We start from the raw sequence: 63,379 nt of genomic DNA, 5'->3' as shown, positions 1-63,379 counted from the left end.
ATTCATTCATTCAATCGTATTTATTAATAATAATAATGGCATTTATTAAGCGCTTACTATGTGCAAAGCACTGGGGAAGTTACGAGGTGATCAGGTTGTCCCACAGGGGGCTCACAGCCTTAATCCCCATTTTACAGATGATGATGATGATGGTGATGGCATTTATAAAGCGCTTACTATGTGCAAAGCACTGTTCTAAGCGCTGGGGAGGTTACAAGGTAATCAGGTTGTCCCACAGGGGGCTCACAGTCTTAATCCCCATTTTACAGATGAGGTAACTGAGGCCCAGAGAAGTGAAGTGACTTGCCCAAAGTCACACAGCTGACAATTGGTGGAGCTGGGATTTGAACCCATGACCTCTGACTCCAAAGCCCAGGTTCTTTCCACTGAGCCACGCTATGAGGGACCTGAGGCACAGAGAATAATAGTAATAATAATTATGGCAATTGTTAAGCGCTTACTATGTGCAAAGCACTGTTCTAAGCACTGGGGAAGTTACAAGGTGATCAGGTTGTCCCACAGGGGGCTCACAGTCTTCATCCCCATTTTACAGATGAGGAAACTGAGGCCCAGAGAAGTGAAGTGACTTGCCCAGAGTCACACAGCTGACAAGTGGCAGAGCCGGGGTTTGAACCCATGACCTATGACTCCAAAGCCCGTGCTCTTTCCACTGAGCCACGCTGCTTCTCTATTGAGCGCTTACTGTGTGCAGAGCGCTGTAATGAGCACTTGGGAATAATAATAATAATAATAATGGTATTTATTAAGTGCTTACTATGTGCAAAGCACTGTTCTAAGCGCTGGAGGGATATAAGGTGATCAGGTTGTCCCACGGGAGGCTCCCAATCTTAATCCCATTTTACAGATGAGGTAACTGGGGCTCAGAGAAGTGAAGTGACTTGTCCAGAGTCACACAGCTGACAACTGGCGGAGCCGGGGTTTGAACCCATGACATCTGACTCCAAAGCTCATGTTTTTTCCACTAAGCCACGCTGCTTCTCTATTGAGCGCTTACTGTGTGCAGAGTGCTGTGCTGAGCACTTGGGAAGTACAAGTTGGCAACATATAGAGACGGTCCCTACCCAACAGCAGACTCACAGTCTAGAAGGGGGGGACAGACAACAAAACAAAACATATTAACAAAATAAAATAAATACAATAAATATGTACAAGCAAAATAAATAGAGTAATAAATATAAGGATGGTATTTGTTAAGTGCTTACTATGTGCAAAGCACTGTTCTAAGCGCTGGGGGAGATACAAGGTGATCAAGTTGTCCCACGTGGGGCTCACGGTCTTCATCCCCATTTTACAGATGAGGGAACTGAGGCTCTGAGAAGTGAAGTGATTTGCTCAAGGTCACACAGCAGACATGTGGTGGAGCGGGATTCGAACCCATAACCTCTGACTCCAAAGCCCGGGCTCTTGCCACTGAGCCACGCTGCTTCTCATGTACAAACATGAGAATATGTACAAACATATATACATATACATACATACATATATACAGATGCTGTGGGGAGGGGAAGGAGGTAAGGCGGTCGGGTGGGGAAGGGGAGGAGGGGGAGAGGAAGGAGGGGGCTCAGTCTGGGAAGGCCTCCTGGAGGAAGTGAGCTCTCAGTAGGGCCTTGAAGGGAGGAAGAGAGCCAGCTTGGCGGATGGGCAGAGGGAGGGCATTCCAGGCCCAGGGGAGGACGTGGGCCGGGGGTCGACGGCGGGACAGGCGAGAACGAGGTACGGTGAGGAGATTAGCGGCAGAGGAGCGGAGGGTGCGGGCTGGGCTGGAGAAGGAGAGAAGGGAGGTGAGGTAGGAGGGGTTGAGGTGATGGACAGCCTTGAACCCGAGATTGAGGAGTTTTTGCCTGATGTTTAGCCACCTGCCCCCGACGGTCGCTCCAGCCTCCATGTTCATTCATTCAATTGCATTTATTGAGTGCATACTGGGTGCAAAGCACTGGACTAAGCGCTTGAAAAGTACAAATCGGCAACATATAGAGACGGTCCCTACCCAACAACAGGCTCACAGTCTAGAAGGGGGAGACAGACAACAAAACAAGCAGACAGGTGAGCACTTACTGTGCGCCGACCACTGTACTAAGAGCTTGGAAAATCCTCACAGACGGCTCCCTCGCCATCCTCGCCAGTGTCGATCCTCTCCTTCTCGGCGGTCTCGCCTCCAGAATTTCCTGCCTCCAGAATTTCCCTATTTGGATTCATTCATTCAGTTGTATTTATTGAGTGCTTACTGTGTGCAGAGCACTGGACTAAGCGCTTGGGAAGTACAAGTTGTCAACATATAGAGAAGGTCCCTATCCAACAGCGGGCTCACAGTCTGGAAGGGTCCAACAGCAGGCTCACAGTCTGGAAGGGGGAGACAGACAACAAAACAAAACATATTAACAAAATAAAATAAATAGAATAAATATGTACGAATAAAATAAATAAATAGAGTAATAAATACGTACAAACATATATACAGGTGCTGTGGGGAGGGGAAGAAGGTAAGGCGGGGGGATGGGGTGGGGGAGAGGAAGGAGGGGGCTCAGTCTGGATATTCCGCCTGCACCTCAAACTCCAAATGTCCAAAACAGAACACCTCCTCTTCCTTCCCAATCCCTCTCATTCATGCATTCGTTCAATCGTATTTATTAATAATAATAATAATAATGGTATTAAGCTCTTACATTGTGCCAGGCACTGTTCTAAGTGCTGGAGTAGATACAAGGTAATCAGGTTGTCCCCCGTGGAACTCACAGTTTTAATCCTCATATTACAGATGGGGTAACTGAAGCACAGAGAAGTTGTGACTCTGCCCCAAATCATACAGCTGATAAGTGGCGGAGCCAGCAGTAAAACTCACGACCTCTGACTCCCAAACCCTGGCTCATTTCGTTAAGCCACACTGCTTCTTTCACATTTAAACTGCTTAATTTATAAAGCGCTTACTAATAAATAGTGGTATTTGTTAAGTGCTTACTATGTGCAGGCACTGTACTGAATGCTGAATGAATACAAGCTGCTCAGGTTGGACACAGTCCCTGTTCCACATGGGGCTCTGGGACTCAATCCCCATTTTACAGATGAGGTAACTGAGACATAGAGAAGTGAAGTGACTTACCAAGGTCACACAGCAGACAAGTGGTGGAGCCAGGATTAGAACCCATGACCTTCTGATTCCCAGGCCCATACTCTATCCACTACACCATGCTGCTTACTGCATGGAGAGCACTGTACTAAGCACTTGGGAAAATACAACACAACAATAAAGAGTGACAATCCCTGCCCTCAAGGAGGTCACAATCTAGAGGGATTCCTTCCTCCAATTTTTCCATTCACTGTTGACATATTTATTACTCTATTTATTTATTTATTTATTTATTTTACTTGTACATATCTATTCTATTTATTTTATTTTGTTAGTACGTTTGGTTTTGTTCTCTGTCTTCCCCTTTTAGACTTGTGAGCCCACTGTTGGGTAGGGACTGTCTCTATATGTTGCCAACTTGTACTTCCCAAGCGCTTAGTACAGTGCTCTGCACACAGTAAGCACTCAATAAATATGACTGATTGATTGATTGATTGATTGACAACACAGCCATCCTTCATGTCTCACAAGTCCACCACCTTGACATTATCCTCCACCAATCTCCCTCTTTCAAACTGCAAATTCGGACACCAAATCCTCAGTTCTTCCCTAGTAACATCTCTAGAATGCTCCCTTTCCCTTTCATCTGAACGCCCACCATGCTGGCCAGAACACTCGTCGTATCCTTGCTACACCTGGAAGCAGCGTGGACTGGTGGAGAGAGCCCACCTTGGGAGTCAAAAGGACCCGGGATCTAATCCCAGCCCTGCCACTTGACTGCTATGTGACCTTGGACAAGTCACCTAACTTCTGTGTGCTTCAGGTACCTCATCTGTAAAATAGAGATTAAGACACTGAGTCCCATGTGGGACAGGGACATTGTCCAACCTGATTTGCATGTAACCATCCCAGCACTTGGTACAATGCCTGGAACATAGTAAGTGCTTAACAAAGACCACAACTAAATACTACAGTTATTAATAATGATAGTATTTATTAAGCACCTACTACGTGCCAGGCACTGTTCTAGGCACTGGGTTAGATACAAGGTAATCAGGTCATCCCACGAGGGGCTCACAGACTTCCCATTTTCCCATTTTCCAGATGAAGGAACTGAGGCCCAGAGAAGTGAAGTGACTTGCCCAAAGTCACACAGCTGTTAGGTGGCAGAGCCAGGATTTGAACCCACATCCTCTGACTCTCAAGCCCGGGCTCTTGCCACTAAGTCACCTTCTTCGCTGACCTCGCTGCCTTCAGCCTCTCCCCTCTCCGGTCCCTATTTATCAATCAATCAATCAATCGTATTTATTGAGCGCTTACTGTGTGCAGAGCACTGTACTAAGCGCTTGGGAAGTACAAGTTGGCAACATATAGAGATGGTCCCTACTCAACAGTGGCTCACAGTCTAGAAGGGGGAGACAGAGAACAAAACAAAACATGTTAACAAAATAAAATAAATAGAACAGATATATACAAGTAAAATAAATAGAGTAATAAATACATACAAACATATATACATATATACGGGTGCTGTGGGGAAGGGAAGGAGGTAAGGCGGAGGGGTGGAGAGGGGGAGGAGGGGGAGAGGAAGGAGGGGGCTCAGTCTGGGAAGGCCTCCTGGAGGAGGTGAGCTCTCAGTAGGACCTTGAAGGGAGGAAGAGAGCTAGCTTGGTGGATGTGCGGAGGGAGGGCGTTTCTCTCTGCTCCCCAAATCGTTTTTCTAAAACATCATTCTGCACATGTCTCTCCACTCCTCCAGAACCTCCAATGGTTGCCCTTTCATCTCCGCGTCAAGGAGAAACTCCACCTCTGACTTCAAGGCACTCCACCAGATTGCTCCCCTCTACCTAGCTGCTCTTCTCCCACCACACCCCAGCTCACATACTTTGCTCTCAAACTAACCTACACACTGCACCTCGTCCCCACATCCCCTTCTGCTACTCCCTTGCTCATACCCATCCTCATGCCAGTAATTTATTTCCCTGAATGTTCCCCCCGCTAATTTTGTTGGCTCTCCCATAGGCTTAGTACAGTTCTTTGCAAACAGTAAGTGCTCAATAAAAATGATTACTTGATTGATCGCCTTTGTTTATAATACAATCAGTCAACCCATGGAATTCCCTGAGTGTTTACCATAAGCAATCAATTAATTGTATTTATTGAGCACTTTCAGAGCACTCTACTAAAGCACTTGGAAGAGAACAATACAACAGAGTTGGTAGACACATTCCCTGCCCACAACAGTCTAGAGAGGGAGACAGGCATTAATATAAATAAAATTATGGATAGGCACCTAACTGCTATGGGGCTGAGGGAGGGGAAAATAAAAGAAGCAAAAAAGAGTGACGCAGAAGGGAGTGGGGGAAATGAGGGCTTAGTCGGGGAAGGCATCGTGGAGGAGATGTGCCTTCAATAAGGCTTTGAAAGTGGACAGAGACTGTAAATTCGTTATGGGCAGGAACTGTATAGTAGTAGTAATAATAATAACAATAATAATAATAATGGTATTTGTTAAGCACTTTAACTATGTGTCAGGGACTGTACTAAGTGCTGGGGTGAAGACAGGCAGATCAGGTTGGAAAGTCCCTGTCCCATGTGGGGCTCACAGTCTCAATCCCCATTTTACAGATGAGGTAACTTGGGCACTGAAAAGTGAAGTGACTTACCCAAAGTCACCCAGCAGACAAGTGCCGGAGCTGGGATTAGAACCCATTATTGTACTCTCCCAAACACTTAGTACCATGCTCTGCACACAGTAAGTGTTCGATAAATACCATCATCAAAGTGGAAATGTAGTGAGTCAGTGTGTGTGTGTGTGTGTGTGTGTGTGTGTGTTCATATCTGTGATTTTTCTGCTCTTCTTATTTAAACCAAATCAAAAAGGAAGGAAGTTGGTGCTGGCAAGCAGAAGAAAGGATTGTGAAAGTTACAGCCGCTGTTCCCTTATTGGTCTTCCTCGGGATTTGGAACCGGAACAGGCTTGACCCTTGAGGGAAGGATGGGTGCTCTGGGTGTGCTGTGGGTCCAGTCCTCTCTCTCAGCGTGAGCTGAAGTAGCAGAGAGCAGACAGCCGGGACACCCAGGACCCCGGGGCACTGGGGCAGCTGGCGGTCAACAGCCGACAGAGCCTTGGGGGCTCCAAGGCTGAACCATCCCCAGCGAGCACCCAAAGTGCTGCCTCATCATCTCACACTTAAAAGAGTTTGGAATGAGGGGGAAATGCAACGGGCCTGGGACAGCGGGCCTGGTTATCAGGGGACGGACGGGCACCCCGCCTGCCCTCTTTCCAGGGTGTAGGCCTTCCTCATAATGCCGCTTTTGTCTTCCCAATTCCCACTGCGGTGGCTGCATTGTTCTCATTAGGAAAGTGCATAATGGGGCCTTCCGTGAGAGAAGAAAAATTGCCTGTTTGTTCAAAGCCCCCGGTATATTACCGGCTCTCCCTTCCCATCAGCCACTAGCTCTGCTAGATAAACTTCGGGGGACGTCAGCTAATGACTTCCTCTGTGTGGTCTTTAGGGACTTTTACAACAAATTCCACGTGAGAGTGAACCATCTGTACAACCAAGTGAATAGCAGAGCAAATCTCAAAAAAAAAGAGTAGGGGTTTGGGCCAGAGATGCGGCCTGGGAGAGTCCACCCCAAGTCTTGAAAGGCAGGTGAGCAACCGGCGGCTGAATTCATTCCTTTCCTTCCCCAGGATCTCTCTAAATCCGCTGTTGAACCGTCGCCCTCCAGAAAGCAGAAAGCAACCTAATGGAGAGAGTTGGGAAGGTGCACCTTCCCAATTTCCTGAGCTGCTTAGTTTCATCTCTACTGAACAATAGAAATTGGTAGGAAAAGAGGTTCTGTTCTAAGAGGCGAAAAAAAGAAAGGAGGAAAGCAGAAACGGTATGTTGGCCTTATTTTCTGCAAGGATGAGCACTGAGAAAGACAGGAGAGGGAGAGGAGAAGGAAAGAGAGAGGGGGAAGGAGAAGGAGAGGGAGATGGAGGGGAACAGAGGGAGGGAGGAAGGAAGCATGAGTAGGAGAGGGAGAGGAAGAGGAAGAGAGGGAGAGGAGAGGGAGCATGAGAAGGAGAAGGAGGGGGGAGGGGAAGGGAGAGGGAGAGGGAAAGGTAAAGACAGCATAAGACACGGAGAGGAAGCCAGAAAGGAAGAGAGGGAAAAGGAAAGAGAAGGAGCATGAGAAGGAGAATGGGAGGGGAAGGGAGAGGGAAAGGGAAGAGAGCATGAGGGGGAGAGGGAGCCAGAAAGGAACAGAGAGAGAAGGAGCATGAGAAGTGGAGGGAGAGAGAGGATTGAAAGAGGAAAAAGAAGCGGGAATAAGGAAGGAGAGGAAATAAGACAGGAGAGGGAAAGTTTAACTGTAAGAAGTGGCGTGGCTCAGTGGAAAGAGCCCGGGCTTGGGAATCAGAGGACGTGGGTTCGAATCCAGGCTCTGCCCATTGTCAGCTGGGTGACTTTGGGAAAGTCACTTCACTTCTCTGGGCCTCAGTTCACTCATCTGGAAAATGGGGATTTAGACTTTGAGCCCCACAGGGGACAACCTGATCACCTTATATTCTCCCCAGTGCTTAGTACAGCGCTTTGCACATAGTAAGCACTTAACAAATGCCATTATTATTATTCAGTGCTTAGAACAGTGCTGCGCACATAGTAAGCGCTTAACAAATACCATTAAAAAAACCTGTAGATCTGATGTTGCTACAGAATTGTTCCCTGGTTCAGGGCACGTGGAAAGGAAGAATACACGTGGTTTGGAGGTAAGGCTCTTGTGTGCTACCCAACAGGCGGCATTTTGTCATGTTCGGTTATGTTGTTAATAGAAGTGAATCTGAAAGCCCAAGAGGGAGGGGATTTGAAGAGTTAGACTACTGTAGGAGGTGGATTAATGAAGTCAATGTGTGGCCCCTACTGCCCCCTCTCCCCTCCTCCTTCTCCTCCTTTTCCACCACCTCCTCCTCCTTCCCGAGGCACCCGCACATGCACTCACAGACACACATACACACCCGCACCCCCAACCCCTGCACCCGCGCATGCGTGTGTACACACACACACACACACACACACACACACACACACACACACACACACACACACACTCTTTGGCCGCCCTCCCAGCAGCTGCACAAAGACATCACAGAGGAATGAATCTTTACTGTCAGCACCCAATCCAGCTGTCCCTCGATTCCTGATCCAGCTGCCCTTGGCACCCTCGCCTAGCTCTCCTTGGCATCTCAAACCAGGCGTCCCTGGCACACCATTACAGCTGTCTCTGGCACCAAAAAGGACACGACATGTGTCGGGAGCTAATCTCCCAGACTCCATTTTGCCTCATTTTCCATTTCAGTAAGACCCTGAAAACAATTCAGTTGGAAAAAAGGGCAACATTCAAATCTTTCATTTCCTTGGGAAAAGGTGTTTTCGGGAAAATATCTATGCAGTGAGCAAGTGATCTGGGGTATGATTGTGGTATTTGCTAAGCACTTACTTTATGCCAAGCACTGTTCTAAGCACTGGGGTAGATACAGTATAGTCAGACCAGACACAGTCCCTGTCTGACATGGAGCTCACAATTTAAATGGGAGGGAGAACAGGTAACTCATCCCCATTTTACAGATGAGGAAACTGAGGCACAGACATGCTAAGACACTTACCCAAGTTCACACAGTACGCAAGTGTTAGAGCTGGATTAGAACCCGGGTCTCCTGACTCCCAGAGAATGGACTCTTCCCACTAGGCCACAGGGATTTGGGGGAAGGGTCCTGTGGTGGGGCACTCAGAAGGGAAGTTGGGGGGTGGAGGGGCACAGTGGAAGGTGAAAAAGCTGCCTCGTCCATGGCCAATTCACCCAACACAGAGAGCAGAAACCCATGTGCTGTATTCTCCCCTTCTAGATTGTAAATTCCATGTGGGCCAATAATATATCTGTTATATTGATATAGTGTACTCTCCCAAATGCTTAGTACAGTGCTCTGCACACAGTAAGTGCTCAATAAATACAATTGACCGACTGTATTCAAGGTCTGGGGAACAATGGCTCATGACCACATGACAGCAAATTCCTTGTCCTGTGCTGTAACTCTTGGGGACCTAAGCCACCGGCCAAACTTGGCCTGGGGCTACACCAGCAAAATTCATCCACGTTGCCCCTGGAAAACTACCGTTTGCTTTCTTCTCTTCACAGCAAGGACCCCTGAAGACTGTCCTAATTAAAATCTCATTAAACCACATTCACACAAATAAATATTTAAGGGGCCTAAGCAGCAGTGGATAGAGCTCTGGTCTAGGAGTCAAAAGGACCTAGTTTCTAATCCCGGCTCCATCACTTGTCTGCTGTATGACTCTGGGCAAGTCACTTAACTTATCCGTGCCTCAGTTCCCTCACCTGTAAAATGGGGATTAAAGACTGTGAGCCCCATGTGGGAATGGTCTCTGTTCAACCTTATTAGCTTGTGTCTACCCTAGCACTTGGAACAGTGCCTGGCACATAGTAATCACTTAAAAATACTATTTAAAAAAAGATATTATGTCCATAGCATTTTATTCACTATGAGGACAGAGGGAACTGGAAGAAGCAGATCGACCTAGTGGAAAGAGCATGGGCTTGTGATTTGGAGGACCTGGGTTCTAATCCCAGCTCTGCCACATGTCTGCTGTGTGACCTTGAGCAAGTCGCTTCATTTCTCTGGGCCTCAGTTACCTCATCTATAAAGTGGGGGTTAAATCTTACCCCCTCCTACTTAGGCCGAGAGTCCCATGAGGGACAGGGATTGTGTCCAACCCGATTAACTTGTATCTACCCCAGAGCTTAGAACAGTGTTTGCCACATAGTAAATGCTTAACAATTACCATAATTATTATTGTTATTATTATTATCCTCATTATTGTCATTATGTGTCTAGCTGGGCCAGTCATCTTCTCTTTGGCCAACTTTCTGGAGGTCAGGCCCTCAGGAGATGGCAAGGCCTGAGTCCCAGGAGTCCCAAGAATCCCAGTCCTCTCTTGGTTCTCTTCCTAGCTCTCTGCCCGTTCATTCTCAGTCTCTTTTGCAGGCTCATTCATTTATTCATTCATTCACTCAATCGTATTTATTGAGCGCTCACTGTGTGCAAAGCACTGTTCTAAGCACTTGGGAAAGTACAATATAGCAATAAACAGACATATTCCCTGCCCACAATAAGCTTATAGTCTAGAGTTTCTACAGTTTAGGGAAGCAACATGGCTTAGTGGCCATGGAAGTCAGCTTAGAAGTCAGAGGATGTGAGTTCTAATCCCGGCTCTGCCACCTGTCTGCTGTGTGACCTTGGGCAAGCCACTTAGCTTCTGTAAAATGGGGATGAAGACTGTGAGCCCCATGTGGGACAACCTGATTACCTTGTATCTATCCCTGTGCTTAGAACAGTACTTGGTACATAGTAAGTGCTTTAACAAATGCCATAATTTTTTATTTCTTTTTAGAGGGGGAGGCAGATGTTAATATGAATAATGATAATAATAATAATAATGGCATTTATTAAGTGCTTACTATGTGCAAAGCACTGTTCTAAGCACTGGGGCGGTTACAAGGTGATCAGGTTGTCCCGGGGGGACTCACAGTCTTAACTCCCATTTTACAGATGAGGTAACAGAGGCACAGTGAAGTTAAGTGACTTGCCCAAAGTCACACAGCTGACAGTTGGCGGAGCCAGGATTTGAACCCATGACCTCTGACTCCAAAGCCCGTGCTCTTTCCACTGAGCTATGCTGCTTCTCAAAAATAAATACATACACTAATGTAAATAAATACATTACAAATATGTACATAAGTGCTGTGGGGCTGGGAGGGGGCATGAATAAAGGGAGCAAGTCAGGGTGATACAGGTTCCTCCTCTGCCTCCCACCCTCTAACGGGGGAGTGCCTCAAGGCTCAGTTCTGGGTCCCCTTCCATTCTCCATCCACACCCACTCCCTTGGAGAATTCATTCACTCCCATACTTCAACTCCCATCTCTATGTGAATGATTCCCAAATCTACCACTCCAGCCTTGACCTCTCCCCTTCTCTGCAGTCTCACATTTCCTCCTGTCTTCAAGACATCTCTACTCGGATGCCCCACCAACACCTCCAACTTAACATGTCCAAAACAGAATTCCTCATCTTCCCTCCCAAACCTTGCCCTCCCCTTGTCTTTCCCACCACTGTAGAAAACACCACTATTCTCCCTGCCTCATAAATTCGTAAACTTGGCGCTACCCTTGATTTCTATCTCTCATTCAGTCCACATATTCGATCTGTCCCCAAATCCTCTCTGTTCTGCTTTCACAAAATTTGTAAAATCTTCCCTTTCCTCTACATCCAAACTGCTACTACACTTATCCAAGCACTTATCATATCCCTCCTTGACTCCTGAATCAGCCTCCTCTCTAACCTCCCTGCCGCCGGTTTTTCCCCACTCCATTCCTTACTTCACACTTCTGCCCAGCTCATTTTTATAAAAAAAAAATCAGTCCACATCCCCCCACTCCTCAAGAACCTCCAGTGTTTGCCCTTCCACCTCCTCATCAAACAGAAACTCTTTACCATCGACTTTAAAACACTCAATCGGTTCAGCCTCTCCTACCTTACCTTGCTGACTTCACTCCTCCTATTACAACCTACTCACTGCACCTCAATCACTGTCTATCTTGCCACTGCCCCCTTTCCTGGAACTCCTCCCCCTCCACATACAACACACCACCACTCTCCCCATCTTCAAAGCCTTATTAAGGTCATGTGTCCTCCAAGAAGTTTTCTCCAGTTAAGCCTTTTTTTCCCCTACTCCCTCTCCCTTCTTCATTGCCTGTGCCCTTGGATCTGAACCCTTCGAACGCTTGATGTTCACCTCACCTTATGCCCCACAGCACTTATATACATAGCTGTAATTTGTTTATTTATATTAATGCCTTTCTCCCTCCTCTATCCTGTAAACTTCTTGTCGGTAGGGAACATATCTACCAGCTCTGTTGTACTGTCCTCTCCCAAGCCCCTAGTACAGTGTTCTGCAAAGAGTAAGCAATCAATAAATGCCATTGATTGACTGATGACGAACCTGATTTCTCTCAGAAATTTCCCCTGAATTCTCAAGGGGCAATGACTACTTAGAAGGACAGTAGAGGTGGAGCTTGGGGTGGGACAGTGGCTAAACTGTCTCCCTCTAGACTGTAAGCTTGCTGTGGACAGGGAAGGTGTCTGTTTATCGTTGTACTGTATTTTCCTAAGTGGTTAGTACAGTGCTCTGCACACAGGAAGTGCTCAATAAATATGATTGAATGAGTGAATGAATGAATGGATCTTTGGAATGGGGCACTGGAGGCAAGGATCTTTGTGGTCAAGCACAGGGGGACAGTAGAAGAAATGAGAAAAGGAGGGAGGCTGGAAGAGGAAGGAGGAAGGAGGAAAAAGAAGGGGAGAAGAGAAAGGAAAAGGGAGAGACCAGGGAAGAAGAGGAAGCCAAAAGCAGAAAAGGAGGAGCATCTCCTCTTCCACCACCTCTGCCGGTCCTCTTGACCTCAACGGGCATGTCGGGCTATGGGGCAAGTGATTCCCCTCCCCTCCATCCCAAAGCCATGAGAGCCACATCCTCACCCACCTGCCAGAGATGGGACCACTCACCATGGGGTTGCAGCCTCAGAGCCATTGCCGTCCTAAGTGGCATGCTACTCAAAGCATTACCAAGCCTCAATCAATCATCAATCAGTGGAATTTGAGCACCCACTGACTGCAAAGCACTATACACCAGAAGAAAAAGACCTGTTCCCTCCCCTCAAAGAGCTTACAACCTAATTAATAATAATAATAATAATTGTTAGTATTATTCTGATGGCATTTATTAAGCTCTGGCTATGTGCTAAGCAGTGGGGTCAATGCAAGGCTACCAGATTGGATGCAGCCTGTGCCCTACATAGAGCTCACAGGCTATTTTAATCCCATTTGGTGGGAAACGGAGGCACAGATAGATTCATTGAACTGCCCAATGTCAGTACCAGCCAGTGGCAGGGCTGAGATTAGAACCCGGGACTCCTGAGTGCAGGTCCATGCCAAGGATACCATGCTGCCTCCCTGAGCCATGCTGATGGGGGAGAGTGACAGACCAAATGATTTACAAAAAAAGGAAGCAAGAGGAAGGACCTGAATATTAGGGAAACCACTGGACTGGGCTCCAGCAAAGAATTCTCTGCCCCTGCCTGCCAAGAGGGCCATGGATTGCAGCAAGTGCCAGGTTTTCACTCCTGACCCGGACATTTGGGAGAGAAATGATTTGCAAGGCTTTTGTTCATCTTTCCACAATTATGTTTGACATTTTTTATTAATATTAGTCTTCAGCTCATTTTTTTTGGTATTTGTTAAGTGCTACGTGCAAAGCACTGTTCTAAATGCTGGAGAGGATACAAGGTGATCAGGTTGTACCACGTGGGGCTCACAATCTTAATCCCCTTTTTACAGATGAGTTAACTGAGGTGCAGAGAAGTTAAGTGACTTGCTCAAAGTCACACAGCTGACAAGCGGCAGACGCTGGATTTGAACCCATTACCTCTGGCTCCCAAGCCTGTGCTCTTTCCACTAAGCCACGCTGCTTCTCTGATCTAAGAGAATTGTAGAGTGCAAACTCTTTGCAGGCAGAGTGCTTCTGTTATACTCTTCTAAGCTTTTAGCACAGTGCTCTGCATCTAATAGATGTTTGGTCAATACCAAGACTGCTGCTGCTGCCACTACTATTGCTACTACTGCCACCATAAGAAGCCACCTTGGCTTGTCCAGGAGTTAACACTGGTGGAATCCATCAATCAGTGATATTTACTGAATCTACACCTGCAAATAGCCCTGAATGAAAGGCTGAACACCCCAGGAGAGAGCAGATGTTGTAGACCCTCTAGACTGTTAATAATAACAACAATAATAATAATGATGGCATTTATTAAGTGCTTACTATGTGCAAAGCACTGTTCTAAGCACTGGGGAGGGTACAAGGTGATCAGGTTGTACCACAGGGGGCTCACAGTCTTAATCCCCATTTTACAGATGAGGCAACTGAGAAGTGAAGTGACTTGCCCAAAGTCACCCAGCTGACAATTGGCAGAGTCGGGATTTGAACCCATGACCTCTGACTCCAAAGCCCGGGCTCTTTTCCACTGAGCCACGCTGCTTCTGTTAGTGCCCTGTGGGCAGAGAATGTGTCTGTTTATTGTTATACTGTACTTTTCCAAGCGCTTAGCAAGTTGCTCTGCACACAGTAAGTGTGCAATAAATATGATTGAATGAATGAGACCCTAACCACCTGAACTCTGAGGCTGGGGTTGGGGTGTGGAGGGGTGCCTCACAGCTAAGAGTAACAATGGCATTGCTTGAGTGCCCACTAGGGCAGTGCACTGCCCTAGGCAGGTGGGAAATGATGAGTTCCTTGATCACAAGAAGAGTTTACTCTGATGGGGAAGACAGACATAAAAAATATGTATAAATCCAGTAATTGAAGTTAGTAATTGAAGGTACAATTGAATAAAATATATACAAAAGTGCTCAAGATGGGTATAAGTGTGTAAGTGCTGAAGACTGCTGGTATACCAATTTGGATGCTGGGAAGTAGAGAGTGTCAGGGTAGATGGAACCACCTTCCTTCATGTCTCACAAGCCCATAACCTTGGCGTTATCCTTGAGTCCTCTATCTCATTCAACCCAACTATTCAATCCAACACTAAATCCTGTCGGTCCCACCTTCAAAACATTGCTAAAATCTACCCTTTCCTCTCCATCCAAACCACTTCCACATTAATACAATCACTCATCCTGTCCCGCATGGATTACTGCATCAGCCTCCTTGCTGATCTCTCAGCCTCCCGTCTCTCCCCACTCCAGTCCATACTTCTCTCTGCCACCCAGATCATTTTTCGACAGAAACATTCAGGACATGTCACCCCTCTCCTCAAAAAACTCCAGTCGTTGCCCATCCACCTCTGCATCAAACAAAACTCCTCGCCACTGGCTTTAAAGCAGTCCAAAACCTTGCCCACTCCTACCTCACCTCACTACTCTCCTTCTACATTCCAGTTTGCACACTTTGCTTCTCTAGTGCTAATCTTCTCAGTGTGCCTCGTTCTCGCCTGTCTCGCTGTCGACTCCTGGTCCACATCCCGCCTCTTGCTTAGCACACCCTCCTTCCCTCAAATCTGCCAGACCATTACTCTCTCCCGCTTCAAAGCCTTATTGAAGGCACTTCTCCTCCAAGAGAAGCAGCGTGGCTCAGTGGAAAAAGCACGGGCTTTGGAGTCAGAGGTCATAGGTTCAAATCCCGGCTCCACCAATTGTCAGCTGTGTGACTTTGGGCAAGTCATTTCACTTCTCTGTGACTCAGTTACCTCATCTATAAAATGGGGATTAAGACTGTGAGCCCCCCCATGGGACAACCTGATCACCTTGTAACCTCCCCAGCGCTTAGAACAGTGCTTTGCACATAGTAAGCACTTAATAAATGCCATAAAAAGAGGCCTTCCCAGACTAGCCCCCGTTTTCCTCTCCTCCCACTCCCTACTGCGTTGCCCTGACTTGCTCCCTTTGTTCATCCCCCCTCACAGCACCTATGTACATATCTGTAATTTTATCTGCATTAATATTTTCTCCCACCCTCCAGACTGTAAGTGCATTGTAGGCAGGGAATGTGTCTGCTTATTGTTGCATTGTGCTTTCCCAAGCACTCAGTACAGTGCACTGCACACAATAAGCGCTCCATAAATATGACCGACTGAGTGAATGAATGAATGAATGAATGAATAGTCTTGGAAACCCAACGTGTTGTGCAGGTGACCCTGGGGAGCCGTGGTATTGTGGGTCAAGCAGAACAAGTTCCGCAGAAAGATGGGCCTCTTCCCCCAGAGCGACGACCCGTGGGCGGCCCACATCTCTCGGGAGCCTGGAGAAGCAGCGTGGCTTAGTGGAAAGAGCCCAGGTTTGGGAGTCAGAGGTCATGGGTTCTAATTCCGACACCACCACTAATCAGCTGTATGACTTTGGGCAAGTCACTTAACTTCTCTGTGCTTCAGTGACCTCATCTGTAAAATGGGGATTAAGACTGTGAACCCCAGGTGGGACAGCCTGATTACCTTGTACTACCCGGGTGCTTAGAACAGTGCTGGGCACATAGTAAGCGCTTAACAAATGCCATCGTTATTATGATCTCCCCGGGCCAGAGCAAGGTCTATCCGCGACTCTGAGGGAGAGGAGGGGCGGGAACGCGAGAAGGGAGGGCCGAAAAAAGAGAAGCGGCCTTGCAAGGGCGGTGAGGGGCAGGAGAGGAGAGGAGGGACCTTCCCCCAGGCCCAGCCAGGACCCTTAACTTGCCCCCTGCGGACGGTTCCCTTCGCGTGGGACATGGCCCGGGCCCGGGGGGCTCCCCCGAGACCCCCCGTGAACTTTCATTCATTCATTTATTCAATCGTATTGATTGAGCGCTTACTGTGCGCAGAGCACTGTACTAAGCGCTTGGGAAGTACAAGTCGGCAACACATAGAGACGGTCCCTACCCAACAGCAGGCTCACAGTCTAGGAGGAGACAGACAACAAAACATATTAACAAAATAAAACAAATAGAATAAATATGCACAAATAAAATAGAGTAATAAATACGTACAAACATATATACAGGTGCTGTGGGGAGGGGAAGGAGGTAAGGCGGGGGGGTGGGGAGGGAGAGAAGGGAGAGAGGAAGGAGGGGGCTCAGTCTGGGAAGGCCTCCTGGAGGAGGTGAGCTCTCAGTAGGGCTTTGAAGGGAGGAAGAGAGCTTCAAAGAGACCGTCCTGCCGGGGCCCGGGCAGTGCTCGGGGTGGCCGGCCCGGCTTCTCCCCTGCGGGCCGAGAAGGCAGCCCCTGGCCCTCGGACCCCCTCCGGGCTGCGGCCACCGGGCCGGGACTCGGGCTGTGCGGGGCCCGCCCTGCCCGGGACCCCCGGCCGGGGACCTGTGCTGTCCGCGGGGCCCCCGTCCATTCCCCATCTACACCCACTCCCTTGGAAAACTCACTCACTCCTGTGGCTTCAACTACCACCTCTATGCAGATGAACAGTGAGATGCCCCCCTCCCCTAAGTGAGACCCCCCCAAATCCGTGCCCCTTTTATTTTGTTAGTATGTTTGGTTTTGTTCTCTGTCTCCCCCTTCTAGACTGTGAGCCCACTGTTGGGTAGGGACTGTCTCTATATGTTGCCAACTTGGACTTCCCAAGCGCTTAGTGCAGTGCTCTGCACACAGTAGGCGCTCAATAAATGCGATTGATTGATTGATTCCTTCCTCTCCCCCTCGTCCCCCTCTCCACCCCCCATCTTACCTCCTTCCCTTCCCCACAGCACCTGTATATATGTATGTACTTATTTATTACTTTATTTATTTTACTTGTACATATCTATTCTATTTATTTTATTTTGTTAATATGTTTGGTTTTGTTCTCTGTCTCCCCCTTCTAGACTGTGAGCCCACTGTTGGGTAGGGACCGTCTCTATATGTTGCCAGCTTGTACTTCCCAAGTGCTTAGTACAGTGCTCTGCACACAGTAAGCGCTCAATAAATACGATTGATTGATTGATTGATTGATTGATTGATTCCCACATCTACATCTCCAGCCCTGACCGCTCTCCTTCTCGGCAGTCTTGCATTTCATTCATTTCATTCATTCATTCAATTGTATTTATTGAGCGCTTACTGTGTGGAGAACACTGTACTAAGCGCTTGGGAAGTACAAGTTGGCAACATATAGAGACGGTCCCTACCCAACAACGGGCTCACAGTCTAGAAGGCGTTTCCTCCTGCCTTCAGGATGTGGCTACCTGGGAGTCCCGCAGACCTCTCAAACTCAACATACCCAAAACAAAACCCAAACCCTGTTGTCATCATCATCATCAATCGTATTTATTGAGCGCTTATTGTGTGCAGAGCACTGTACTAAGCGCTTGGGAAGTACAAGTTGGCAACATATAGAGATAGTCCCTACCCAACAGTGGGCTCACAGTCTCACCCTTGACTTTCCCTCATTGTTTCACAAACCTGTAAACTTGGGGTTATCATTCATTCATGTATTTCAAACGTATTTATTGAGCATTTACTGTGTGCAGAGCACTGTACTAAGCGCTTGGGAAAGTACAGTACAACATTAAACAGACTCATTTCCTGCTCACAAGTAGCTTACTGTCTAGAGGCGGGGAGACAGACATCAATGTAAATAAATAAAATTACAGCTACATATATAAGTGCTGCGGAGTTGGGAGGGAGAAAGAGCAAAGGGAGCAAATCAAGGTGACGCAGAAAGGAGTGGGAGATGAAGAAAGGTGGGGCTTAGTTTGGGAAGACTTCTTGGAGGAGATGTGCCTTCAGTAAAGCCCTGAAGGGGCGGGGAGAGTAATTGTCTGGCAGATTTGAGGAGGGCGAGCGTTCCAGGCTGGAGGTAGGATGTGGGCCAGGGGTTCGTGGCAAGACAGTTGAGATTGAGGCACAGTACGAAGGTTAGCACTAGAGTGAAGTATGCAGGCTGGGTTGTATGCAGCTCTCAGAAGGGCTTTGAAGGGAGGAAGAGAGCTAGCTTGGCAAATGTGTGGAGGGAGGGCATTCCAGGCCAGGGGGAGGACGTGGGCCGGGGGTCGACGGTGGGACAGGCGAGAACGAGGCACAGTGAGGAGGTTAGTGGCAGAGGAGCGGAGGGTGTGGGCTGGGCTGGAGAAGGAGAGAAGGGAGGTGAGGTAGGAAGGGGTGAGGTGATGGACAGCCTTGAAGCCGAGAGTGAGGAGTTTTTGCTCGATGCGTAGGTTGACAGGCAGCCACTGGAGATTTTGGGGGAAGGGAGTAACATGCCCAGAGCGCTTCTGCACAGAGATGATCTGGGCAGCAGCGTGAAGTATAGACTGAAGTCGGAAGAGACAGGAGGATGGGAGATCAGAGAGGAGGCTGATGCGGTAATCCAGTCGGGATAAGATGAGAGATTGAACCAGCAAGGTAGTGGTTTGGATGGAGAGGAAAGGGCGGATCTTGGCGATGTAGCGGAGGTGAGACTAGCAGGTTTTGGTGACAGATTGGACGTGAGGGGTGAACGAGAGAGCGGAGTCGAGGATGACACCAAGGTTGCGGGCTTGTGAGACGGGAAGGATGGTAGTGCCGTCTACAGGGATGGGAAAGTCAGGGAGAGGGCAGGGTTTGGGAGGGAAGATATGAAGTTCAGTCTTGGACATACTGAGTTTGAGATGGCGGGCAGACATCCAGATGGAGATGTCCTGAAGGCAGGAGGAGACATGAGCCTGAAGGGAGGGAGAGAGAGCAGGGGCAGAGATGTAGATTTGTAAGTCAGAGGACCTAATCCTGGCTCTGCCACTTATCTGCTGCGTGACCTTGGGTAAGTCACTTTAACTTCTCAGTGCCTCAGTTTCCTAACTAATCAATCATATTTATTGAACACTTACTGTGTGCTGAGAACTGTACTAAATACTTGGGAGAGTACATTATAACAGAGTTGGTAGACATGTTCCCTGCCCACAACGAGCTTACAGTCTAGAGGGGGAGACAGACATTAAAATGAATAAATTATGGATACGTGCATAAGTGCTGTGGGGCTGAGGGAGGGATGAATAAAGGGTGCAAATCCAAATCCAAGGGCAAGGCAGAAAGGAGTGGGAGGAGGGAAATGAGGACTTAGGGAAGGTCTCTAGGAGATGTGCCTTCAATAAGGCTTTGAAGGTGGGGAGAGTCATTGTGTGTCTGATATGAAGAGGGAGGGTGTTCCAGGCCAGAGGCGGGACGCGAGTAAGAGGTCGGCAGCGAGATGGAATAGATTGAGGCATAATGAGTAAGTAGGTTCAGGGGTCACATACAGTCCCCATCTGTAAACTAGGGACTAAATCCCACCCCTTCCTACCTTAAATTGTGGGCCTTACAAGAGACAGGAACTGGGCCAAACCTTGTGTCTACCCCAGCACTTAGTACAGTGAGGGCACGCAGTAAGCACACTTATAACAAGTACCATATATACATTATTATCATTATATCTCCTCCAGGAAGCTTCTCCTGACAAATTTCTCATCTCCCCCCACCCTATTCCCACACAATTCCACTACCTCTGCACTGGAGTCCCTACTTCCTAAGCACTTAGGTACACCTGCCCCCCCCCCACAACACACACACACAACATTCTGTTGCTATTGATGCCTATTTGTTTTGTTTTGTTGTCTGTCTCCCCATTTCTAGGCTGTGAGCCCGTTGTGGGGTAGAGATTGTCTCTACCTGTTGGCAAATTGTACTTTCCAAGCGCTTAGTATAGAGCTCTGCACACAGTAAGAGCTCAATAAATACGACTAAATGAATGAACATTTTACATTATCTGTACAACATGTACATTTTGGTACATGTTGCTTCTCCCTACTGTAATTTTAATATCCATCTCTCCTGATACACTGTAAATGCCTCGAGGACAGGGATAGTTTCTACTTACTCTAGTATACCCTTTCAATAATAATGATGGCATTTGTTAAGCGCTTACTATGTGTAAAGCGCTGGGGGGATACAAGGTAATCGGGTTGTCCCACATAGGGCTCACAGTCTTAATTCCCCATTTTACAGATGAGGTAACTGAGGAACAGAGAAGTTAAGTGATTTGCCCAAATTCACACAGCTGACAAGTGGCGGAGTCGGGATTAGAACTCACGACCTCTGACTCCAAAGCCCGTGCTCTTTCCACTAAGCCACGCTGCTTTCCAAGCGGCCTGGTCCTTGCCGCCTCACCATCACCCTGCCCACCCTGCCCGCCGTGGGGGAGCCCAGGACCGGCTGCTCCCACGCCCGAGGGGTCTCCGCCACTCGGGCTCAGGCGGGGGCCACCCAGACACGGCCTCCTCCGCCCCCCGGGGCCCGGGACCACGGACCCCAAAGGCGAGCCCAGCTAGGCCGCCCCTGCCACGCCTTCCCTGCGAGGACCAAATAATAACTATGGTATTCACTCAAGCCACCCCCGACCCCGCCAGCCTCTCCAACGCTCCCCCAGAGGACACCCCTCCAATAATAATAATGATTATTATTATGGTATTTGTTAAGCGCATAACAATGTGCAAGGCACTGCACTAAGCACTGGGGTGAATACAAGCAGATCGGGTTGGACACAGTCACTGTCCCACATAGGGCTCCCAGGCTCGATCCCCATTTTACAGATGAGGGAACTGAGGCCCAGAGAAGTGAAGTGATTCATTCATTCATTCATTCAATCATATTTATTGAGCGCTTACTGTGTGCAGAGCACTGTACTAAGCACTTGGGAAGTACAAGTTGGCAACATCTAGAGACGGTCCCTACCCAACAACAGGCTGACAGTCTAGAAGGGGGAGACAGACAACAAAACATGTGGACAGGTGTCATCAGAATAAATAGAAATAGATGCACATCATTAACAAAATAAATATAATAGTAAATATGTACAAGTAAAATAGAGTAATAAATTCATTCATTCAATCATATTTATTGAGCGCTTACTGTGTGCAGAGCACTGTACTAAGCGCTTGGGAATCAATCAATCAATCAATCGTATTTATTGAGCGCTTACTGTGTGCACAGCACTGTACTAAGTGCTTGGGAAGTACAAGTTGGCAACATATAGAGATGGTCCCTACCCAACAGTGGGCACACAGTCTAGAAGGGGGAGACAGACAACAAAACAAAACATGTGAACAGGTGTCAAGTCGTCAGAATAAATAGAGTTAAAGCTAAATGCACATCATGAACAAAATAAATAGAATAGTAAATTTGTACAAGTAAAATAAATAGAGTGATAAACCTGTACAAACATATATACAGGTGCTGTGGGGAGGGGAAGGAGGTAGGGTGGGGGGGATGGGGAGGAGGAGAGGAAAAAGGGGGCTCAGTCTGATTCGCCCAAGGTCACACAGCAGAAAAATAATAATAATATTAATAAATAATGGCATTTATTAAGCGCTTACTATATGCAAAGCACTGTTCCAAGCGCTGGGGAGGTTACAAAGTGATCAGGTTGCCCCAAGGGGCTCACAGTCTTCATCCCCATTTTACAGATGAGGCAACTGAGGCCCAGAAAAGTGAAGTGACTTGTCCAAAGTCACACAGCTGACAAGTGGCAGAGCTGGGACTTGAACCCCTGACCCCTGACTCCAAAGCCCGTGCTCTTTCCATCGAGCCACGCTGCTTCAAGTGGCAGAGCCGGGATTAGAAACCACGACCTTCTGATTCCCAGGCCCGAGCTCTAGCCACTACGCCGTGCTGCCGGACCCCCTCCAGCCCCCCAACCCCCTCCACCACCTCACCTCACTCCACCCCAGCAGGTGCTCGCCCCCTCCACCCCCCTCCGCGCAATCAATCAATCAATCGTATTTATTGAGCGCTTACTGTGTGCAGAGCACTGTACTAAGCGCTTGGGAAGTCCAAGTTGGCAACATATAGAGACAGTCCCTACCCAACAGTGGGCTCACAGTCTAAAAGGGGGAGACAGAGAACAAAACCAAACATACTAACAAAATAAAATAAATAGAATAGATATGTACAAGTAAAATAAATAAATAGAGTAATAAATATGTACAAACATATATACATATATACAGGTGCTGTGGGGAAGGGAAGGAGGTAAGATGGGGGGATGGAGAAGGGGACGAGGGGGAGAGGAAGGAAGGGGCTCAGTCTGGGAAGGCCTCCTGGAGGAGGTGAGCTCTCAGTAGGGCCTTGAAGGGAGGAAGAGAGCTAGCTTGGCGGGTGGGCAGAGGGATTGGGGGCATTCCAGGCCCGGGGGAGGACATCATGGGCCGGGGGTCGACGGCGGGACAGGCGAGAGCGAGGCCCGGTGAGGAGATCAGCGGTGGCAGAGGAGCGGAGGGTGCGGGCTGGGCTGGAGAAGGAGAGAAGGGAGGTGAGGGAGGAGGGGGCGAGGGGATGGATGGACAGCCTGGAAGCCCAGGGTGGGGAGTTTCTGCCTGATTTGCAGATTGATTGGTAGCCACTGGTAGCAAGCCCCCAGGGTCCGGTCCCCCCGGACGGGGCAGCCCGGCCAGGCCCCGAGACCCCCCAGCCCGGTCGGAAAACTCCCGGCTCCCGAACGGGAGGAGAAGGAGGAGACTGGATCCGCGGGGCCCGAACCTCCCGGTGGCCGCCCGGGCCCGGGAAGCTTCTACCAGGGGGCAGCTCCGTCCCGGCCGGAGCCGCCCCGCTCCTCGCAACGGCCAAACTTTGGCGGGAGGGGAGCGGGGAATCGGGGAGCGGGGAGCAGGGAGCGGGGAGCCGGGAACCGGGGAGCGGGAAGGAGAGGGAGGGGAGGGGAGGGGACGGGCGGGAGCTCCTGCTGCTGCTGCTGCTGCGGCTGCGGCTGCTGCTGCGGCTCGTCCTGCTCCTCCAGGACTCAATCAATCAATCAATCAATCAATCAATCAATCTATCAATCGTATTTATTGAGCGCTTACTGTGTGCAGAGCACTGGACTAAGCGCTTGGGAAGTCCAAGTTGGCAACATATAGAGACAGTCCCTACCCAACAGTGGGCTCACAGTCTAAAAGGGGGAGACGGAGAACAAAACCAAACATACTAACAAAATAAAACAAATAGAATAGATCTGTACAAGTAAAATAAATAAATAAATAAATAGAGTAATAAATATGTACAAACATATATACAGGTGCTGTGGGGAAGGGAAGGAGGTAAGATGGGGGGATGGAGAGGGGGACGAGGGGGAGAGGAAGGAGGGGGCTCAGTCTGGGAAGGAGTCGGGGGGAGGAGGGACCCCTGCCCCGCCCTCTATGTAGATCAATCAATCAATCAATCAATCGTATTTATGGAGCGCTTACTGTGTGCAGAGCACTGGACTAAGCGCTTGGGAAGTCCAAGTTGGCAACATATAGAGACAGTCCCTACCCAACAGCGGGCTCACAGTCTACAAGGGGGAGACGGAGAACAAAACCAAACATACTAACAAAATAAAATAGAGTAGATATGTACAAGTAAAATAAATAAATAGAGTAATAAATATGTACAAACATATATACAGGTGCTGTGGGGAAGGCAAGGAGGTAAGATGGGGGGATGGAAAAGGGGGCGAGGGGGAGAGGAAGGAGGGGGCTCAGTGTGGGAAGGCCTCCTGGAGGAGGTGAGCTCTCAGTAGAGGTCCCGCGCGGGGGCCAATGGCGAGGAAGGAAAGGGGGTGTCGCCCGCCCTCTATGTAGATGAGCTCCCGCGCGGGGACCAATGGCGAGGAAGGGAGAGAGAGAGAGAGAGAGAGAGAGAGAGAGAGAGAGAGAGAGAGAGTGTGTGTGTGTGTGTGTGTGTGTGTGTGTGTGTGTGTGTGTGTGTGTGTGTGTGTGTGTGTGTGTGTGTGTGTGTGTGTGTACGTTCCCCCCGCCCTCTACGTAGATGAGCTCCCGCACGGGGACCAATGGCGAGGAAGGGAGAGGGTGTGTGCATGTTCCCCCCGCCCTCTATGTAGATGAGCTCCCGCGCGGGGACCAATGGCGAGGAAGGGAGTGTGTGTGTGAGTGTGTGTGTGTGTGTGTGTGTGTGTTCCCCCCGCCCTCTATGTAGATGAGCTCCCGCACGGGGACCAATGGCGAGCAAGGGAGAGGGTTTGTGTATGTTCCCCCCGCCCTGTATGTAGATGAGCTCCCGCGCGGGGACCAATGGTGAGGAAGGGAGGGGTGTGTGTGTGTGTGTGTGTGTGTGTGTGTGTGTGTGTGTGTGTGTGTGTGTGTGTGTGTGTGTGCTCACCCCCGCCTTCTATGTAGATGAGCTCCCGCGCGGGGACCAATGGCGAGGAAGGGAGTGGGTGTGTGTGTTCCCCCGCCCTGTATGTAGATGAGCTCCCGCGCGGGGACCAATGGCGAGGAAGGGAGTGGGTGTGTGTATGTTCCCCCCCGCCCTGTATGTAGATGAGCTCCCGCGCGGGGACCAATGGCGAGGAAGGGAGTGGGTGTGTCCCCCGGCCGCCTCTTAAAGAAAGTTGGGGCGGCCGCCTGGCCGCCAGCCGCCGAGTCGGGGGCGAGGACCGGCACCGGGACGGGGACGGGGACGGGATCGGGATCGGGGACCGGGATCGGGACGGGGCCCGGGACGGAGCCGAGGACGGGGACGCGCCTCGGACCCGGACCCGAGAGAGCGCGTTGGTTGCCGGACAGTTCATCCCGCACGGGGACCCTCGTCCGCCCTCCCGCAGCCTCCGCCGCCCGGGACCGGGGTCTCCGGGAAGAGTAGCGGGGCGGCCCCGGGCGCGGGCGCCCGCGGTCGGATGTCCCCGCAGACGTGATCGGTGACTTCCCGCCGCCCGCCCTCCTTCCTTCCTTCCTTCCTTCCTTCCTTCCGTCCTTGTCCCCCCTTGTCGGGGCGGGTGGGATGCTGGCCATGCCGGAGGAGCGCGCCCAGGCCGGGGAGCGGCCGTGCAGCCCGGCGGGCCGGCCCGGCTCGCTGGCCCCCGCCGGGGACGAGGACGAGGACTCGGACGGGCCGCCGTCCCCCCGCGGGGCCGGGCGGGGCGGAGCGCCGGGGGCGGGGGCGGGGGCGGGGGGCGCCGGGGCTCCCGGCCGGGAGGAGGACGGGGAGGAGGAGGACGGGGAGGAGGAGGACGGGGGGGGCCCGGGGGGCCCGTCGTCGGGGGTCCCGGCGGACGAGCGGTTCCCGGCCTGCATCCGCGACGCGGTGTCGCAGGTGCTGAAGGGCTACGACTGGAGCCTGGTGCCGATGCCCGCCCGCGGGGGCCCGGGCGGCCCCGGCGGGCCCGGAGGCCTCAAGGCCAAGCCGCACGTCAAGCGGCCCATGAACGCCTTCATGGTGTGGGCCCAGGCCGCCCGACGAAAGCTGGCTGACCAGTACCCGCACCTGCACAACGCAGAGCTCAGCAAGACCTTGGGCAAGCTCTGGCGGTGAGTGGGCGGCGGGGCGGGGCGGGCGGACGGACGGGGGGGCCCAGGCGATAACCACAATAATAATAAGGATGGCATTTGTTAAGCGCTTACTATGTGCAGAGCACTGATCTAAGCGCTGGGGGGGATACAAGGTGATCAAGTTGTCCCACGCGGGGCTCGCGGTCTTCACCCCCATTTTTACAGATGAGGGAACTGAGGCTCAGAGAAGTTGCCCAAGGTCACACAGCAGACTTGGGGCGGAGCCGGGATTCGAACCCGTGACCTCCGACTCCAAAGCCCGGGCTCTTTCCACTGAGCCACGCTGCTTCTGATGCATCTGCGTCTGCCAGATGATAACCATAATAATAATAATAATAATATCTCCCCCTTTTAGACTGTGAGCCCACTGTTGGGTAGGGACTGCCTCTCTATGTTGCCAACTTGGACTTCCCAAGCGCTTAGTCCAGTGCTCTGCATCATCATCATCAATCGTATTTATGGAGCGCTTACTGTGTGCAGAGCACTGGACTAAGCGCTTGGAAAGTACAAGTCGGCATCATATAGAGACGGTCCCTACCCAACAGTGGGCTCACGGTCTAAAAGGGGGAGACAGAGAACAAAGCCAAACATACTAACAAAATAAAATAAACTCTGCACACAGTAAGCGCTCAATAATCAATTAATCAATCAATCGTATTTATTGAGCGATTACTGTGTGCACAGCACTGGACTAAGCGCTTGGGAAGTACAAGATGGCAACATATAGAGACGGTCCCTACCCAACAGTGGGCTCACAGTCTAAAAGGTTCACAGTCTAAAATAAATGCGATTGATTGATTAAGCGCTTACTCTGCGCCAAGCGCTAGGGTGGATGCAAGGATACCGGGTTGTCCCACGCGGGGCTCACGGCCTTAATCCGCATTTGCCAGGCGAGGTAACTGAGGCGCGGCCAAGTGAAGTGGCTTGCCCGAGGTCACACAGCAGACAAGCGGCGGAGGCGGGATTAGAACCCACGTCCTCCGACTCCCGGGCCCGGCCGCTAAGACCCCCTGCTTCAGGGTGCGAAGCAGCGGGGGGGGCGAGCGCCGGCTCCCCTCCGAGGGCCGGGCTGGAGGGGGGTCCCCGCCCTCTCAATCAATCAATCAATCGTATTTATTGAGCGCTTACTGTGTGCAGAGCACTGTATTAAGCGCTTGGAAAGTGCAAGTTGGCAACATATAGAGATGCTCCCTACCCAACAGTGGGCTCACAGTCTAGAAGGGGGAGACAGAGAACCAAACCAAACATACTAACAAAATAAAATAAATAGAATAGAGGGATGGGACGGCCTTAGAGCGGACACTCCGCCACCGTCTGGGCCGGAGACGGGCTCCGGTCCTGCTCCCTCCCTCCCCCCCAGCCGGCCACGATGGTGCGGACACCGCCGGTTCCGCCACAGCCCTTGGGGGCCCCATCCGCCAGTCCCAGGGGCCCCGAGACCCATCTGTAGCCCCCCCCCCGCCCCGACCCCCTGCCGCCCACGGCCGACACGGAGACCCCTGGACCCCGCCCTGTACCTCGGGGAGCTGCTTGGACCGATTTGGGGCCGGGGACGTTCATCCTAGCAATTTTTTGCGAGAACAGCTGGGGCCCGTTTAAATGGGATTGGGCCCCGAATAGAGAGTGCTGGGTCCGGGAAAGTCTGTCTGGTCCAGTGGGAGGAGTTGGTATCAAAGGGCGAGGAACGGCTTTGCCCTTCCTCACGGTTCTCCCGCTCCCCAGCAACAGGAATCCACAGGGCCGAGCCTCCCCTTCTCCCCGACCCTGGGCTACCGGACCCAAACGGTCCAGTGGCCCCTCCGGCTTGCCGGTCCCCCGGCCTTGGCACAAGGCACAGTGCCCAAATTGGGAGGGAGGTGGGCCCGGGGAGACCCTCAGGTGCAGAATGGACCCCGTTGGGTAATGAGCAGGGCCACCAGAGATGCGGGAACTTGCTAAGCCTTCCTGCATCCCGACTCCACGTTGGACCGCTCTTCCTCCTTGGGACCCCTTCCCCTTTTAGACTGTGAGCCCACTGTTGGGTAGGGACTGTCTCTATATGTTGCCAATTTGTACTTCCCAAGCGCTCAGTACAGTGCTCTGCACATAGTAAGCGCTCAATAAATACGATTGATGATGATCCCTTCCCCCGTTCTGCCCCTTGACCTGTGGGAGGTCCTGCCTGCCTGCCAGCCGTTCTGCCTGCAGGAAGCTGCCTTTTTAAAAATGCTTTTAAGGGGGCTTGGGTCATTAAAAACCTCCTGCTGCTGGTTCTCCGTGGTGCCCCGTGCCTGGGACCGCAGCGTGGCTGGGCTGGCTCCAGGCCGCGGCGGCCGAGTTTCATAGGAATGCTGGCTGTACCCACAAGCCCCCTGTGCCCACCGGCCCCCTGTGTACGTATGGGCACGGAACGAGTCCAGGAAGATGGCACGGCCTCATTCACAGGGCACCCCGTTGCACCTGACCTCAGCGAGGCATCTGTCTGGGAGCCCAGTTGTTCTGTATTCTTGATTCATCATTTTTAAAAACATTTCTCCCACCATCCAGACTTCGAGGGCCGTTATTTTCTAGAGCAAAACCCCCAGACTGCTGGGGTCTTCACCTCTGGGCTCGGCACTGCACCGCTCTTGTTCTAGAGTGAGACTGGGGTGGGTGCCACCCCGAGCACACTGTTCCGAGTGTGCTCGGCATCCCCCGGCCGCTGGCAGAGAAACAAGTAGGTTCTCGTCGCTTCTGACTCTGGAAACGGCCAAACAATTACTCACCGTGGGTAGGATGGGCAGCAGCCCATCAGGGAGCAGGAGAGAGTTTATAATAAAAACAATATTTGGCCCAATTAATAGTAATACTATGTGCCAAGCACTGTTCCCCCTTTTAAACTGTGAGCCCACTGTTGGGTAGGGACTGTCTCTATATGTTGCCAACTTGGACTTCCCAAGTGCTTAGTACAGTGCTCTACACACAGTAAGTGCTCAGTAAATATGACTGATTGATTGATTGATTGATTTCTAAACGCTGGGGTAGAGACAAATAATCAGGTCAGACACAGTCCCTGTCCCACAAGGGATTCGCCATCTAAGGGGGAGGATGGCAAGTATTAAATCCCCGTTTTCCAGATGAAGGAACTGAGGCCCAGAGAAATGAAGTGACTCACCCAAGGCCCCACAGCAGGCAAGTGGTGGAGGCAGAATTAGAACCCAGGCCCCCTGACTCTCAGGCCTGTGCTCTTTCTACTAGTCCGAGCTGTGGGGGACCCGGGCAAGGGGGCAGCCTGTCTTGGTCGGAAGGGTAGATCCGGGAAGGCGGGGGGCTCTGGGGCGGCCCGGTGGCCGGGCCTGGTGGCCGGGCCTGACCGGGGCTTCCCGGCTTCCCTCCCCCTGTGTCTGTTTGCGGGCAGCCTGCTGAGTGAGAACGAGAAGCGGCCCTTCGTGGAGGAAGCCGAGCGGCTCAGGGTGCAACACAAGAAAGACCACCCGGATTACAAATACCAACCGCGGAGGCGCAAGAGCACCAAGGCAGGCCAGAGCGACTCCGACTCCGGGGCCGAGCTCGGCCACCCTCCGGGCACTCAGCTGTACAAGGCCGACGCGGGCCTCGGAGCCCTGGGAGACGCCCACCACCACGGCGACCACCCAGGTGCGAGAGCTGCCCCTTCTCCCCCGAGGAGCCAGTCCGAGGAGGCGGGAGCGGGTCTGGGGAGGTCAGCCCCGGTGGCCCACTCCACCGTGGTCGCGGACCCGCCGGCGGGTTGGGGGGGAGGATTCCGGCCCTTCTGCACATGCAGGGTCCGGGGTCTCAGGCCCGAGCCTCATCCATCACCCGAGATAGCCCTCGCGAGCCTCAGCTTCACTCCAAATAATACCAGTGATAATTGATGTCGTTTAGTACTCGCCCAAGCCCTTAGTACCATGCTCTGAATACTTCTGATTGAGCGACAGGTCGAACACAGTCCCCGTTCCACGTGGGGCTCAGTCTAAGTAGGAGGGAGATGAGGGATTGAATCCCTGTTTTACTGATGAGGAGGGCACTGTGGCATAGAAAAGTTAAGTGATTTGCCCAAGGTCACACAGCAGGCAAGTGACGGAGCCAGGATTAGAACCCAGGTCCTCTGATTCCCAGGCCTGGGCTCTTTCCAGTAGGCTGGGCTGCTTGCCGATCTTGTGCCGATCCCCTCTTCCCTCTTCATCTGGGCAGTGAATTAGTCCGGAATCTGTCTCCCCAGCTTGATTGCACGCTCCTTTGGGGTAGGGTTGGGGGTCTTCCAACTCTGAGGCCTCCCAAGGGCCCAGTGTGGCACTCTGCACGTATGGGGTGAGCAGTCAGTGCCATGGCCCTGTCCGCGTCCAGCACTCAATAAATACAACTGGTTGACTGATTGACGAGCTTGGTCCGCCTACTGTGTAAATAACGAGGGGCCGGCTCTGGCCGGGATGGAGGAGATGCAGGTTAATTCTCAAATGGTCGCTTGTCCTTAGGACAGCAGAAGATCTCCCATGGCCGTGGGGCCAAAGCCGGGCAGGGACCCGGAGGCCACCCAATCGTCACTATGCCAGGTTGGCAGATGCCGACGGCGGTGCTGCTCTCTGGCCTCCTCCAACTGCACACTCAAATGCCCTGTCGGAGAGAAACTGGAAATGATTTCTTTCTTCTTTGTACTGGCCCGGCACTGATTTTTGAAGTTGAATCACAATTGTAGTAATAATAATAATAATAATGACGATGGTATTTGTTAAGAACTTACTATGTGCCAAGTCTAATCTAATCAGGTTGCCCCACGTGGACCTCCATCAATCAATCAATCAATCATATTTATTGAGCGCTTACTGTGTGCAGAGCACTGGGCTAAGCGCTTGGGAAGGACAAGCTGGCAACATATAGAGACAGTCCCTACCCAACAGTGGGCTCACAGTCTTAGAAGGGGGAGACAGAGAACAAAGACCTCGGAGTCTTAATCCCCATTTTACAGTTGAGGTGACTGAGGCACAGAGAAGTTAAGTGACTAGGCCAGAGTCACCCAGCTGACAAGTGGCGGGGGACCGAATTAGAACCCACAACCTCCGACTCCCGGGCTTTTAAGCTCTTATTACGTGCCGAGCGTTGGACTTCTTGTAAGAGGAGAAGATCTAGAGTCCTTTTTCCGGGTGATATTGCAATAAGCCATTCCAGGAGAAACGGGGGTTGCCACCTTTGTCACAGAGGAAAGCACGCCATCCAAACGGGCAAGCCGGGTACCCCTGCTGCTGCTTCTCCCCCTCCTCCTCCTCCTCCTCCTCCTCTCTTCCTCTTCCCTGCCTCCCTCCCGGTCCCCCGGGCAGCCGTGAAATGCCCTGTTGTTGCAGGCCAGGCACCAAACGGGCAAGCCGGGTACCCCTGCTGCTGCTGCTGCTTCTCCCCCTCCTCCTCCTCCTCCTCCTCCTCCTCCTCCTCCTCCTCCTCCTCCTCTCTTCCTCTTCCCTGCCTCCCTCCCGGTCCCCCGGGCAGCCGTGAAATGCCCTGTTGTTGCAGGCCAGGCACCAAACGGGCAAGCCGGGTACCCCTGCTGCTGCTGCTGCTGCTTCTCCCCCTCCTCCTCCTCCCCCTCCTCCTCCTCCTCCTCCTCCTCCTCTCTTCCTCTTCCCTGCCTCCCTCCCGGTCCCCCGGGGCAGCCGTGAAATGCCCTGTTGTTGCAGGCCAGGCGCACGGCCCGCCCACCCCGCCCACCACCCCGAAGACCGACGTCCAGCAGCACCCCGGCGGCAAGCCGGAGCTGAAGCCCGAAGGGCGCCGCCTGGTGGACAGCGGCCGCCAGAACATCGACTTCAGCAACGTGGACATCTCGGAGCTGAGCAGCGAGGTCATCAACAACATGGAGACCTTCGACGTGCACGAGTTTGACCAGTACCTCCCCCTCAACGGCCACTCGGCCCTGCCCTCGGACCACGGCGCCTCGGCGGGCTCCTACGGGCCGGCCTACCCGCACCCGGCCGCCGCGGGGCCCGGGCCCTCGCCCGCCTGGACGCTCAAGAACGCGGCCTCCGCCTCCTCCGCGGCCTCCCCGGAAGCGAGCCAGCAGCGGCCGCACATCAAGACGGAGCAGCTGAGCCCCAGCCACTACAGCGACCAACCGCACGGCTCCCCGGCGCCCTCGGACTACGGCTCTTTCAGCGCCCAGGCCTGCGTCGCCACCGCCCCCTCGCCCGCCGCCTTCACCGGCTCCCAGTGCGACTACACCGACCTGCAGAGCTCCGGCTACTACAGCCCGTACCCGGGCTACCCCTCCGGCCTCTATCAGTACCCCTACTTCCACTCCTCCCGCCGCCCGTACGCCACCCCCATCCTCAACGGGCTGTCGCTGCCTCCCGCCCACAGCCCCTCCGGCAGCTGGGACCAGCCCGTCTACACCACTCTGACGCGGCCCTAGGCGGCGACCCCGCTATGGGGAGGGGAGCCCTCCACCTCAAGTCTCGGGTGCGGGTCGAGCACCCCTTGCCGAGGACGGATCGGAGAACCGTGGGCCTGGGGGCCGACTGAGCTTCACAGGGAGACTGATGTGTGTGGCTGGGGGGCCCCCTTTGTCCCGCCCCTCGACAGACGGGGCACCGTGGGCTCCGGCCCGGGTCCCGGGACCACCCCTGTGACACCAGGGGCCGATCTCGGGCCACCTCAGCCACCGGGAGGCCTAAAGCGGATGCTGGACTGGCTTCTCTGCGGGCAGAGGGGCGGGACTCTGGCGAGCGGCTGCAGCCGAAGCTGAGGGCACCCCCGGGGCCCGGCCGGCCACCCGCTGGGGAGACACAGCCTCCAGTTGACCTGGGCCCGGAATCCCCGAGCAACATTTAGTTGCGGGGTCCCGGCCTCTTCTGAGGCTGCGAAGACATCTCCGTTAGTTGTGTATTCGTGGTCTGGATCGCTGTGTCTTCCGTGCTGTACTTCATGCAGAAAGTCGACTTCGGACAGAGTCCAGGTCGGAACCCCATCGTGAGGCAGGGACGCGACCTCCGGCCGCCGTGCCTCGAGGTCGGATGCAGAGCGTGGCTCCGACAGCGCCCTGCCAGCCAAGCAGAGGGCAGGTTGTACCTGAGGGTCAGCTGCCCGACCACCAGCGCTCTGGAGGGGTGACGGGCCAGGACCAGCCCGGGCCCTCTGTGGGGCACTCTGTCCAGGGGTGGCCTGGACACTGAGAGGGAGGGGGCAGGAGCAGCTGGGCCGCTTCCAGGGGGGTTTCACCACGAGGAGATCTCACCCCCTCTCCACCCATTCCAAGAGCCTCGAAGGGTGACGCTCCCCCCCCCCCCCCCCCCCCCGACTCCCCGGAGCAGGCCTGACCGCTGGACGGGAGCCAGGAGTTCCGGGGTTACTGGAAGCCCATGTCCCCCTGGGGTGTTAGGGACCAGACGTCCGTCGCCCTCAAGCTGTGAAACTAAAACCTTCCCACTCAACTGTGTTTGGGTAGTTCGGGTCGGACTAACATTTCACTGGTTTCTCTTGCCTGCCCTCCCCCCTACACCCCACTGTATGCTGAGCGTAGAACAACCAAACACTTGTTTGTCACTTGTGTGCCTTCTCACACTCCGCGAAATCGAAACGCATTTGAGAAGTTTCCTCCTTCTTCCTTTTTCTACTTTTCCTACCTTTTTCTACAATTATTTTTTTGCCTGTTTCCTGCTGCGGGGGGGAGATTAGCAATTTTTATGCAATCTATTTTTCGGTATACAGTTTTGAAAGACTTTAGCTGGCACTCATCTGCTCTGTCTCACTAGTTTCTGACCAAGCAATGCTAACTTTTGTACAGATCGATTTGATAAAATTAAAACAAGCTTTCTATCTCTCCCGCGCTGTGTTTCTGGGGTGAAGACGAAGCCTTCACAGTAGGCCTGGAAGGCGGAGATTCATTTGACTGTCCACGGGAAGAGTGGGCCCCCCCACCCAGGGTTTCCACCCCACGGCCGGGAAGACACGGGGCATCCCGGGCCCGAGTGCAGTAACCTCAGCCGCCACCCCGGGTTTCGGTGGGTGGGGCAGCCCTGCACCTCAGAATTTCTGATGCCAGGATGGTGCTTGCTTCCTCCCACCACTTCCAAACCTCCATATGCTGGGGGGCTCTGTGCCCATGAGGGCTCAGAAATGTGGTGGGGCCCTCCTCCCTCCCCTTGGGTGTTCACCTGTGTCAGCAGTTGGGTGTCTGGTGGAGGTCGAGGAGCCGAGTGGGAGAGCAAACCGGGACATTGGACCCCTCTGCCCTGTGGGTCAGAGCAGCCAACCTCAGAACTCACCCCCACTGAGGACTAGCCGGCCCTACCCCCCCGCCAGACAGTTGGGCCCCAGCATTCCCAGCACAGCCTCGGTGGCGCGAGGCGGAGGGAAGAGAGGGAGAAGGATTGTTTAGGTGCAGTACAATACATCCAAGAGGCAGGGACTGGTGGGTAGCCAAGGGTGATGAGATAATAATAATAATAGTGGTATTCATTAAGCACTTACTATATGCCAAGCACTGTACTAAATGCTGGAGTAGATACAAGGTAACTGGGTTGGACACAGTCCCTGTCTCACATGGGTTTCACAGTCGTAATCCCCATTTTACAAATGAGGTAACTGAAGCAAAGAGAAGTGGAATGATTTGCCCAAGGTCACACCGCAGAGAAGTGGCAGAGTCAGGATTAGAACCTAGGTCCTTCTGAAATGTGCCAGTGCCACTGGGGTTGGACTGCAATGCCACCCCAGAGCGGCCAGTGAGCACCTCCTGGCCTCAACCCATGGGCCAGGGCCCACTAGCCTCCCTGTCCAGCTCTTCAGCCAGCGGTCCCTCCCTGCCTCTCCTCTGGCTCTCACGGGCTGGCCAGCTGGCACCTGCTCCAACCCGGGACCCCTCTGCATGCCAGGAACCGAGTTCTGGGAGAGCTGGGCTGGATTTAGGTTTCCTTTGGCAGGGAGAGAGAACTGCCAGGCCTCCAGACCACAGCGAGGCTGGGCCTGTGCATGAGTCCTTGTGAGGGTAGGGGGGAGAGAAGGGGAGGGAAGGACGAGCTCCATGGCAGCTGAATGTAATCCACCGCTTGGTGTTCATTGGATTTGGCACTGGGCAGGGTCTGGATCACCGCAGAGCGAGCAGCAAGCAGTACCAGCCAAACCAACCTCACCAGCTGCACCAAGCTTTCCAGCCATACCAACCTCTCCAGCTGTGCCAATTTCACCAGCCATGCCAACCTCACTAGCTGCACCTACTGCACCGCCCTCACCAACCCTGCCAGTAGTGTCAACCTCCCTCTCCTACAAAGCCTCACAAACCAAGCACATTGTGCCCTTGCAACCAGGCCCATCCCAGGCAAAGTCTTGGCACACTGATAAAACCAACAAGGCTCCAGGTTTGTCCAAGCCCTGGCTACTAATCCTTCGTCTGTTCCCTGGGGTCAGTCTATTCTGAAACTTCCAGTTTGACCCAAGCCCATCCTTCCAGCGGGTGGCCAGCTTGGCGTGATGAGAAGCCACCAAAATGGGCCCTCTTAGCCGCACCCCCAAACTCTCCCTGTCCCACAGTGCCCAGTTTCCTTCTCCCTGTTCTCCTGCATGGTCTTTCCTCTCTCACTGCCCTAGGGGCCTCCTCTTCCTCTTCCTTTACCTACTCTCCCTCCTCCTCCTCTTCCACAGCCTCCCCCTCCTCCTCCTTCTCCCAGCCCATGCCCCGGGCATAGTCTTTTGGCAACAGATGGATTAGCCAGGAGAACAGCACCTGCCCCCTCCACCCCCCATCTCGATGCAGGCTGGGGCCCACTGCCCTGCTCCACACTAAAGCAGCTCCCAGGCCCATTGTAGGTGGGAGGGGCACACAGAACTTCCTTTCTGCCCTCCATACTCAATCCCTGCCCCGCCCCCTGCCCCTACTCCACTGTTCTGATGGGGCTTGGAAAATTCTTCCTCACCCTTTACTTAGTCTCTCATGCTGCAGCCACACCCATTAGTTTAAAGTCAGCAAGCGAATCAGAGTTCAAGTCACCTCTGACCAGTCAATCGATCAATCAATCGGTCAGTGGTATTTATTGAGCACTCACTGGGTGCAGAGCACTGTGCTAAGTGCTTGGGAGAATCAAATGCAGCAGAGGTGATAGATGCCTTCCATCCGAATTTGCACCTTGCCAATCATCCAGAGAAGCCCTAGCCGGCCTGTGGGACAGTGACTCATTCATGACCCGAGCAAGCATGACATCCAGGCTTCGCCTCATGGCCCCGGGGTCAGGGCTGGGCCGCAGAAGAGGAAATCATTTGTAAGATTCCCCAATGGGTACCCTCTCGCCCAAGCCCCTGTCCCTGAATTCCACATAGAAAAAAAGACTGGGAGCTCTTAGGGGAGGCCGAGAACCCTGAGGAAGACAGAGAGCCCCTGGGGGAGCCTCGGAGCCCCAGGGAAGACTGGGAGCTCCTGGGGGAGCCCGGGAGCCCCAGGGAAGACTGAGATCGTGTTTAATCTGATTCCCTCATACCCAATCAGTGACAAGCTTAGAGCTTGACAGAGAGCATGTGCTCAATAAATTATTCAGTCGGCCACCAAATCCTGTCAGTTCTACCTTCACAACATCTCCAGGAGGAATCTGCCTTTCCTCCCCACCCAAACTGGTCAAAGCCCTTATCCTATTCCACTCTGACTCCTGCATCAGCCTCCTCACTGACTTCCCAGCCTTCTGTCTCTCCTCACTCCAGTCCATACTTCATTCTGCTGTCTGGATCGCTTTTCTAGAAAACCACCAGGTGTACCAAAACCTCACATGGTTGCCCAGCCAGCATCACACCAAAGAGAAACTCCTTGCCATCGTCTCTGAGGCACTCGATCAGCTCTCCTTCTCCTTATCTTACCTCACTGATCCCCTACACAACCCAGCCTGCACACTCCACTCCTCTAACCCCAGGCTACACCCTATAGCCTTACCTTTTCTCTCTCACTGTCAATCCTTCCTCATGCCCTCCCTCCTGCCTGGAACTCTCTCCCTCTTCCTATCCAACAGACCATCATTAACCACATCTTCAAGGCTTTTCTAAAATCAAATCTCCTCTAGAAGCCCTTCCCTCACACTCGTTCATTCTATACCACCTAAAGACTGGAGTCCATACCTCCCCAAGCACTTAGGTACTCACCCTACCCCCAACCCCCCAACACTTATGTCCATAACCTTATATTCTGCTGTTTCCCCTGCCTGTAATTCATTTTATTCTCTGCCTCCCCTCTAGACTGTAAGCTTCTTGTGTGCAGGGATGATGTCTATCAACTCTGTTGCACTGTACTCTCCCAGGTACAGTGCTCTGCACACAGTAAGTGCTCAATAAATACGATTGAATGAATGAATCAATCAATCGTATTTATTGAGCGCTTACTGTGTGCAGAGCACTGTACTAAGCGCTTGAATGAAGTACTTAGTTCATTGCCGTGCATACGGTAAGTGCTCAATTTGCATCGTAGATTGATTGCTGAGGGAGAGTGAATGGTGATAAGGGTGGGTTCTGTGACCCATGGCCCCTGAGGGGTCCTGCCTGTCACCACAGCCTCAAGGACTGTGCGACCTTAGGTTCTGTCCAGGGCTCAGTGGGGAGCAGAGTCAGAAATGAGCCAATCAATCGATCTTATTTATTAATCAATCATCTTTATTGAGTGCTTACTGTGTGCAGAGCACTGTACTAAGTTCTTGGGAGAGGACAATATAGCAGGGTTGGTAGACATGTTGCCTTACAGGCTAGAGGGGGAGACCAACGTTAATATAAATACAGAAATTACAGATAGTCAATTATGGCTATCCTCAAAGGCTGGGTCCCCCGCCCTTGTCTGCCACAACAAAGGGCCACGAGAGGACTGGACATGGCCACATTTCTCACCTGGCTTCCTCTTCCTCTGCCCCTACAACTGCCACTGGGGTGTCCCTCCAACCCTGGCCTGGCTGCCTCACCCATTGCCATGTCCCGTCCAGGACACAGCCACAGAATGTGGCCAGCCACAGGGGGCCAGGCTTTGGGCACCGGTCGAGGACAAGTGAAAGCCATTTTCCTTTCCCACCCTAGAGAGGCCTCTTCTAAACTGAGGCAAATCCTGTAGGAATGACTTTCAAAGCAAATGAAGGTCTCAGTGTGGCTGTGGACTCTCTCACCTGAGGCCAGGCTGCTGGACCTGCTCAGGCACAGATCCCGTGGTTTGGGACTGGCTGAGGCACTGGGGGGCTTTGGGACACCTTGCACCCCACCCCCCTTCCCTCCACCCCATCCCGCCTCTCTCTATCCACCTCTGCCTGTCTCTATCTCTGCTTCTCTCCATCTGGCTCTGCCTACTGGTCTCTGCATTTCTCTGTTCCTCTCTATGTCTGCTTCTCCCCATCTGTCTCTTCCTGCCTAGCTCTGTTTTTTGGTCCCTGCTTCTCTCCCTTTGTCTCTGCCTGCCTCTCTCTGCCTGTCTCTGTCTGTCTCCATGTCTGCTTCTCCCCTGCCTTCCTAACTCTGTTTTTTGTCTCTGCTTCTCTGCCTGTCTCTGTCTTTTTTCCCCCATCCTTGTCAGCTTCTGTCTCTCTCTCCACCTTGTTTATCTCTTGGTTTCTGGACTATCTCTGTCCACCTCTACCTCACTCCCTCCATCTCTGACTGTTGCCATCTGTCTCTTCCTGGGTGTCATTCTGTTTGTTTTTCCTATGTGTCCATCTCAGTCTGTTTGACCATTTCTGTGTCTCTGATTCTGTGTCTTTTTTATGGTACTACGTTCATTCATTCAATCATTCAATTGTATTTATTGAGCGCTTACTGTGTGCAGAGCACTGTACTAAGCCCTTGGGAAGTACAAGTTGGCAACATATAGATACGGTCCCTACCCAACAGCGGGCTCACAGTCTAGAAGGGGGAGAAAAAGAACAAAACATATTAACAAAATAAAATAACTAGAATAAATATGTACAAATAAAATAAATAGAGTAATAAATACGTACAAACATATATACAGGTGCTGTGGGGAGGGGAAGGAGGTAAGGTGGGGGGATGAGGAGGGGGAGGAGGGGGAGAGGAAGGAGGGGGCTCAGTCTGGGGGCTATGTGCCAAGCACTGCTCTAAGCACTGGCATGGATACAAGATATTCAGGTCGGACAGAGTCCCTGTCCCATATGGGGCTCATGGTCTTAATTCCCATTTTATAGACGAGGTAACTGAGGGACAGAGAAGTTAAGTGACTTGTCCAAGGTCACCCAGCAGGAAAGTGGCAGAGGCAGAATTAGAACCTAGGTCCCCTGACTCTCAGGCCTGGACACTTTCTGTTAGGCCATGCAGCTTCCCTGTGTCTCTCTGTCTCGTTCTCCCTCTGCCTCAGTGCCTCTGGCTCTGACTTGCTCTCAAGCTCTCAGGCCGATGACGGGTGTGAGAGCTTGTGGGGTGCTTTATCTGTGGCCACAGCAAAACTCTGGACATTGGAAGGGTTAAACGTCTGTCCGCATCTCTCTGGAGGGTGAGTGAATCTTCAGCAGTGAGCACAATGTGACAAATGTGCAGCAGGCAGCTGCAGGGCTGCACGGGTGCCTGGCTGCAAATGCTCCACTACTACTGTAAGGTACTCCACTGTCCTCTCCTAAGCATTTAGTGCAGCGCTTTGCACAAGTAAGCCCTCAATAAATACCATCGATTGATTGACCATCTCTAGCAATTGCATTGTACTTCCTAAAGCACTTCATACCAACTCTGCACACAGTAAGTGCTCAATAGATCTCATGGACTGACTAATACTGCTCCTGCTACAACTTCCTGGGTCCCCACCACGCACCCTCTTAGACTTCATCAATCGTATTTATTGAGCGCTTACTATGTGCAGAGCACTGTACTAAGCGCTTGGGAAGTACAAATTACTTGGACTTGGCATGAGGATCCTGGACCAACCTCTCCCCCTGCACCATCCTGGCAGCTGGATGCCTCATGCCCATCCTCCTCACGCTAAGGAGGGCCTCAACCCCAACTCTAGCCCTTGCCCGATAAGAACGACTCAGCCCCATGGCCCCTAACCTGGATCCCTCACCCCATTGGAGCCCCCTGGACATCCCTTCATCCCCCTAGTCACTCAGGACTCCCCAAGCCCAGCCTGCAGTTACCCAGCCTGTGGTTCCCCCAGGCAGGGATGGAAAGGGGAGAGTCAGGGGTGCCAGATGGCCCATGCTGGGTCCCTGGGGGTGAATTAGGGATAGAGAAGCAAGAGTTGGAGTGTTGGACAGACTGTGCTAGACCACTGTGGGAGAGGCAGGGATGAAAAGGGGAGAATCAGGGGTGTTGGTTGGTCTGTGTTGGGTCACTGAGGGAAGAATTGGGGATGGAGAGGAAGACTCAGGAGTGTTGGATGCCCTATTTCTAAATCCCTAACTGTGAAAGTGGACATCCACAAGGGTAACTATTGTTGTTATTATTACTATTATTATATAATATTAGATAATATAATAATAATAATAACCAAGCACCTTGTTCTTGCATGCTGCAAAGAGAAGTAGCAAAGACCGGTTCTATGCAAATGACTAGGAAATAAAAGTCTACTTGCTATTAAACACCAATGGCCTCCGCAGAACCTTGCAGCCCCCAAGACCTCGGACAGAGGTGAGGCTTTCAGAAATCTGCATTGAGAGTCTCAAATCTCATTTAGAGATAGGCGTGACAGGAAGTGGGAGGCTGAAGTAGAAGGGATGCAGGGCTCCGCGGATTGACAGAAAACTTTACTTTGTTGAAGGTGTGATATGGCCCCACATATGCCACTGCTGCTCCTCTGAAGAACCAAGATGGCTCCAGTCCTGCCCCAGACAAGAGCAGAGACCTGAAAAGGTAGCGAGAGGGTGGAGACACCCTCCTCCACCTGCCTGCCTGCTCCTAATGAAGACAAGGCCTAGCAAAACATACGAAACCCGAGAAGTAGCATGGCCTAACGGATAGACCATCAGCCTGGGAGTCAGAAGGAACTGGGTTCTAATGTTGGCTCTGCCACTTGTATTCTGTGTGACCTTGGGCATGCCACTTGACTTCTTTGTGCCTTGGTTTCCTCAACTGTAAAATGGGGATTCAGACGGTGAGCTCCACGTGGGACATGGACTGTGTTCTACCTGATTAACGTGAATCTATTCTCAAGCTTAGTAGAGTGCCTAACATAAAGTAAGTGTTTAAGAAATGCCTTTTAAAAAAAACCTCCTTTATGTGAAGGCCTGGCCCTTGTCCCAGCTATTGGAGACATCGCCACGGCAGCTGGAGCTGTGACATATGGAAGTGCACCAGCCCCTGGTTGCTTACCTGTGGACTTCTTCCATCATGGAGGAGGCAGCCTGCTTAAGCACTTGCACGAACTGTTCCTGGACATATGGAGAGAGTCCACAGGACCTCAAGATGCCATCATCATCACCATCTCCAAAAAGAAAGGCAACACATTCATTCATTCATTCAATCATATTTATTGAGCACTTACTGTGTGCAGAGCACTATACTAAGCACTTGGGAAGTACAAGTTGGCAACATATAGAGACGGTCCCTACCCAGCAACGGGCTCACAGTCTAGAAGGGGGAGACAGACAACAAAACAAAACAAAACATGTGGACAGGTGTCAAGTCATCAGAATAAATAGAAATAAAGCTAGACGCACATCATTAACAAAATAAATAGAATAGTAAATATGTACAAGTAAAAGAAATAGGGTAATAAATCTGTACAAATATATACAAATGCTGTGGGGAGAATGAGAATGAGATTGCAGTAATTATCGAGGCGCCCTGTCGCTCCCCATTGGCACCAAGATCCTAGCAGTAGAGCTTGCGAAAGCATTTGATTCCAGTGTAGATCTGGACTCTGGAAATTTCCATGAGAAGAGATTGATGGATAAGATGACAGCTTGGGCCTCAAATACTTCCGAAGCCATCCAGTCCATCCCTCTGCCCACAAACTGGGTAGCTTGTCCCCAAGCTGATGAAAACCAATAAATTTTACAACATATCCAGGAGGAGAGTCCCTCCTGGACCTGTCCCTTGGGAACCCAATGGTCTTCTCCCTCACCCTTCTGTGCTGCCCTTGTACTTGGATTACCTCCTTCAATTCACCCCTCCCATAGCCGCATGCCACTTACGTACATATCTGTAATTTATTTATTTATATTAATGCCTGTGTCCTCCTCTAGATTTAAAGCTTGTTGTGGGCAGGGAAATTGTCTACCAGCTCTGTTATATTTTAATACTGTAGTTACCCAAGTGCTTAATACAGTGCTCTGCACACAATAAACACTCAATAAATAATATCAATAATAATAATAATTATTATGGTGTTAATTGTTTACTACGTGCCAAGCACTGTTCTAAGCGCTAGGGTAGATACTTAAATACGCCAATCACACTTCCCCCCCATTCAAAGCCCTACTGAAGGCTCACCTCCTCCAAGAAACCTTCCCAGACTAAGCCCCCCTTTTCCTCAGCTCCCCCTCCCCTCTGTGTTACCCCAACTTGCCCCTTTGCTCTACCCCTCTCTCCACCCCACAGCACTTGTGTATATATGCACATATCTATAATTCTATTTATTTACATTAATGCCTGTTTACTTGTTTTAATGTGTTTATGTCTATAATTCTATTTATTTATATTGATGCAATTGATGCCTGTTCACTTGTTTTGATGTCTGTCTCCCCGCTTCTAGACTGTAAGCCCATTATGGGCAGGGATTGTCTCTCTTTATTGCTGAATTGTACTTTCCAAGCACTTAGAACAATGCTGTGCACAAAATAGTAGTGCTCAATAGATACAACTGAATGAAAAAATGAAAGGTAATCAGATTGTCCCTCGTGGGGCTCACAGTCTTAATCCCCATTTTACAGATGAGGAAGCTGAGGCATAGAGAAGTTAAGAGGCTTGCCCAAGGTCACACAGTGGCAAGTAGCGGAGCTGGGATTAGAACCTACGTCCTCTGACTCCCAAGCCCGTGCTCTTTCTACTAAGCCACATTGCTTCTCTATTGAGCATTGACCATTGATTGATTGAGAGAGGGTGGAAAGGGCCAGGGAAGCAAGGTGGGTAGAGATGGGGTTGGGGGACACAGGGAGACCTGAATGGGACTGCTTATGGGACTTTGAGGTGGATGAGACTAGGGATCAGCCCTCCATCATCATCATCATCAATCGTATTTATTGAGCACTTACTGTGTGCAGAGCACTGTACTAAGCGCTTGGGAAGTACAAGTTGGCAACATATAGAGACAGTCCCTACCCAACAGTGGGCTCACAGTCTAAAAGGGGGAGACAGAGAACAAAACCAAACATACTAACAAAATAAAATAAATAGAATTGATATGTACAAGTAAAATAAATAAATAAATAAATAAATAGAGTAATAAATATGTACAAGCATATATACATATATACAGGTGCTGTGGGGAAGGGAAGGAGGTAAGATGGGGGGACAGAGAGGGGGACGAGGGGGAGAGGAAGGAAGGAGCTCAGTCTGGGAAGGCCTCCTGGAGGAGGTGAGCTCTCAGTAGGGTCTTGAAGGGAGGAAGAGAGCTAGCTTGGTGGATGGGCAGAGGGAGGGCATTCCAGGCCAGGGGGATGACGTGGGCCGGGGGTCGATGGTGGGACAGGCGAGAACGAGGTACGGTGAGGAGATTAGCAGCAGAGGAGCGGAGGGTGCGGGCTGGGCTGGAGAAGGAGAGAAGGGAGGTGAGGTAGGAGGGGGCGAGATGATGGACAGCCTTGAAGCCCAGGGTGGGGAGTTGTGTTCCAGGGCCAGTGAAGGTGGTTGTGTCCAGAGGAGAAATCTCAGGAGAGGAGCTGAGGCCGGCAGCTCCCTGCATGGCCCTGGAGGCATGGCCCGCTCCGTTTTAAGTAAGATCCCTTTCATCCTGGACCTATTCCTTTCCAGCTCTCTACTCCTTCTCGCCCTAACTGAAACTTGGCTGTCTCCAGACGACACGGTCTCTTCTGCTGCTCTCTGCAGTGCAGGCCTCTTCTTCTCCCATTCCCCCAGACTCACCGGAAAAGGAGGAGGTGTCGGTTTCCTTCTCGCCCCCCAATGTCGCTTTCACACTATCCCTCCTCCCCCTTCCCTTTCCTTCCCTTCCTTTGAAGCCCACATTATTCGCCTCTACCACCCCCTCCAGATTCTTGTAGCGGTCATCTACCGCCCTCCGGGCCCCACTTCCAATTTCTTTAACGACTTTGACCCCTTCCTCACCTTCCTTCTCTCCTTCTCCATGCCCACTCTGATCCTCGGAGACTTCAATATCCACAAGGATATCCCTAACGACTCCTCTGCCGCCCGCCTTCTATCTCTCCTTGACGCGGCCAACCTCTTCCTCCACCCCACCTCACCCACTCACCAACTTGGTCATACCCTCGACCTCATCATCTCCTACCGCTGCACTGTGTCCACCCTCACCAACTCTGAAATCCCTCTCTCTGATCATAATCTTCTCACCTGCCTCCTCACTCACACTCCTTTCCCCTGTAAATCCGTATTACTCCCTCACAGAGATCTCCGCTCTCTGGACTCCACCCATCTTTCGGAGTGCCTCACGCCCCACCTCGCCGCCCTCTCCTCTCTACCCAGTCTTGATGATCAGATTACTGCTCTCAACTCTACCCTTTCTACTCAGCTAGACTCACTCGCTCCCCTTTCCCTTCACCGCTCTCGCACCACTAACCCACAGCCCTGGATCACTGCCACTGTCCGCCTCCTTCGCTCTTATGCTCGAGCTGCCGAACGCTGCTGGCGGAAGTCTAAACACCATGCCAACCTCGTTCACTTCAAGTTTATCCTTTCCTGCCTTAACTCAGCCCTCTCTTCTGCCAGACAAAACTATTTCTCCTCCCTTATTGACACCCATGCCCATCACCCCCGCCAGCTCTTCTGTACACTCAACTCCCTTCTCAGGCCCCCGGTTCCTCCCCCTCCTCCTTCCCTCACCCCCAACGATCTGGCCTCCTACTTCATTAACAAAATTAAATCCATCAGGTCCGACCTCCCCAAAGTCTCTTCCCCCCTTTCTCCATCCCCCCGGCTCTCAACACTCTCTGCTACTCTCCCATCCTTCCCAGCAGTATCCTCAGAGGAGCTCTCCTCCCTCCTCTCAAGTGCTACTCCGGCCACCTGTGCTTCTGACCCCATTCCCTCTCATCTCATTAAATCTCTCGCTCCATCTCTTCTCCCCTCCTTAACTTCCATCTTCAACCGCTCACTCTCCACTGGTTCCTTCCCCTCTGCCTTCAAACATGCCCATGTCTCCCCCATCCTAAAAAAACCCTCTCTTGACCCCACCTCACCTTCTAGTTATCGTCCCATTTCCCTCCTACCATTCCTTTCCAAACTCCTTGAACGAGTTGTCTACACGCGCTGCCTAGAATTCCTCAATAACAACTCTCTCCTCGACCCCCTCCAGTCTGGCTTCCATCCCCTACATTCCACGGAAACTGCCCTCTCAAAGGTCACCAATGACCTCCTGCTTGCCAAATCCAACGGCTCATACTCTGTCCTAATCCTCCTCGACCTCTCAGCTGCCTTTGACACTGTGGACCACCCCCTTCTTCTCAACACGCTATCTGACCTTGGCTTCACAGACTCCGTCCTCTCCTGGTTCTCCTCTTCCCTCTCCGATCATTCTTTCTCAGTCTCTTTTGCAGGCTCCTCCTCCCCCTCCCATTCTCTCACTGTGGGGGTTCCCCAAGGTTCAGTGCTTGGTCCCCTTCTGTGCTCGATCTATACGCACTCTCTTGGTGACCTCATTCGCTCCCACGGCTTCAACTATCATCTCTATGCTGATGACACCCAGATCTACATCTCTGCCCCTGCTCTCTCCCCCTCTCTCCAGGCTCGCATTTCCTCCTGCCTTCAGGACATCTCCATTTGGATGTCTGCCCGCCACCTAAAGCTCAACATGTCGAAGACTGAACTCCTTGTCTTCCCTCCCAAACCTTGCCCTCTCCCTGACTTTCCCATCTCTGTTGACGGCACTACCATCCTTCCTGTCTCACAAGCCCGCAACCTGGGTGTCATCCTCGACTCCGCTCTCTCATTCACCCCTCACATCCAAGCCATGACCAAAACCTGCCGGTCTCAGCTCCACAACATTGCCAAGATCCGCCCTTTCCTCTCCATCCCAACCGCTACCCTGCTCATTCAAGCTCTCATCCTATCCCGTCTGGACTACTGCATCAGCCTTCTCTCTGATCTCCCATCCTCGTGTCTCTCTCCACTTCAATCCATACTTCATGCTGCTGCCCGGATTATCTTTGTCCAGAAACGCTCTGGGCATATCACTCCCCTCCTCAAAAATCTCCAGTGGCTACCAATCAATCTGCGCATCAGGCAGAAACTCCTCACCCTGGGCTTCAAGGCTCTCCATCACCTTGCCCCCTCCTACCTCACCTCCCTTCTCTCCTTCTACAGCCCAGTCCGCACTCTCCGCTTCTCCACTGCTGATCTCCTCGCCGTACCACGCTCTCGCCTGTCCCGCCATCGACCCCCGGCCCACGTCATCCCCCGGGCCTGGAATGCCCTCCCTCTGCCCATCCGCCAAGCTAGATCTCTTCCTCCCTTCAAGGCCCTGCTGAGAGCTCACCTCCTACAGGAGGCCTTCCCAGACTGAGCCCCTTCCTTCCTCTCCCCCTCGTCCCCCTCTCCATCCCCCCATCTTACCTCCCTCCCTTCCCCACAGCACCTGTATATATGTATATATGTTTGTACATATTTTTTGACTCTATTTATTTATTTAATTTATTTGTACATATCTATTCTATTTATTTTATTTTGTTAGTATGTTTGGTCTCTGTCTCCCCCTTTTAGACTGTGAGCCCACTGTTGGGTAGGGACTGTCTCTATATGTTGCCAATTTGTACTTCCCAAGCGCTTAGTACAGTGCTCTGCACATAGTAAGCGCTCAATAAATACGATTGATGATGATGAAGAGAAGGGGTATCTCTTTCCCGGGGGGGCAGTGCCTTGAAGAGGGGTGGGGGAGAGAGGGTGTCTTTCCTGGAGGTAAGTTAGAACCCTGGGCCTGGGGGCGCACTGGGCCAGCAGGAAACAAGTCAGCTCCAGAGAGCAAGGGCCGGGAGGGGTTAGAAGTGCCGGACAAGGCCTTGGTGGTTGAAAGGGTCCGCTGAGGCTGGTGGAGCTGGGTGGGGAAGCTGGGGCAGGGCACAGCTGGGGGAGGGCAGAGAGGGAGGAGAGGCAGATCTACCACCTCTATGCAGCTCATACCCAAATCTACATCTCCAGCCCTGATCTCTCTCCCTCTCTCCAGTCTCTCATTTCCTCCTGCCTTCAGGACACATCTACTTGGATGTCCACCCATCACCTCAAACTTAACATGTCCAAAACAGAACGCCTTATCTTCCCACCCAAACCCTGTTCTCCCTATGACTTTCCCATCACGGTAGATGACACCACCATCCTTCCTGTCTCACAAGCCCTTAACCTTGGTGTTATCCTTGACTCCTCTCTGTCATTCAAGTCCTGTCAGTCCCACCTTTACAACATTGCAAAAATCTGCCCTCTCATCTCCAGCCAAACTGCTACCACATCAATACAATCCCTCATTCTACCCCACCTGGATTACTGCATCAGCCTCCTTGCTGACCTCCCAGCCTCAGCATCATCATCAATTGTATTTATTGAGCACTTACTGTGTGCAGAGCACTGTACTAAGCGCTTGGGAAGTACAAGTTGGCAACATATAGAGACAGTCCCTACCCAATAGTGGGTTCACAGTCTAAAAGGGGGAGACAGAGAGCAAAACCAAACATACCAAGACAATAAAATAAATAGAATAGATATGTACAGTAAAATAAATAGAGAAATAAATATGTACAAACATATATACATATATACAGGTGCTGTGGGGAAGGGAAGGAGGTAAGATGGGGGGGATGGAGAGGGGGATGAGGGGGAGAGGAAGGAAGGGGCTCAGTATGGGAAGGCCTCCTGGAGGAGGTGAGCTCTCAGTAGGGCCTTGAAGGGAGGAAGAGAGCTAGCTTGGCAGATGGGCAGAGGGAGGGCATTCCAGGCCCGGGGGAGGATGTGGGCCGGGGGTCGATGGCGGGACAGGCGAGAACGAGGTACGTTGAGATTAGCAGCAGAGGAGCGGAGGGTGTGGGGTGGGCTGTAGAAGGAGAGAAGGGAGGTGAGGTAGGAGGGGGAAGCCTCCTGTCTCTCCCCACTCAAGGCCATACTTCACTCTGCTGACCGGATCATTTTTCCACAAAAACATTCAGGACATGTCATCCCAGTCCCCCAAAAAACTCCTGTGGTTTTCCATCCACCTCCACATCAAACAAAAACTCCTTATCATTGGCTTTAAAGCACTCCACCACCTTGCCCCCTCCTACCTCACCTCACTTCTCTCCTTCTATAACCCAGCCTACATACTTCACTGAGCCCCCTCCTTCCTCTCCCCCTTATCCCCCTCCCCCTCCCCCCGCCTTACCTGCTTCCCCTGCCCACAGCACCTGTATATATGTTTGTACCTATTTATTACTCTATTTATTTTACTTGTACATATTTACTATTCTATTTATTTTATTTTGTTAATATGTTTTGTTTTGTTGTCTGTCTCCCCCTTCTAGACTGTGAGCCCACTGTTGGGTAGGGACCGCCTCTATATGTTGCCAACTTGTACTTCCCAGGTGCTTAGTACATTGCTCTGCACACAGTAAGTGCTCAATAAATACAATTGAATAAATGAATGAATAATGCCAACTCTCTCACTGTGCCTCAATCTCGCCAGTCTCGCTGCTGACCCCTAACCCCTAGCTACATCTGGTCTGGAACACTCTTTCTTCTCAAATCCAACAGACAAGTACTCTCCCCAACTTCAGAGCGTTATTGAAGGCACATCTCCTCCAAGAGGCCTTCCCAAACTAAGCACCCCCTTTCTTCATCCTCATCTTGTCCTGACTTACTCCCTTTGTTCATCCCCACTCCCAACCCCACAGCACTTTTGTATTCATCTGTAATTTATTTATTTGTATTGATGGCACTCATTCATTTATTCATTCAGTCATTTATTGAGTGCTTACTGTGTGCAGAACACTATATTAAGCACTTGGAAAGTACAATTCAGCAACAAATAGAGAAAATCCCTACCCAACAATGAGCTCACAGTCTAGAAGAGGGGAGACAGACAACAAAACAAAACTAAGCAAGTAGACAGGCATCAATAGCATCAGTATAAATAAAATTATAGATATATATGCATCATTAATAAAATAAATAGAATAATAGATAAGTATATATATATACACACAAGTGCTGTGGGACAGGAAGGTGGTTAGAGCAGAGCGAGGGAGTCAGGGAGATCTGGAGGGGAGGAGGAGCATAGGAAAAGGGGTCTAGAGGTCTCCCCACCTCTAGACTGTAAGCTCATTGTGGGCAGGGACTATGTCTGTTTATTGTTGTATTTTACTTTCCCAAGCGCTTAGTACAGTGCTCTGCACACAGTAAGCGGTCAATAAAAACAATTGAATGAATGAATAATTGAATCTGGGCAGTGGAAGAGCAGGAAAGGAGAGCAGAGCTGGGACAGGGGCAGAGGGGCAGAGGGAGGGCACAGCCAGAGCTTTGGGACAGGGTCCTTGGGGGAACTCAACTGTATATTTCTTTGTTCCCCTCCCCCAGGGTCATCGGACTTTGGACCTCAGGACCTCCCTCTGTCTCCTTCCCCCAGATCCGCCCCCGGGTCATCCCTCGTGCCCTCCCCCTCCTCTGCCCCCAGCACTCCTGCTTCTTCATATCCTGCAACCGCAGGCAGGGGCAAGGGAGCTGTTACCTCCCATGGGAACCACGGGAACCTGCAGAGACACCCTCCTCCCGCCACCCACCCTCCACATCTGGACCTGATCCCGGAGTATGAGCTTTCAGAATTGTTGCTGGGGCAGGAACCAAGGAACCAGGTTGGGGGCTCCTGCAAAAAACACATACACACAAAAACACACACATACACACCCATCACCGCCGCCCCCCCTCTTAAAATCATTTTGAGCAATCCAGGCTGAGGAGTTGGGGATTTGAGGATTTATGTTCTCCCTCATTCTGGGGCCAGGGAAGCCCAGGGTGCCTTGGAAAAGGGCTAAAAAACCAGGCTGAACCAGGAAAGTGGAGGAGTTGGACAGATGGGAGGATGGGGGACAGGAGGAGGGAGATCACCACCCCTCACTGCTGAGATACAGAGGTGCCCGGCCTGGAAGGGAGAAACCCATATTGAAATGTTCTATGTGTCAATGCACGTTTCCCCGGGGGCTGGAGTCTGTTCAACCAGGAAATCAGATGTCAAAGGTCAGACTCCTGGGAGGGAGAAGTGGACAGGGGGAAAGAGGGAGGAGGGAAACCCGTTTGTATAAAGAATCCCCCAACGCTGGTGTGGGTGTGCACACGCACGCACACACACACACACACACACACACACACACACACACACATGCACATGCACACACACACACCCTCCTCACCCCTCAACTGTAATAAAATGAGCCCTTGGTGCCCCCATAGCAGTGGCTTCGGTCAACATGTCCAGACCAGCTGTCCATCTGTTTGTCTGCCTGGGCGGCAGCAGTAACACACCCAGCGCGGCCCCACACACAGCTCCATAGAGCACCTGTCACTTTCTCCCAGCGGGTGGACCAGCTTGCCCCAGCCACTCAGGGGGTTAACGGAGTCCCTCAGAGGCCATGGGAGGGAGCAGCCACATTCATTCATTCATTCATTCATTCAATCGTATTTATTGAGCACTTACTGTGTGCAGAGCACTGTACTAAGTGCTTGGAAAGTACAATTCAGCAATAAAGAGAGGCAATCCCTGTCCACACAGGGCTTACAGTCTAGAAGGGGGAAGACAAACATCAAAACAAGTAAACAGACATCAATATAAATAAATAAAATTATACATATATACATAAATACATAAGTGCTGTGGGGTGGGGAAGGGGGGAAGAGCAAAGGGAAGCGCCATGGCTCAGTGGAAAGAGCACGGGCTTTGGAGTCAGAGGTCATGTGTTCCAATCCCGACTCCGCTAATTGTTAGCTGTATGACTTTGGACAAGTCACTTAACTTCTCTGTGCCACAGTTACCTCATCTGTAAAATAGGGATTAAGATTGTGAGCCCCACGTGGGACAACCTGATCACCTTGTAACCTCCCCAGTGCTTAGAACAGTGCTTTGCACTTAGCGCTTAATAAATGCCATCATTATTATTATTATTAAAGGGAGTGAGTTGAGGTGATGCGGATGGGAGGGGGAGCTGAGGAAAAGGGGGGTGTAGTCTGGGAAGGCCTCTTGGAGGAGGTGAGCCTTCAGTAGGGCTTTGAAGGGGGGAAGAGTGATCTTTTGGTGAATTTGAGGGGGAAGGGCATTCCGGGCCAGAGGTAGGACGTGGGCCAGGGGTCGATGACAGGACAGGTGAGATCGAGGCACGGTGAGAAGGTTAGCACCAGAAGAGCAGAGTGTGCGGGCTGGGCTGTAGAAGGAGAGAAGGGCTGAGGGAAGAAGGGGCAAGGTGATAAAAAGTGTTGAAGCCAATAGTGAAGAGTTTCTGTTGGATACGGAGGTTTATAGACACACTGCTTGATACGTGGTTCTCCTCGTGTCACACCCAGGAAAAGGCCACCCCAGCATGTCAGGCCAACAGGGTGATCCACCTCAGACAGGAACAGAATCGTGGGGCAGTGCAGCCTGGCAGAGAGAGTGTGGGGTCGGGGGGAAACTGGGACCGTGAGGGACAGCTGGTAGGCCTCGGCCCAAGCAAGGACAGTTGGGGCTCCCAAATACTCTTGTCCAGGAGAACAAATGCCATGAGGCCTGTCTGACCATTCTTCACTATCTCAACCAGTCCCAGTCCCGGTGAGTTTCCCGTATAATTAAAAAAAATAATAATGATGGCATTTATTAAGCACTTACTATGTGCAAAGCACTGTTCCAAGTGCTGAGGAGATTACAAGGTGATCAGGATGTCCCACGGGGGGGCTCACCATCTTAATCCCCATTTTTACAGATGAGGGAACTGAGGCACAGAAAAGTTAAGTGACTTGCCCAAAGTCACACAGCTGACAATTGGCAGAGCTGGGATTTGAACCCATGACCTCTGACTCCAAAACCCGTGCTCTTTCCACTGAGCCACGCTGCTTCTCATGTGAACTGATCCCAGGCCCGGTGAATTGGATTGGTCAATGTCTGCAGCCTCTGTGATGGGGCTCAGCCCTCCCAGGCTGGCCCATCCCACAACACTCCTGCATCCAGACCAACCCCCCGTATGGACCCCAACTCCCCTTATCCACTTCCCACCCCCAGCCACCACCAGCCAGACCTGCTGCTGCAGCCCAGGGCACCGCGTCAGTGGAAGGGACAGGAGTGGGTGACTCCGGGTTCTTGTTTCCTTCACGGGTACATCTAGACAAAGACCAAACATGCTTTTGCTTTTCAATACTGGCACAAAATATCCAGGCTCTGCATCTTGGCCAGCCCATCCTCTCAGGATTGGGCTGGGTTTCGACGGACCTCGAAAGGGCTCCGTGCCCAGAATGCTGGTTCCCCACTTCCCTCTCTGAGGGCTAATTCATCACGGAAGTCATCCTGATCTAACTGGGATAATTACGGTAGTTTTCCGGCCTCCGCTAAGGAAATACGACAACTAACTAGCCCACACTCCACTCCAAGCACTGTGCTGAAGCTGGGGATGGTATGAAAGAATTAAGTCAGGCACAGTCCCTGTCCCCGACGGGGTTCCCAGCATGGTGAAGTGGCTAGAGCCCGGGTCTGGGAGTCAGAAGGTCATGGGTTCTAATCCCGGCTCTGCCGAGTGTCTGCTGTGTCACCCTGGACAAGTCACTTCTCTGTGCTTCAGTTATTTTACCTGTAAAATGGGGATTAAGACTCTGAGCCCCATAGGGGAGACGGACTGTGTCCAACTCAATTTGCTTGTATCCACCCCTGTGCTTAGTACAGTGCCTAGCACATAGTAAGCGCTTAATACATACCACCATTATTATTATTTTATAATTAGGGAAACTGAGGCCCAGGGCGGTTCAGTGGCTTGCCCAAGGTCACAGAGCAGTCCAGGAGCGGGGCCAGGACTAGAACCTGAGTCTTCAATCTCTGGGAACCTTGGGATCATCCCCAAGACTGAGAGGCCGGGCTGGGAGCAGGGGACTCGGGGGCATCGACCCCCATGGCTGTGTGGTCGGGGTAAACGGCCACTGCAGAGCTCAGGGCCCCAGACTGGGATCACTGCCATGCAGGCCACATCAGTGCTGGAGTCCAGAGGGGTGAGGGCCCCCAAGCCCAGGACCCCAAGGGAACTGGTGGAAACTGAGACCGTTCCATGTGGCTCCCACCCTCCTGGGTTCAGAGCTGAGGAATCCTCTCCTCCTCTTCCTCCACCTCCCTGCTGCTCCCCAGGTGTCTCAGCATGGGGGAGTGGGGAACAGGCCACCCTCCCTCCCTCCCTCCCTCCAGGGCACTGAGACCCCACCCTGGACCTGAGTCTCCAGGGGGGGCCTATGGGGGCAGAGATGGATGAAAGGGAGAGGAGAAGGGAAAGAGGGGAAGGAGGGAAGGAAAGAAGGTGACATAGAGGGAGGAAGAAGAAAGGAGACAGAGAGAGACTGAGGGGCAAGGATGAGAGGTCATCATGGGGGTTAAGAAAGAGAGAGAAAGGAAGGGAGGGAGGGACAGATGGAGAAAGAGCAAGAAGGAGAGATGGGGATGACAGAGGGGAGGGAAGAGGACGTGTGAGCAGCGGGCACTAGGTGATTTCAAAGTTTCATCAGAGTCAACGGTAACTCCCGCGAGGCGGCTGAGACTGTGGCCCTCCTGGCCGTGGGCACCAGCTCCAACTAATCTGGGTTTCCTGGGAGCAGAGGGAACCAAGAGTTGGGGGCCTGTTTGCCCTGAAAAGCCAGGAGGGAATGGGGAGGGTCTGGGGTTGAGTTGCTGCTGAGTTTGAACTGGATAGTTACAGCATGCCTGCAGTGCTATCACTGTGCCAAACACTGTGCTGAGAGGCCGGGGTGGATACAAAATAATCAGAGGTGATAGTTGCTGTGCTCCCCAGAGTTCACAATCCAAGAGGGAGGAAGGAGAACAGGGATCTTCTCTCCCCCACCCCACCCCCATCTTACTAAGAAGAAGAGTGAAACCGGAGAAGTTCAGTGACTTTCCTTACGTCACTCAGCAGGCTGGAGCTAGAGCCCGGGTCTCCTGGCCCCCCCAGGCCTGTGCTCTCTCTGCTAGGCCTCACTTCATACTGCTGCAGGATCTGAGGATACCTGGGTTCCAGAGATCCCATAGACCCAAGGAGTGAGCCTACAGACAGCTGGAGAGCAGGCCCAGAACCCTTCCTATACAGGCCTCTTCAGCAAAGGTGGGTCACTGGTTGGTGTCTTAGGGCAGAGGATCAGCAGGATGGACTGGTTACCTCAGTCCAAGGGCTTGGTGTGTATCTAAGCCAAGAAAGTTGCAGCAAACATTGTGACTCGGTAGATCAGAGTGGGCAAGGGCTATGCTGCCGGGGTGGGGAGGCTAGAGGAGGCAGAGATTTTATGAGGTCAGAGGTTGTGAGAGGTCAGGGCCCATGTGAGGTCAGAGAGGTGAGGCTAGCCAGAGAAATCAGGGGCTGCAGGAGGTCAGAGATCAGGGTCAGACAAGGCTAGAGAGGTCAGGGGGGCACCTGTGAGTCAGGGTACAGGTGACTCTGGTGTTTAACCATCGTCCTTGGGTGAGCAGGGATTGGCCACCCCAGGGGAAGCCAGGGTGTCCTGGGTCAGAACCTGTATCTTCCTGCTCCAGGGAGGGTAATGGAATCTCCCGTCAGGAGCCACGGAAAACTTGGCCTAAGACTGTGGAACGCAGACCCTGCCTGTGCCCAGACCTCTGTGACGCCGTTGGAGGTTTATGCAACATTGCCTACCCCCTCCCATCTCCATGTGGTGCACACAGCACGTATGGTACACAGCACACATGGTGCACGTCACACACATGGCATGTGACACAGCACACATCACACAGCAGACCATGAATGTGATGCACACATGGCACACAAGGCACACACATGGCCACATGGTGCACACTGTACCAGCCCCCCGGCCCCACCCTTCCATGGGTCCGGAGTCAGTCATTCACACCCTGGTGCCCATCTCCTACTCAGGCTCAACCCCACCACAGCTGGCTCCAAGTCTGACACGTCCTGTGGCCTATTGCTCTTCCATCCTCGGCTCCTGGCTCATGTCCCCAGTACCTGCATGGTCAGCCATGTGGAGCATGTGTGCACACATCTGCTTCACACACTAGTATTTAACCACTTATTCACCTGAGTCCTTTTGGGGGACCATCTGGGTCAAAAAACAGTGTGTGTTGGGGGAGGAGGGAGGTGACAGTAAAAGAGCAGAGAAACATCATCACCTGGTGAGCTTACTTCAAGTCCCAGCTCAGCCCTGGGACTACTGTGTGTGGCCCAGGGCAAGTCGCTGATTGGCTCTGGGCCTCAGTTTCCTCCTCTGTAAAATGGGAAACAGATCCTGCTCTTCCTCTCTCTCTGACTGTGCCCAGTTTGATGACCCTGGACCCTCCAAGCCCTTGGCATGCTTCTGGGCACACATGCATGGACTGATGGTCAGAGTAAGCTCTGAGCCTATGCCAACATTGATATCATCATTGGACAGAAACATCCCAGCCTCTGCACAGTAAGCGGAAAGTTTCACAATTGAGCCCAGGATATTTTCATCCAGAATCCTTCTGGGGACTGAGAGGAGGTCCTATGGCCATGGCTTTCCTGGAACAAATGCCCAGAGTCTGGCCCTGGGCCTGCCGGAGCCTTGGGCAGCTGGAGGTTCTCAGCTCCAGGCTGTGATCTGAGGGTGGGTTAGCTCGATGAGCCAAGTCTCCATGGCCACAGAGGACGAGGGAACTGGGGCTCTGAGCAGAGGCCCCTTGGGCCTCCCAGGCTCCCTCCATGGACCTGAGCAACTCCATTCACCCTTTTCCTTCAACTGGGCAGCTCTGTGGGGGCTGGGACCCCCGGGTCAACTGGCAGTGACTCCACCCTACCACCGACCAGCACGGGTCCCAGATCTGGGTCAATACCTCTTCAGTGGCTGCCCTACCCTGCCAGCCAGTGGCCACCAAAACAGGCAGGCGAAGACCTCGATGAGAGGGTTGGAAGTCAATCAATCATACTTATTGAGTGCTTACTGTGCGCAGAATACTGTACTAAGCCCTTGGGAGAGTACAATATAACAATGGCTGCCCACGACCAGCTTACTGTCAGCACTGCCCACTCCCCTCCACGACCCTCTACAAAGACTGTGACAGCTGGGCGGCGGTAACTGGGGGCAGGGTAGACCCCTGGGACTGGCAGCGGGAGGTCAGTCATTTGTTCAGAAGCTGTGCCCAACGCAGTGATGAGAGGTGGGCGGGACTTTGGCCGAGAGCCAGGAGAGAGCAAACTCGTTAGACGAAGTTCACGAAACAGGGGGGGTGCCTGTGATGGGAGTGGACTGGTGGGGGACATTTCCAAGGGATGCAGTAATGTCAGAAGCACCGGTCTCCCTAGTACCAAGGTACCAGGGGCCAGGGCAGCCAGGGATAAAGAATGTTTATCAGGAGGCCAGGACCAGCGCTCCCTCCCCGGGGCTGCTTATCGGCCCTATGTCCCCACCGCCCTGGGGAGGGGGTGGCTGACGGGTGAGCAAGGGCAGCCACGTCTCAAATACGGAGTTGGGGGAGGTGAAGTTTGCCCCAGGAGGAAGCCCTCCATCCAGGCCTGGCAGATAAGGCCAGATTCAGAGAGGCAGCAGGTTCTCAGTCTGCCTTTCTCTGACACAGCCGGGGCCCATCTGCAGGATCAGACCCCTCCCCTCTCCTTCCCCCATCCGGACAACTCTTCCCTGTTCCCCCACCACTCCTGGCTCCTGGATGAAGCATGCCTTGTCCATGCCTCTATCCTACTTATTTTATTTCTATCCTACTTATTTTATTTTGTTGGTATGTTTGGTTCTGTTCTCTGTCTCCCCCTTTTAGACTGTGAGCCCACTGTTGGGTAGGGACTGTCTCTATGTGATGCCAATTTGTACTTCCCAAGCGCTTAGTACAGTGCTCTGCACATAGTAAGCGCTCAATAAATACGATTGATTGATTGATTGATTGATTGTCTCCTGAGAGACAGCGTCAGAGAAGGGAATCCCCTACTGCTCCTTCAAGGACCGATTCCGCTCCCACCGGCTGGGAATCCTGGCCGCCTGGGTGTCCCTCTGTCCTTCTCCTCCAGGATCCCAGCCTCCTGGGTCTCTGCCCCACTCCAGAGACTATGGGCTACCTCACCTGGCCCCGAGTGGGTCACGGCCAGGGCCGGGCTGCTGTGGCGGGGGTGGGGCGTGGGGGTGGGTTGTCTGCGTTCAGTCAGCTCACCCCCTGACCTCACCTCCCTGATCTCCTACTACAATCCAGCCCACGCACATTGCTCCTCTAACGCCAACTTGCTCACTGTGCCTGAATCTCATCCATTTCACTGCCGACCCCCACCCACATCCTCCCTCTTGTCTGGAACTCTCTCCCCTTGCACATCTGGCAGACCACCGCTCTCTCCACCTTCAAAGCCCTCTTAGGATCACATTTCCTGCAAGACATCTTCTCAGACTAAGCTGTCACTTCCCTGTCTCAGCGCTCCCTTCTCCCTCACCTCTTCACTTGGGTTTGTTCCCCTTAAGCCCCTTGATACTTAGCCCATCCCAGCTCCACATCATTTGGGTACATATCCTTACACTCTGTCTTTCCCAACCTGGAATTTATTTTAATGCCTGTCTCCTCTTCCAGGCTACAAGCTCCTGTGGCCAGGAATCATGTTTGCAATTCAGTTGGATTGTCCTCTTCCGAGTACTTAGTATAGTGCTCTGCACACAGTAAGCACTAAATAAAGACAACTGATGGATTGACCAGGAAGGAGTGGACACAGGGCACCCGAATTCATTGCCCGGTTATTCCTCTCTGGAGCCAGGAGCCACCTAGAGCTGTGGCAGGGGCAGGAAACTGAAGTGGCCTGGTCCGTGCCAGAGGGGGTGAGGCGGAGGCCGGGGTGCACCAGGGGCAGAGGAGAGGGTCACCCACCCCTACTAATAGAAGAAACGATAGAGCTCATTCAGGAAGGCCCTGCATCAAGCACTAGGCCGAGCCCCGGGTCAGATCCGGGACAACCAGGTTCCACACATCCCCTGGGTCCCACAGGGCTCACAGTCTCGGTGGGAGAGAGGAAAGGAAAGTGGGAGAAAGAGAGAGGGTGGAATGGGTGGGGGGCGGTGCCCATTTCACAGAGAAGGAAACGGGGGCCCAGGAAGGTTTGCTGACCTGGCCAAGGTAACACGCAGCAGGTCAGCAGGTTAGAGATAGGCCCAGCATTAGAACCCAGGTCTCCTGACTCCCAGTCCCGGGCTTTCTCCACTAGGTCCCTCTGGTCCCCTCAACCCGCTGGCTCACAGAGGGAAGCCTGGGCCAGGAAAAGTGTGGAGGTAGGCAGTCCAAGGCAGGCAATGACCCAGCTGCGAGTGGGGGGCACCAGGATTGGTGGCAGCCTCGAGGTGGGAATCTGTGGCAGGGGGATCCACGGAGGGGGCAGTCTGGCAGGGGTATCCGTGGCGGGAAGGTTGGGCAGTGTGGCGGGGGGGACCCTTGGCTCTGTTTCTTCTTTAAATTCCCAAACTGACAGGAGGCTGGGGAGTGGGCGAGGGGGTGGCAGGATCCCTGATTAGCTCTGCACTAACAAGTTCGACCCCTGACCCCCGACTTCGACAGACAGAAAATCTCCCACTCCACCCCCAGCCCCTCGGCGTCTCCCCGGCGGGTCCGGCCTCCTTATCCATTTGCTCTTTGGCTCTGGGTACAGCCCAGCCCAACTGAGGGAAGGAGGTACACCCTCCCCTCATTGTGCCCCTTTCCCGGCACACAGATAGATCCTATCCCACACAGAAGCTAAGGTGCAGCGGTGGCTGGGAGTGGGTCCAGCAGTGAGGGGGACATGCAGGAATTTCCCTCCATGCCTAGGGAGAAATGGGGGAAGGGTGTACCTCTGGGGTTTCTGGGCCGGCTGGCTGGCCCACAACTCAGAGCTGTCCTGCACTTGGGCAGAGGAGGCCTGATGCCACAGCTGCAACAGCAGCAGCACCTCACCCAGAGCCCCTGGCAGGCCGGGGCACAGCGGGAGGAGGGGTGGGAGTCACGGGTCAGCTGCGGTTCCACCAGGGAGACTGATGGGCCAGCAGGATCCAGTGGCAAGACAAGATCATGATCGACGGAGTTCTGGAAACTCCTCGGTCTCTCAGCAACGAAGCACTACTCACCTCAACACGGCTACAGTGCAGGGGACATGGGAAGAGGATGAGTGACAACAGGAGACCCAAGCAGCTGCTCTGCAGAGAGCTGGAATTGGGAAAGTGAAAGCCAAGAAGTTAGAGGGAGTGTTTTAAAAACACAGTAAAACCAGACCTCAGACTGTGCTGCACCCCAGCAGAAAACCAGGAGTCAGGTGCTGAGAACAGATTATTGTGGTACCCTGCCAGCAAGAAGAGGGGTGGCACCTTGAATAAAAGCTTCATGAAGATTGAGAGACAAGGAGAAGCGCTGTGGTCTAATGGAAAGAGCCCAGGCCTGAGAATCAGAAGACCTGGGTTCTAATCCTGGTTCCACCACTTGTCTGCTGTGTGACTTTGAACTATTCACTTCACTTCTCTGGGCCTCAGTTATCTCATCTGTAAAAATGAAGATTAAGACTGAGTCCCACATGGGACAGGGACTGTGTCCAACCTGCTTAGCTTGTACCTACCCCAGCGCTTAGAATAGTGCCTGGCCCATTGTAAGTGCTTAACAAATACCATTATTATTATTTGTTTTTTTAAAAGGAGGCTGAATAGGAAACAACATCATGAGCTGCACGCAGACATGACAACACAAAAAAAGACAGTCTGTATGTGTGCACAATGAAGCTGGGACTGTGGGTCTCACATTGGCCTTTTCAGCTCCCCACACACACTCCTAGATTATGTCACCAATGGTGGCATCTTCTTCAACTATGAGGGACCATTGTCTCCCCGTCTAGACTGTGAGCTCCTTGTGGGCAGGAGACTTGTCTACCAACTCTGTTGTACTGTTCTCTCCCAAGAGCCTAGTATAATGCTTGGCTTACTGTAAGTATGATTGATAGATTAATTGTAAGTCAACAAGTTTGAGGGGTGTCCACACCTCCCATCTCCCCCGATTTTCTCAGCAAGGGAAACGTGGCATGCGACAAGTGGCCAGAGAGGCCATGAGCCTAGCACAATCTGCAGTGCCCCAGGACAAAGCGGCCCCTGCCTGCTCTGAATCCCAGCAGCTGAGCCAGCTGCCCAGTTGTCTGCCTGCCGGCCACTGCCCGGGATTCACCCTCCCTCTCCCGGGGTCCCCGCCCGGCCAGCACATCTTGCATCCTGAGCTATGGGGGTCTCTGGCAGGTGACAGAGCCTCTGCCCCTGCCGGTGGCCCCCGCAAACCCAGATGGGCAGATCCCACGCAGGGAGGCTCCACCCCAGGGATTGACAGGGTGGCGGGGAGAGGGGCGTGCTGCCAGGGGCGGGGGTTGGGCACACTGCCTGGGGCTCTGCACCACCCCTGCCCCTCACCCCCGATCCCACACCGCTGCTCCCTGCGGCCCGACAGCTGCAGACGGTCCGGATTGGGGTTTAACGGAGCCCCCGCCAGTTGCCGTTCCCCCCATCCCCTCTCCCGCCATGGAATGAAGGTCAGAGGTTAACAGGCCCAATCCTCAGCCCAATTCTGCTGGTCAGAATTGGTCCCAAGCCCTTCTGCTGCCCCGCCCTCCAGACCCCCTCCCCTTTGGAGCCAGTGGCTGGATTGGGCAGTGATTGGGGAGCACTCTCCTCCTCCTCCCCCTCTCCACCCCTGCTCCCCACACTTCAAGCCTCTGCAGGAGCCCTCTTGCTCCCTTTTCCAGGTTTTAATAATCCTCCAGGGCCGCGGGAAACGCAGGATTTCCTCTTCAGACTGGACTTATGTTCCCCAGCTGTGCCTGAGCACATGTGTGAGGAAATTAGAAACGAAATCAGCTGATCCAGGGCAGATTAGAAGGGGAAACACCCGCCCCCCACCCCACCCCCATCAACACACACACATGCTGCTGGGAGGGGGATGAGGCCCCAGGAATTTGGGGATCACCACAAAACTGCCCTGCCTTTGTCACCCGGGTACCCAGTCTACCAGCCACCTTGTTGGTCAGAGCTCACCCCTTCCAGCCCCCTTGTCCTGGCTGGAGCCTTATCTCCATCCCCTGCCTGTATCCTGGATGGGAGACGGGGAAGAGGAGTGCAAAAAAGGGGAGGGGGTGAAAACAAAAGCCCCACGGATTAAACCCAAGACCTTCACACCTTCAACAATTGCTATTAATTAGTAACGGTTGTTATGCACTTACTGTGTGTCCAGTGCTGTGCTAAGTGCTAGGAGACAGGAGAGTGTGATGGGACAAAGCAAACATGGGGCTCACAGTCTGACAGGGAGGGAGGATGAAAGGGAAGAGGTCTTATCCCCATTACAGGGGGGGAAATGGAGGTGCAGAGCAGTTCAGTGACTTGCCCAATGTCACCTAGCAGGCCAATGGCAAGGCTGGGCTAGAAGCTGGGTGACTGGCCTGATTCCCTGCCCTGGACTCTCTCCCCAGGAGGTGGTGTTGATGCCCCCATGTCAGTTAAGACTAGTGTTATTTCCCCTCACCCTTCATCCTCCTATGGGGCTGGATTGAAGGTCAGCAGGGGGAAGGGTCCGGAGGAGGGAGAACTTGAAGGCCCCATTTCCTACAGGTTCTCTGGTCTCCTGGCCCCTGCCCCGCCCACCCTGAGAGCTGACCAACTCCCCTGTCCAGTGATTCGAACCCTCCGGCCAGATGTTGCCCATCCTAGAGCCCCGGCGCCCCCTCCCCACCACTGCTGCAGCCCACTGGTCAAGGGGAAGGGGGGAAGAGAGAGAGAGAGAGAGAGCACATATACACACACACAGGGTCAGGCCAGGTTGTCCGGTCTGTTCAGGAGCTGTTCCCCCTCTCCCCTCACCCTAGGGCCCAGCTGCTGGGGGAGATCAACATCTCTGAGCCGGCCTGAACGTGCAGCTGTTGGCTGGGCTCTACCCCTCCAGCGGCAGCTGGGCCCACGGGATGCCAGGGGCCAGGCAGGGTGGATGGGCACCTGCTCTAGCAGCCCCCTGGCCGAGGGGGGAGGTCAGAGGGGGCTGGGGGAAGAGGGGCAGGGGGTGGACAGGCCACGTCCTCTGAGCCTCGGGTACCCCTTTACCAGGGGTCTGGGATGTCTGTCTAGGGGGGCTGGTGAGGGGGAAGGTGGGACGACTCCCCCTCCACCCCTCCCCACTCACTTACCCAATAAACACCAGTGGCCCAGGATCAGGGACAATTCATTAACCCCTTCCAGTCCAAAAGCAACCCTCCCCTTACTCCTTGCAGGATGGGCTCAACTCAGCTCCCCCATTCTCCCTCCCAACACACTCCCCTGGAGCCCCCAACCTGGTTGCCACATCTGGGATGACAGGAAGCACTGTGACCTATAGGAAAGAGCAAAGGAACATGCCATAGCGGTTAGAGCTTGGGCCTGGGAATCGGAATGACCTGGGTGCTAATCTCAGCTGTGCCACTTTTCTGCTTGTGTGACTTTGGGCAAGTCACTTCCCTTCTCTAGGCCTCAGTTCTCTCATCTGTAAAATAGGGATTAAGAGTGTGAGCCCCACATTAGACAGGGACTGTGTCCAACCTGATTAACTTGTATCCACCCCACACTGCTTGGCTCATAGTAAACGCTTGACAAGCACCTTAATTATCAGGTAGACGATCTGGGTTCTAGTTCTGGCTGGATCACCTTGGGCAAGGTACTTCTCTCTGACTCAGTTTCCTCAACTGTAAAATGGAGATCCAATTCATGTTCCCCCTCCTCCTTAGACTATGAGTCCCAGGTGGGACAGCAGCTGGGTCCCACCTGATTATGGGCACCCAGTCTGGCCCCAGTCCCCACCTGCGGAGCCCAGTCCAGCCCCAGACCCCACCTGGCAGGCATCTAGTCTGGTCCCTGGCCCCGTCCAAGCCATGATTGATGGCTGAAATGGAGGAAACTTGAGTGACCAGTCTAGTGCCCACCAGCCTTCAGGATTTACAGCCCTCCTATCTCCCAAAGGCATGGGGCCTCATGGCCGGACAAGGTGATCAGAAACAGCATGGCCTAGTGGATAGAGCGCAGGTCTCGGAATCAGAAGGACCTGGGTTCGAATCCAGCGTCCACCACTTGTCCGCTGAGTGACTGGCAAATCACTTCACTTCTCTATACCTCGGTTACCTCATCTGTAAAACGGGGATTGAGACTATGAGCCCTATGTGGGACAGATACTGTGTCCAACCCGATTATCTTA

The 63,379-nt window shown here is 52.6% G+C and overlaps 1 protein-coding gene across 1 annotated transcript; it reads left to right on the top strand.

Annotated features, from left to right (window-relative positions):
* The first annotated feature begins 25,144 nt into the window (after positions 1-25,144).
* SOX8 (SRY-box transcription factor 8) lies at positions 25,145-33,245 on the top strand. Its single transcript, XM_038762771.1, has 4 exons — positions 25,145-25,576; positions 25,676-25,974; positions 29,372-29,610; positions 31,644-33,245. Exons 1-4 carry the CDS (start codon positions 25,448-25,450, stop codon positions 32,372-32,374), a joined length of 1,398 nt encoding a protein of 465 aa, XP_038618699.1. The 5' UTR covers positions 25,145-25,447; the 3' UTR covers positions 32,375-33,245.
* Positions 33,246-63,379: the final 30,134 nt, after the last annotated feature.

This window comes from Tachyglossus aculeatus, chromosome 21 (assembly GCF_015852505.1).
Source record: "Tachyglossus aculeatus isolate mTacAcu1 chromosome 21, mTacAcu1.pri, whole genome shotgun sequence".
NCBI classification, from domain to species: domain Eukaryota; kingdom Metazoa; phylum Chordata; class Mammalia; order Monotremata; family Tachyglossidae; genus Tachyglossus; species Tachyglossus aculeatus.
The sequence above is the reverse complement of the archived record's forward strand: the minus strand, read 5'-3'. Positions and strand labels throughout refer to the sequence as shown.

Coding starts and splice junctions, on each gene's coding strand:
- SOX8 (XM_038762771.1), top strand. CDS start 25,448: ATGCTGGCCATGCCGGAGGAGCGCGCCCAGGCCGGGGAGCGGCCGTGC. Junction 25,577..25,675: donor GGCCGCCGTCCCCCCGCGGG/GCCGGGCGGGGC, acceptor GGGGAGGAGGAG/GACGGGGGGGGCCCGGGGGG. Junction 25,975..29,371: donor ACCTTGGGCAAGCTCTGGCG/GTGAGTGGGCGG, acceptor GTTTGCGGGCAG/CCTGCTGAGTGAGAACGAGA.